Source organism: Lampetra fluviatilis, chromosome 65 (genome assembly GCF_964198595.1).
Source record: "Lampetra fluviatilis chromosome 65, kcLamFluv1.1, whole genome shotgun sequence".
Taxonomy (NCBI): domain Eukaryota; kingdom Metazoa; phylum Chordata; class Hyperoartia; order Petromyzontiformes; family Petromyzontidae; genus Lampetra; species Lampetra fluviatilis.
Window position 1 is genome coordinate 4,822,578 of NC_136339.1, and position 70,895 is coordinate 4,893,472.

Consider the following 70,895-nt stretch of genomic DNA (forward strand, 5'->3'; position numbering starts at 1 on the left):
ACCCACTCATTCACTCACCCACCCACTCATTCACTCACCCACCCACCCACTCATTCACTCACCCACCCACTCATTCACTCACCCACTCATTCACTCACCCACCCACTCATTTCACTCACCCACCCACCCACTCATTCACTCACCCACTTACTCATTCACTCACCCAGCCATTCACTCACCCACCCACCCATTCACTCACCCACCCACTCATTCACTCACCCACCCACCCACTCATTCACTCACCCACTCACCCACCCACCCATTCACTCACCCACTCATTCATTCACCCACCCACTCATTCACTCACCCACCCACTCATTCACTCACCCACACACTCATTCACGCACCCACACACACAAAACAAGCTTTATTCACCCAGCACACACTCACTACTCACCTACCTACCAAGCAACTCACCCGCCCACTCACCCACTCAGTCACTCACTCACTCACCCACTCACCCGCTCACTCACCCGCTCACTCATTCACTCACCCACCCATTCACTCACCCACACACACACAACAACAACAAGCCTGATTCACCCAGCACACACTCACTACTCACCTACTGACCAAGCAACTCATCCACCCACCACCTACCTCACCCAACAATACACCCGCTCAGTCACTCACCCGCTCACCCGCTCACTCACCCGCTCAGTCACTCACCCACTCACTCACCCGCCCACTCACCCACTTACTCATTCACTCACCCGCTCAGTTACTTACTCACTCACCGCCCACTCACCCGCTCACTCACCCACTTACTCATTCACTCACCCACTCAGTCACTCACTCACCCGCTCACTCACCCGCTCAGTCACTCACTCACTCACCCGCTCACCCACTCACCCGCTCACTCACCCGCTCAGTCACTCACTCACTCACTCACCCGCTCACCCACTCACCCGCTCACTCACCCGATCACTCACCCACTCACTCACCCACTCACTCACCCGCTCACCCAGATTGCAGAGCCCCAGTCTGTCACGACTCCTGCCTCTGGTTCCTCCCCTTCCCGCTCATGGCTCCAGGCGTCGTGTTTCTAGAGAAACAGAAGACCGGGAGGAGACATCGTCATCATCGTTGTCATCATCATCGTCGTCATCATCATCATCGTCATCATCATCGTCGTCATCATCATCATCGTCCAGCATCATCGTTGTCATCATCATCATCGTCGTCGTCATCATCATCATTTTCGTCATCATCATCATTATCATCATCATCATCGTCGTGGTCGTCATGATCATCATCATCGTCGTCATCATCATCGTTGTCATCATCATCATCATCGTCGTCATCATCATCATCGTCATCATCATCGTGGGCTGCCTTTGCGTGTCAAGTTTGTGTGTTTCTCTCCCCCTGCTCTGCAGAGTGTGTGAGTGGGTGAGTGAGTGTGTGAGTGGGTGAGTGAGTGGGTGAGTGAGTGTGTGTGTGAGAGTGTGTGAATGTGTGAGTGTGTGAGTGTGTGAGTATGTGTGAGTGATGGGTGAGTGAGTGTGTGTGTGAGAGTGTGTGAATGTGTGAGTGTGTGAGTGGGTGAGTGTGTGTGAGTGAGTGATGGGTGAGTGAGTGTGTGAGTGGGTGAGTGGGTGAGTGTGTGTGAGTGTGTGAGTGATGGGTGAGTGAGTGTGTGAGTGGGTGAGTGGGTGAGTGTGTGTGAGTGTGTGAGTGATGGGTGAGTGAGTGTGTGAGTGAGTGTGTGAGTGATGGGTGAGTGAGTGAGTGAAGTTAGGGGGGTGAATGAGGGGTGAGTGAGGGGGGGAGGGGAGGGGTGAGGGGGGAGGTGAGCGCGCGCTGAGGGGAGGGGTGAGGAGGAGGGGGGGGGCTGACCACGTGACGGCCCGCGGCCCCCCAGGACTTCTTTCCGCTTCTCCGAAGGCGGAAACGAGCGAGCGAGCCCATTGGTCAGCGGGGAACACGTGACCGCGAGTCGGTGCGTGTGTGTGTGTGTGTCGGTGTGTGTGTGTCTGTGTGTGTGTGTGTGTCTGTGTGTGTGTCTGTGTGTGTGTGTCGGTGTGTGTGTGTCTGTGTGTGTGTCTGTGTGTCCGTGTGTGTGTCTGTGTGTGTGTGTCGGTGTGTGTGTGTCGGTGTGTGTCCGTGTGTGTGTGTGTCTGTGTGTCCGTGTGTGTGTGTCTGTGTGTGTGTCTGTGTGTGTGTGTGTGTGTCTGTGTGTGTGTCTGTGTGTGTGTGTGTGTCTGTGTGTGAGTCAGGGTGAGTCTGTGTGTGTGTCTCTGTGTGTCCGTGTGTGTGTGTCTGTGTGTGTGTGTCTGTGTGTCTGTGTGTGTGTGTCTGTGTGTGAGTCAGGGTGAGTCTGTGTGTGTGTCTCTGTGTGTCGGTGTGTGTGTGTCAGGGTGTGTGTGTCCGTGTGTGTGTCTGTGTGTGTGTCTGTGTGTGAGGAGTTAGGGTGAGTCTGTGTGTGTGTCCGTGTGTGTGTCTATGTGTGCGTGTGTGTCTGTGTGTGAGTCAGGGTGAGTCTGTGTGTGTGTCTCTGTGTGTCGGTGTGTGTGTGTCAGGGTGTGTGTGTCCGTGTCTGTGTGTGTGTCTGTGTGTGAGGAGTTAGGGTGAGTCTGTGTGTGTGTCCGTGTGTGTGTCTATGTGTGCGTGTGTGTCTGTGTGTGAGTCAGGGTGAGTCTGTGTGTGTGTCTCTGTGTGTCGGTGTGTGTGTGTCAGGGTGTGTGTGTCCGTGTATGTGTGTGTGTCTGTGTGTGAGGAGTTAGGGTGAGTCTGTGTGTGTGTCCGTGTGTGTGTCTATGTGTGCGTGTGTGTCTGTGTGTGAGTCAGGGTGAGTCTGTGTGTGTGTCTCTGTGTGTCGGTGTGTGTGTGTGTCAGGGTGTGTGTGTCCGTGTGAGTCTGTGTGTGTGTGTCAGGGTGAGCCTGTGTGTGTGTCCGTGTGAGTCGGTGTGTGTTTGTCTCTGTGTGTTGGTGTGTGTGTGTCAGGGTGAGTCTGTGTGTGTGTCTGTGTCAGGGTGAGTCTGTGTGTATGTCTGTGTGTGTTAGGGTGAGTCTGTGTGTATGTCTGTGTGTGTTAGGGTGAGTCTGTGTGTGTGTATGTATCAGGGTTAGTCTGTGTGTGAGTCTGTGTGTGTGTGTCCGTGTGTGTCCGTGTGTGTGTCCGTGTGTGTGTGTCTGTGTGTGTGTGTTAGGGTGAGTCGGTGTGTGTGTCTGTGTGTGTCGGTGTGTGTGTCTGTGTGTCGGTGTGTGTGTCCGTGTGAGTCTGTGTGTGTGTCTCTCTGTGAGTCGGTGTGTGTGTGTCGGTGTGTGTGTCCGTGTGTGTGTCAGTGTGAGTCTGTGTGTGTGTGTCTCTGTGAGTTGGTGTGTGTGTGTCTCTGTGAGTCGGTGTGTGTGTGTCTGTGTGTGTGTCAAGGTTAGTCTGTGTGTGTGTGTCTGTGTGTGTCCGTGTGTGTGTGTCCGTGTGTGTCAGGGTGTGTCGGTGTATGTGTGTCTGTGTATGTGTGTCAGTGTCTGTCTGTGTGTGTGTGTCTGTGTGTGTGTCAGGGTGAGTCGGTGTGTGTCTGTGTGTGTGTGTGTGTCAGTGTGAGTCAGTGTGTGTGTGTCTCTGTGAGTCGGTGTGTGTGTGTCTGTGTGTGTCAGGGTTAGTCTGTGTGTGTGTGTCTGTGTGTGTGTCCGTGTGTGTGTGTCCGTGTGTGTCAGGGTGTGTCGGTGTATGTGTGTCTGTGTGTCAGTGTCTGTCTGTGTGTGTGTGTCGACGCAGCCTCACTACCTGGTGTTGCGGTGTGCGGTAAACATCGCCACTGGGGGAGACAAAGGCGGTCAGGGCGTGGTGCTGGCCACCCACCCACCCACCCCTCGTGTGCCGTGCCGGCCTTCATAGCTGCTGCTGCTCGCAAACAGCACTTGCCCCTACAGCCCGCTGAGGCTACACGGGTGACCTTTGCCTGTGCGTACCAGGCGTGGTTGCTGTCCAACCAACACCCCCCTCGCTACTTTAACGGCACTTGCCCCGGCCGAGTGTTTAAGGCTACACGGGGGACCTTTGCCTACAACAACAAACAGAGCAGCCCGCCACTGACTGAGCGTCACGTGACGTCGTCACGGCATGTGCCAGGCTAGGTGCACGAGGCCACGTGACGTGTTCACAGACACGCTCGTAAACACACGTAGGTCACACTCCCCGCCACGTGTACCTGGTTGGGGTCACTCATTTGAGGCTGAGTCGACCTAGGGGAGGTCCAGGGCCGCTGCTCCCCACTACTCAATACAAAGACACACACACACAAAGATAAAGATGCCCCGTGTAGCCTGCAACAGGATGTAGGGGCAAGTGCTGTTTGCGAGCACCTATGAAGGCCGGCACGGCACACGAGGGGGTGGGTGGCCAGCACCACGCCCGGCCGCCTTTGTCTCCCCAGTGGCGATGTTTACCGCACACCGCACCAGGTACTCATTTCAGGCTGAGTCGACCTAGGGGAGGCCCAGCACCGGTTCGGATAATCGTCACCGGTGTTGGCCGTGAGCGGGAATCGAACTCGGGTCGCCGGGTCCATAGCGCAGCGTAGCGCTAACCACAACCCCCACCGCTCCCCTCCTACACACACACACACTTACAGGCTGAGTCGACCTAGGGGAGGTCCAGGACCGGTTCAGAGAATCGCTATCACCGGCGGTGTTGGCCGTGAACGGGAGTCGAACTCGGGTCGCCGGGTTCGTAGCGCTGCGTAGCGCTAACCACTATCCCACCGCTCCCCTCCTACACACACACACCTACACACATTCCGACTACCCGCCTCTGTAATTGCTGTTGCTAATCAAATGCACAAATCTGTGCAGCGAACGAGTGTACAAGCACACGTGTGCACGCACATGATACAGATAAAACAAAAGCATACAAAGATCCCCCGTGTAGCCTGCACGGACTGTAGGGGCAAGTGCTGTTAGCGAGTATTAGGGTTCGGAGCGCAGCGTGGCGCTAACCACTGCACCACCGCTCCCCACAATCACACACACATGCACACACAAACACACACACATGCACACACAACCACACACACATGCACACACAACCACATACACACACTCACAATCACACACACACACTCACACAACCACACACACATGCACACACAACCACATACACACACTCACAATCACACACACTCACACAACCACACACACATGCACACACAATCACACACACATGCACACACAACCATACACACATGCACACACAACCACATACACACACTCACAATCACACACACACACAACCACACACACATGCACACATAATCACATACTCACACAATCACACACACATGCACACACAATCACACACACACACATGCACACACAATCACACACACACATGCACACACACATGCACACACAATCACACACACATACAATCACACACACACATACTCACACAATCGCACACACACAAACACACACACATGCACACACAACCACACACACACACATGCACACATAATCACATACTCACACAACCACACACACATGCACACACAACCACACACACACGCACACACAACCACACACACATACAAAGACAAAGATCCCCCGTATAGCCTTAACAGAGTGTAGGGGCAAGTGCTGTTAGCGAGCACCTATGAAGGCCGGCACGGCACACGAGGGGGTGGGTGGCCAGCACCACCACGCCCGGCCGCCTTTGTCTCCCCAGTGGCTAAGTTTACCGCACACCGTGCCAGGTACACTAATTTGAGGCCGAGTCCACCTAGGGGAGGCGCACGTGGGGTTCGTAGCACAGTGCGCTCACCACTGCACCACCGCTCCTCACATAAACACGTACATCTACAGCCTGACTTCTGCTGATGAGGCACTGAACGTGGAAACCCGGGCCAGAGTTTCCCTGCTACTGCACTGAATCATAACGCACGGGCAAAATATGACTTTGAAAACCCTCCGCCCACCTCCTACGCATTTCACAAGTAGTACTAATCACACACCTGCATTTGCCATAAATATGCTAAATTCCTATTGATATGCAAATTCGTTTGTCAAGGCGCCCTTTCCCCCCCCCCCTTCCAACCCAGATTAAATATACGCTGCCAAGCGTGGTGGTGTTTCATTCAGACGCTGTCTCCCCGACAGACCTGGTCTTCACCTGAGGACGGCTGCTTGCGTTGTGGCCGAAACGTCGTGAGAATTATTTTAATGTTTTATTTTTATTATTTTATTATTTCACCTCTCTCAATGTTGAGGCATTAGCACAGTGCTGTTAACAATCTGCAGAATGTAGCGACAGTGAATCTGCAGTTTATAATCTCAAGTCGTAAGACTATATTTTTGGATCTTTCGGTAAAGTCACGTAGAAGGGAAATAACAAAATAATAAAAATAAAACATTATACAATTCTCACGACGTTTCGGCCACAACACAAGCAGCCGTCCTCAGGTGAAGAACAGAGCTGGAAGTAATAAAATAATAATTTTTATTATTTTATTACTTCCCTTCTACGTGACTTTACCGAAAGAACCAAGAAGATGAATCAACGCTGCTCAACGAATGCGCTCTTCTGCAAAAGGGCCGCGACTGCTGATGGGATGTGTAAAGAAAACACAATGGACACATTGAATCATGAGTGAGGTCCCGGTTTGTGAACGATGTGCTTCGTGCTGACACGTGTGAATTATGCTGTGGATGTGAGTGGGTTAGAAGGTGGGTGGGTGGGTGAGTGGGTGAGTTTGTGGGTGTGTGAGTTAGTGAGTGTGTCAGTGGTTGAGTGAGTGGGTGAGTTAGTGAGTGGGTGGGTGGGTGAGTGGGTGATTGGGTGAGTGGATGGGTGAGTTTGTGGGTGGGTGAGTTTGTGGATGAGTGAGTGGGTGAGTTTGTGGGTGAGTGAGTGGGTGAGTGCTGAGTGGGGAGTGAGTGGGTGAGCGAGTGGGTGAGTGAGTGAGTGAGTGTGTGAGCGAGTGGGTGAGTGGATGGGTGAGTTTGTGGGTGTGCGAGTTAGTGAGTGTGTCAGTGGTTGAGTGAGTGGGTGAGTTAGTGAGTGGGTGAGTGAGTGAGTGGGTGAGTGGGTGAGCGAGTGGGTGAGTGGATGGGTGAGTTTGTGGGTGGGTGAGTTTGTGAGTGAGTGAGTGGTTGAGTGAGTGGGTGAGTTAGTGGGTGGGTGCTGAGTGAGTGGGTGAGCGAGTGGGTGAGTTGATGGGTGAGTTTGTGGATGAGTGAGTGGGTGAGTGAGTGGTTGGGTGGGTGCTGAGTGGGTGAGTGAGTGGGTGAGTGGATGGGTGAGTTTGTGGGTGAGTTATTGAATGAGTGCATCAGTGGGTGAGTGAGTGGGTGAGTGGATGGGCGAGTTTGTGGGTGGGTGAGTGGATGGGTGAGTGTGTGGGTGAGTTTGTGAATGAGTGCGTCAGTGGGTGAGTGAGTGGGTGAGCGAGTGGGTGAGTGGATGCGTGAGTTTGCGGGTGAGTGAGTGAGGAGTGAGTGGGTGAGTGGATGCGTGAGTTTGCGGGTGAGTGAGTTAGTGAATGGGTGACTTAGTGGGTGAGCCAGTGAGGAGTGAGTGGGTGAGCGAGTGGGTGAGTGGATGCGTGAGTTTGCGGGTGAGTGAGTGAGGAGTGAGTGGGTGAGTGGATGCGTGAGTTTGTGGGTGAGTGAGTGAGGAGTGAGTGGGTGAGTGGATGCGTGAGTTTGCGGGTGAGTGAGTTAGTGAATGGGTGACTTAGTGGGTGAGCCAGTGAGGAGTGAGTGGGTGAGCGAGTGGGTGAGTGGATGGGTGAGTTTGTGGGCGAGTGAGTTAGTGGGTGAGTTAGTGAATGGGTGAGTTAGTGGCTTATCGTCATCATCATCATCATCGCGTGGTAATGGATAGCAGCCAGCAAAATACTCTGAACGCGTGGTGATGTTGTTGATTCTACACGTGGAGGGGAAAACCGGAGGACCCGGAGAAAAATGCACGCGACCACGGGGAGAGAGAGACACGCAAACTCCAAATATACAGCAGCAGCAGGCGTCAGGGTCGGGATCGTACCCACGATCTCCTGCATACCGGGCGAGGTAGTTAACATCTCACCACCGTGATGATGATGATGAGAGAGAGACGCAAACTCCAAATATGCAGCAGGCGTCAGGGTCGGGATCGTACCCACGACCTCCTGCATACCGGGCGAGGTAGTTAACATCTCCTAGCCACCGTGATGATGATGAGAGAGAGACACGCAAACTCCAAATATACAGCAGCAGGCGTCAGGGTCGGGATCTAACCCACGACCTCCTGTACACCAGGCGAGGTAGTTAACATCTCCTAGCCACCGTGATGATGATGATGAGAGAGAGACACGCAAACTCCAAATATACAGCAGCAGGCGTCAGGGTCGGGATCGGGATCGAACCCACGACCTCCTGCACACCAGGCGAGGTAGTTAACATCTCCTAGCTACCACGTGCAGGCCTTACACCCCAACAAACTTCAGCCAAACTGAAGTTCACGATACGGAAGCAAAAGAGTTTCCTAGGAAACGAGAAATGGGAGAGTGGGGAGAGAGCAGACAGAGGTGGGAAGATGAGAGGTGGGGGGAGATTAGAGAGAGATGGGGAGAGAGGGGGAGAGAGGGGGCAGGAAAGGGGAGAGGAAAGAGAGATGGTGAGAGAGGAGAGGGGGAGGGAGGGAGGTGGGGAGAGGAAACGCTGAATCTTGACCAAATTGTGTTGGGGAGTCTGATCTGGATGTGATTAGGGTTAAAGCAGGGGTGAGTGTATGGGTGGGTGAGTGTGTGGGTGGGTGAGTGTGTGGGTGAGTGGGTGGGTGAGTGTATGGGTGGGTGAGTGTATGGGTGGGTGAGTGTGTGGGTGGGTGAGTGGGTGGGTGAGTGTATGGGTGGGTGAGTGTGTGAGTGAGTGAGTGTGTGGGTGGGTGGGTGTGTGGGTGGGTGGGTGAGTGTGTGGGTGGGTGAGTGTGTGGGTGGTTGAGTGTGTGGGTGGGTGAGTGTGTGGGTGGGTGGGTGAGTGGGTGGGTGAGTGTATGGGTGGGTGAGTGAGTGAGTGTGTGGGTGGGTGGGTGTGTGGGTGGGTGGGTGGGTGAGTGTGTGGGTGGGTGAGTGTGTGAGTGGGTGAGTGTATGGGTGGGTGAGTGTGTGGGTGGGTGGGTGGGTGAGTGGGTGGGTGAGTGTATGGGTGGGTGAGTGTGTGAGTGAGTGAGTGTGTGGGTGGGTGGGTGTGTGGGTGGGTGGGTGAGTGTGTGGGTGGGTGATTGTGTGGGTGGGTGAGTGTGTGGGTGGGTGGGTGGGTGAGTGTTTGAGTGAGTGATTGTGTGGGTGTGTGGGTGGGTGGGTGTGTGGGTGGGTGAGTGTGTGGGTGTGTGAGTGTGTGGGTGTGTGGGTGGATGAGTGTGTAGCTGGGTGATTGTGTGGGTGGGTGATTGTGTGGGTGGGTGAGTGTGGATGGGAGAGTGGGTGGGTGGGTGAGTGGGTGGGTGAGTGGGTGGGTGAGTGTGATTCTGAGCGAGTGAGAGTGGTGTGTGTATCTTTGTTTTTCGTGTTGTAGTGGGGAGCGGTGGTGCAGCGGTTAGCGCAGCGCTGCGATCCCGTCCACCCGGGTTCGATTCCCGGCTCGCGGCCACCAACACCATTAGCGACGAGTACTTGAACCGATCCTGGCCCTCCCCTAGGTCGACTCAGCCTCAAACGTAGTACCTTACTTCGGTGCGTGGTGTATAAACATTAACAAAAAAAACATCAGCACTGGGGAGACAAAGGCGGCCGGGGGCGTGGTGTGCAAAACGGCACTTGGCCCAACCGCCCCGTGCAAGGGGCTACACGGGGGACCTTTGCCTGTGCCTGTATTGCCATATTTTCACCGTAACACAATCCGTGCCCCGCACTCTGCAGACCTGATCATAATCACGTGTCACTCCTCCACCTTCCCCCCCACCTCCTCCACCCCCACCCCCCTCCTCCTCCCTCCTCCCTCCTCCCTCCTCCTCCACCTCCTCCACCTCCTCCTCCACCTCCACCTCCCCTCCTCCTCCCTCCTCCCTCCTCCTACCTCCTGCACCTCCTCCTCCTCCACCTCCTCCTCCTCCCTCCTCCTCCCTCCTCCTCCCTCCTCCTCCCTCCTCCTCCCTCCTCCACCTCCTCCTCCTCCACCTCCTCCACCTCCTCCTCCACCTCCTCCCCCCTCCACCTCCTCCCCCCTCCTCCCTCCTCCTACCTCCTGCACACACAAAGACAAAGTGTTTGGTTGCGGTTGCACCCGAGTCAAGAGCCGCATGGCCCACAGGGTTATACCTAATCATCTCCATGAACATAAAAAAATTAACCCGTAAAAACAAAGTTTTTCACTCTAAATCCTTTATATGCGTGGCGGCTAGAGTCCTCTCGTCCTCTGGCTTGAGATGGCTGCCACCTATGGGTCACATGATTGTCTGCCACCATTAAGCAATGGGTAATTAAATATTTGAAAAATTCCCTAAACAGTGTAAAATTTAGGAATTTGTTTTTCACGAAAATTAATTGTCACGCACAACGAGTCTGTGTGGAAAATGTCAGCTCGATTGGATCACGGGACGTGGGTTAAAAAACGACCGAAAGATTTGCACGGTCGTAAGCGAGCAAGCAAGCACGCAAGCAAGCAAGTTAACTTAATATAAAGGATTTAAAAAAGGCAAAGTTGTGAGTATGTGTGTCTGTTCAAAATGTTTAGCGTACTTCCCGACATGCAACAAACTGGAAATTTGCCATGTGGGTACTCTCCAGACGGTACACCATGCACAAATTATGAAAATATATTTTAGGGGTTTTTTTGGTGGGGGGGGGAGCTCAATAATGCAGAGATTTTTTGCATGGCAAGTGAGCTGCGACGTCACATCTGTCACGTGACAGATGTGACGTCACGCATTGTAGTGTAGCGGGTTAGTGCGCCGCCACGCTACGAACCCGCTCTCGGCCACCGCCGGTGACGATTATTTGAACCGCTCCTGGGCCTCCCCTAGGTCGACTCAGCCTCAAACGAGTAACTGGTGTGGTGTGTGTGTGAACATCGCCACTGGGGAGACAAAGGCGGCCGGGCGTGTTGAATCAAAGTCCCGGGCGAAGCCGGGGGTAGTACAGCTAGCGCCTAATAAATGAAACTGAGAAACTGAAACTTCATGTCTGTCGAAGGCGATCGATACGGCGATCGATACGGCGATCGATACGGCGATCGATTCCTCACTGCGAGCCCTGCACGAAGCGCGTAGGGGCCCGTCCATTGAGTAGGTCCGCAAAAATCTGTCAAAACTTGAACGTGTAGAAAAAGGTGTCAGTTTTGTTGGCAGATAAAAGGGTAAAAAACTATTTTCATATTTTGCTACTGGCAAAGGAGGTTCCAATGGTGTAAATGCATTACCCCGAGCTCTCATACTCTGATGGTGCATTGTCTTTGAGCTGCGCGCCTTTTGGCGTCATCTGCTCCAACACCATGTGAGACTAGGCTCTAAGGAAAGCTGTCTCGGGTGTGGACCAATCATCTTCAAGGACAGTGCATACATTATCAGAGTTATGTTTTTTGTTTGCATTCCGACTGCAGGTATTGTGGTCAATGCAAACACAACTCCTTGTGTAAAAAAAGGTGTCAATTTTGTTGCCAGATAAAAGGGTAAAAAACAATTATAATTATTATATGAACGTGCTTTAAGCAAACAGACAGTCCACCCCCGGAAAATCTGACTCATTTGAAGGCCGATTTAGACAAATTAATAAATTAATACCGTTAGGAACCTCCTGGTTACACCAGCCCACAGGGGATTATTGTGTCCGTCCGTCCGTCGTGCAGGGAGGGGCTGGGTGGGGAGGGTGGGGCTGGGTGGGGAGGGTGGGGCTGGGAGGGGTAGGGCTGGGTGTGGAGGGGCTGGTCACCCCGTGGTGCCCTTATAAAACTCAACGTTTCACCTACTCACGCCGGCTTGTGCCCCCCCTCACAGTCGGGCATATTTGCGGAATACACCACGCCGCCGTTGACCCTGCAGGCCATTGACCGAGCAACCCGACGTGTTCCTACCAGCTCCCTCCGCAGGACAATGTCTTTTAGAGGCTTCACCAACCACCCCCCGTCTCCTATGCGTACATTAAGAGTAGACCCCCCATACGCATTTGGGTTAACCCCCCCCCCTTCCATGCGTACGCACTCAATGAATGGCCCCCTAATCGGCTGGCAGGCACTTGCCCCGGATGTAGAGGTCCGTTGAGGCTTTACCGGGTGGGTGGGGGGCTTTGTCTGTGTGGGTGAGCGAGTTAAGAGAGAGAGCTGAGAGAGAGAGAGGGGATAGATAAAACATGGCTCTGTGATGATCCCAGGGAGACTGGGACGACTTAATGACTTGCACAGGGAGAGAGAGGGGGGGGGGAGAGGTTAAGGGGGGGGGGGGGTACAGAGAGAGGGGGGGCAGAGAGGGGGGTAGAGAGAGAGGAGAGCAGAGCGAGAAATATTTGTTAAATGTTTCATTTAAAAAGGGGGGCGGGGGTGGGTTACGTAAAGCAAAGCATTAAAACAAAACTAAAAAAAAACTACATGATGAACGAAGCAAAGTGCCGAATACACCGAGCATCTTCGTGTTTCCTCTGATGGTAAAAACAATAAATAAAATAAAAAGAGAGAGGGTTGGGAGAGATGTGATGGGGAGAGTGGGAAGAGAGAGGGACGGTTAGAGAGAGGCTTGAGGAGGGGAGAAAGAGCTTGATGGCTCTTCGGATTCCTCCAGAATATAAATAAATATTCCGATTCGAGAGTGGGAGGTTGAGAGGGGGATGAGAGATGGTTGGAGGGGGGGAGCGAGATGGAGGTAGGCGACAGAGGCGAAGGCGGCTAGGGGTGAGAGGCTGAGGGATAGGGGCGAGAGAGAGAGAGGGTGGGGAGAGGGTGAGGGAGGAGGATGGAGAGAGGGTGAGGGAGAGGGTGGAGAGAGGGGTGAGAGGGTGAGGGTGGGGAGAGGGTGAGGGTGGGGAGAGGGTGAGGGGTGAGAGGGTGAGGGAGAGGGTGGAGAGAGGGTGAGGGAGAGGGTGGAGAGAGGGTGAGGGAGAGGGTGGGGAGAGGGTGAGGGAGAGGATGGAGAGAGGGTGAGGGAGAGGGTGGAGAGAGGGGTGAGAGGGTGAGGGTGGGAGAGGGGTGAGGGTGGGGAGAGGGTGAGGGAGGGAGGTGAGAGGGTAGAGAGAGGGGTGAGAGGGTGAGGGAGAGGGTGGAGAGAGGTGAGAGGGATGGAGGTGTTTTTTAAACTAAAACGGGGAAATATTTTGGTGCGAAACTCGGCATGGCAACCACTGGGGCGGCGATGATGGTGGTGGTGGTAGAGGTGGTGGTAGAGGTGGTGGTGGTAGAGGTGGTGGTGATATAGGTAGTGGTAGAGGTGGTGGTGGTAGAGGTGGTGGTAGAGGTGGTGGTAGAGGTGGTGGTGGTGGTGGTGGTAGAGGTGATAGTAGCACCGATTGTGGTAGTAGCGGTGATGGTGGTGGTAGTAAAGGTGATGGTGGTGGTGATGGTGGTGGCTCGTGAAGGACTCTACTGGGCAGCAACGGTGGGGGATGGAGGAAAACCGGAGGACCCGGAGAAAAATCCACGCGACACCGCAAACTCCAAATACGCAACAGGCGTCAGGGTCAGGATCAAACCCACGACCTCCTGTATACCAGGCGAGGTAGTTAACATCTCCTAGCCACCGTGATGACGATGAGAGAGACACGCAGACTCCAAATACGCAACAGGCGTCAGGGTCGGGATCAAACCCACGACCTCCTGTATACCAGGCGAGGTAGTTAACATCTCCTAGCCACCGTGATGACGATGAGAGAGACACGCAGACTCCAAATATACAGCAGCAGGCGTCAGGGTCAGGACCGAACCCACGACCCTCCTGCATACCAGGCGAGGTTGTTAACATCTCCTAGCCACTGCGGCGCTCTAAGAGAAAGAGGGATGGAGTGGAGGGAGTAGAAGAGAGATGGTGGTGGTGGTGGAGAGGTAGGAGGAGAGAGATGGTGGTGGTGGTGGTGGTGGAGAGGTAGGAGGAGAGAGATGGTGGTGGTGGTGGAGGAGAGAGATGGTGGTGGTGGTGGTGGAGAGAGATGGTGGTGGTGGTGGAGAGAGATGGTGGTGGTGGGGAGGGAAGGAGCGGAGGGATGAAAGGGAGGATGGAGGAGGAGGAGGGAGGTGTAAGAGGGGGAGAGAGAGGGGGGGGGGAGATGAAATGATTAGAGGGGTGGAAAGAAGGAGGGGGGGATGACGCGAGGAGGAGGAGGAGTGGTGGTGGGGTGGTGGTGGTGGTGGTGGTGGTGGTGGTGGTGGGTGGTGGTGGTGGGTGGTGGTGGTGGGTGGTGGTGGGTGGTGGTGGTGGTGGTGGGTGGTGGTGGTGGTGGGTTGTGGGGATGGGTGGTAGTGGGTGGTGGTGGTTGTGCTGGTGGATGGTGGTGGTGGTGGTTGGTGGTGGGTGGTGCTGGGTGGTGGTGGTGGGTGGTGGTGGTGGTTGGTGGTGGGGTAGTGGGTGGTGCTGGGTGGTGGGTGGTGGGTGGGTGGTGGTGTGCTGGGTGGTGGTGGGTGGTGGTGGTGGGTGGTGGTGGTGGATGGTGGTGGTGGTGGTGGTGCTGGGTGGTGGTGGTGGGTGGTGGTGGTGGTTGGTGGTGGGTAGTGGGTGGTGCTGGGTGGTGGTGGTGGTGGTGGGTGGTGGTGTGCTGGGTGGTAGTGGGGTGGTGGTGGTTGTGCTGGTGGATGGTGGGTGGTGGTGGGTGGTGGTGGTGGGTGGTGGTGGTGGGTGGTGGTGGTTGTGCTGGTGGATGGTGGATGGTAGTGGGTGGTGGTGGTGGGTGGTGGTGGTGGGTGGTGGTGGTTGTGCTGGTGGGATGGTGGGTGGTGGTGGGTGGTGGTGGGTGGTGGTGGTGGGTGGTGGTGGGTGGTGGTGGGGGTGGGTGGTGGTGTTGGGTGGTGGTCGCAGCGGGCGGATTTAGGCGTCTGGGTTTGGTGATGAATGTGGCCGGTGAGGGAGGTTATGGAGGAGAGGGAGAGGGGGGGGTTCTGTGTTTTTTTTTGGTTAGGAATGGCCACACACATTCATGGAGACACACGCATCGACACACACACACTGACACACACACACTAACACACACACACTAGCACACTCAGACACTAACACACACACTAACACACACACACTAACACACTCACACACTAACACACACACTAACACACACACACTAACACACACACCGACACACACACACGTACACACACATGCACACACATGTACTCACACGTACACACACGCACACACAGGCACACACACACAGCCACACACACACCGACACACACACACAACTACACGTGCACACACACAGACACAGACACGTGGCGACACACACAGCCACAACTACACACACACGCACACACACAGACACACACACACTTCCACACACACAGACACACACACACAGACACACACACCGACACACACACACAAGACACACACACCGACACACACAGACACGTGGCGACACACACACACACAACTACACGTGCACACACACACACGCACACACATACAGGTTCAAAGACAAAGATGCCCCGGATAGCCTTCGACGTAGTCTTGGGGCAAGTGCTGCTAGCGAGCTGTGGTAGCGCCTACGAAGGCCGCCCGACCGCCTTTGTCTCTCCCCCCCCCCCCCCCCGCCCGCCCGCCTCAGTGGCGATGTCCTCAATGCACACCGCTCTCCAGGTGCGAACATTTAACACCGAGTCTACCTAGGGGCGGTGGTGACAAGGCGGGAAGCGCACCGGGCAGGGGCTAGAGGGGCTTCCCCCCCCCCGCCCCCCCCCCCCCGCCCCCCCCCCCGGGGACCCCCCCCCGCCCCCCCCCCGGGCCCCCCCCCCGCCCCCCCCCGCCCCCCCCCCCCCCCGCCCCCCCCCGGGCCCCCCCCGGGGACCCCCCCCCCCCGTGACCCCCCCCGGGCCCCCCCCCCCGCCCCCCCGGGACTTACGAACAGAGTTCCCGCTCGCCATCGTAAGTGGCGATTTGCTTCCGAACCCCGGAAACTCGACTCGTTTTTGAAATCGTAACGTTCCTGCACGTGACCGCTACGAACACTCACTCAGCAACTCACCCACCCACTCAACAACTCACCCACTCACTCACCAACTCACTCACCAACTCACTCACCAACTCACCCACTTACTCACCAACTCACCCACTCACTCACTCACCAACTCACCCACCCACTCACTCACCAACTCACCCACTCACTCACTCACCCACCCACTCACCCACCAACTCACCCACCCACTCACCAACTCACCCACTCACTCACCAACTCACCCACCCACTCACCCACCCACTCACTCACCAACTCACCCACTCACTCACCCACCCACCCACTCACCAACTCACCCACCCACTCACTCATCAACTCACCCACCCACCCGCTCACCAACTCACTCACCCACTCACTCACCAACTCACCCACCCACCCACTCACCAACTCACCCATTCACTCACCAACTCACCCACTCACTCACCAACTCACCCACCCACTCAGCCACCCACTCACTCACCCAGTTACTCACTCATTCACCCACCCACTCACTCACCAACTCACCCACCCACTCACCAACTCACCCACCCACTCACCAAGTCATTCATTCACCCATCCACACGCTCACCCACCCGCTCACCCACCGACTCACTCAAACAATGCAGAGGGAGGCAGCCGTCATGATGAGTGGTAACGACCCAGGACTCACTCATTCACGTCACTCTCCTACCGCTACTACCACGACTGTTCGTGCTGGGTGTGTCTCTCTGTCCAAGTCTCTGTGTCTCTCCCCGAGTCTCTGTGTCTCTCTCTCCCAGTCTCTGTGTCTCTCCCCGAGTCTCTGTGTCTCTCCCCGAGTCTCTGTGTCTCTCTGTCCAAGTCTCTGTGTCTCTCCCCGAGTCTCTGTGTCTCTCCCCGAGTCTCTGTGTCTCTCTGTCCGAGTCTCCGTGTCTCTCTGTCCAAGTCTCTGTGTCTCTCCCCGAGTCTCTGTGTCTCTCTGTCCGAGTCTCTGTGTCTCTCCCCGAGTCTCTGTGTCTCTCCCCGAGTCTCTGTGTCTCTCCCCGAGTCTCTGTGTCTCTCCCCGAGTCTCTGTCCAAGTCTCTGTGTCTCTCCCCGAGTCTCTGTGTCTCTCCCCGAGTCTCTGTGTCTCTCTGTGCGAGTCTCCGTGTCTCTCTGTCCAAGTCTCTGTGTCTCTCCCCGAGTCTCTGTGTCTCTCCCCGAGTCTCTGTGTCTCTCTGTCCGAGTCTCCGTGTCTCTCTGTGTCTCAGTCGTGTCTCTGTGTCTCCGAGTCTCTGTGTCTCTCCCCGAGTCTCTGTGTCTCTCCCGAGTCTCTGTGTCTCTCCCAGTCTCTGTGTCTCTCCCCGAGTCTCTGTGTCTCTCCCCGAGTCTCTGTGTCTCTCCCCGAGTCTCTGTGTCTCTCCCCGAGTCTCTGTGTCTCTCCCCGAGTCTCTGTGTCTCTCCCCGAGTCTCTGTGTCTCTCCCCGAGTCTCTGTGTCTCTCCCCGAGTCTCTGTGTCTCCTCCCGAGTCTCTGTGTCTCTATCCAAGTCTCTGTGTCTCTATCCGAGTCTCTGTGTCTCTCCCCGAGTCTCTGTGTCTCTCCCCGAGTCTCTGTGTCTCTCCCCGAGTCTCTGTGTCTCTATCCGAGTCTCTGTGTCTCTATCCGAGTCTCTGTGTCTCTCCCCGAGTCTCTGTGTCTCTCTGTCCGAGTCTCCGTGTCTCTATCCGAGTCTCCGTGTCTCTCTGTCCAAGTCTCTGTGTCTCTCCCCGAGTCTCTGTGTCTCTCCCCGAGTCTCTGTGTCTCTATCCGAGTCTCTGTGTCTCTCCCCGAGTCTCTGTGTCTCTATCCGAGTCTCTGTGTCTCTCCCCGAGTCTCTGTGTCTCTCCCGAGTCTCTGTGTCTCTATCCGAGTCTCTGTGTCTCTCCCGAGTCTCTGTGTCTCTATCCGAGTCTCTGTGTCTCTATCCGAGTCTCTGTGTCTCTCCCCGAGTCTCTGTGTCTCTATCCGAGTCTCTGTGTCTCTCCCCGAGTCTCTGTGTCTCTCCCCCGAGTCGTCTCTGTGTCTCTATCCGAGTCTCTGTGTCTCTCCCCGAGTCTCTGTGTCTCTATCCGAGTCTCTGTGTCTCTATCCGAGTCTCTGTGTCTCTCTGTCCAAGTCTCTGTGTCTCTCCCGAGTCTCTGTGTCCTCTCCCCGAGTCTCTGTGTCTCTCCCCGAGTCTCTGTGTCTCTCCCCGAGTCTCTGTGTCTCTCCCCGAGTCTCTGTGTCTCTCCCCGAGTCTCTGTGTCTCTCCCGCCGAGTCTCTGTGTCTCTCCCGAGTCTCTGTGTCTCTCCCCGAGTCTCTGTGTCTCTATCCAAGTCTCTGTGTCTCTATCCGAGTCTCTGTGTCTCTCCCCGAGTCTCTGTGTCTCTCCCCGAGTCTCTGTGTCTCTCCCCGAGTCTCTGTGTCTCTATCCGAGTCTCTGTGTCTCTATCCGAGTCTCTGTGTCTCTCCCCGAGCTCTCTGTGTCTCTCTGTCCGAGTCTCCGTGTCTCTATCCGAGTCTCCGTGTCTCTCTGTCCAAGTCTCTGTGTCTCTCCCCGAGTCTCTGTGTCTCTCCCCGAGTCTCTGTGTCTCTATCCGAGTCTCTGTGTCTCTCCCCGAGTCTCTGTGTCTCTATCCGAGTCTCTGTGTCTCTCCCCGAGTCTCTGTGTCTCTCCCCGAGTCTCTGTGTCTCTATCCGAGTCTCTGTGTCTCTCCCCGAGTCTCTGTGTCTCTATCCGAGTCTCTGTGTCTCTATCCGAGTCTCTGTGTCTCTCCCCGAGTCTCTGTGTCTCTATCCGAGTCTCTGTGTCTCTCCCCGAGTCTCTGTGTCTCTCCCCGAGTCTCTGTGTCTCTATCCGAGTCTCTGTGTCTCTCCCCGAGTCTCTGTGTCTCTATCCGAGTCTCTGTGTCTCTATCCGAGTCTCTGTGTCTCTCTGTCCAAGTCTCTGTGTCTCTCCCCGAGTCTCTGTGTCTCTCCCCGAGTCTCTGTGTCTCTCCCCGAGTCTCTGTGTCTCTCCCCGAGTCTCTGTGTCTCTCCCCGAGTCTCTGTGTCTCTCCCCGAGTCTCTGTGTCTCTCCCCGAGTCTCTGTGTCTCTCCCCGAGTCTCTGTGTCTCTCCCCGAGTCTCTGTGTCTCTATCCAAGTCTCTGTGTCTCTATCCGAGTCTCTGTGTCTCTCCCCGAGTCTCTGTGTCTCTCCCCGAGTCTCTGTGTCTCTCCCCGAGTCTCTGTGTCTCTATCCGAGTCTCTGTGTCTCTATCCGAGTCTCTGTGTCTCTCCCCCGAGTCTCTGTGTCTCTCTGTCCGAGTCTCCGTGTCTCTATCCGAGTCTCCGTGTCTCTCTGTCCAAGTCTCTGTGTCTCTCCCCGAGTCTCTGTGTCTCTCCCCGAGTCTCTGTGTCTCTATCCGAGTCTCTGTGTCTCTCCCCGAGTCTCTGTGTCTCTATCCGAGTCTCTGTGTCTCTCCCCGAGTCTCTGTGTCTCTCCCCGAGTCTCTGTGTCTCTATCCGAGTCTCTGTGTCTCTCCCCGAGTCTCTGTGTCTCTATCCGAGTCTCTGTGTCTCTATCCGAGTCTCTGTGTCTCTCCCCGAGTCTCTGTGTCTCTATCCGAGTCTCTGTGTCTCTCCCCGAGTCTCTGTGTCTCTCCCCGAGTCTCTGTGTCTCTATCCGAGTCTCTGTGTCTCTCCCCGAGTCTCTGTGTCTCTATCCGAGTCTCTGTGTCTCTATCCGAGTCTCTGTGTCTCTCTGTCCAAGTCTCTGTGTCTCTCCCCGAGTCTCTGTGTCTCTCCCCGAGTCTCTGTGTCTCTCCCCGAGTCTCTGTGTCTCTCCCCGAGTCTCTGTGTCTCTCCCCGAGTCTCTGTGTCTCTCCCCGAGTCTCTGTGTCTCTCCCCGAGTCTCTGTGTCTCTCCCCGAGTCTCTGTGTCTCTCCCCGAGTCTCTGTGTCTCTATCCAAGTCTCTGTGTCTCTATCCGAGTCTCTGTGTCTCTCCCCGAGTCTCTGTGTCTCTCCCCCGAGTCTCTGTGTCTCTCCCCGAGTCTCTGTGTCTCTATCCGAGTCTCTGTGTCTCTATCCGAGTCTCTGTGTCTCTCCCCGAGTCTCTGTGTCTCTCTGTCCGAGTCTCCGTGTCTCTATCCGAGTCTCCGTGTCTCTCTGTCCAAGTCTCTGTGTCTCTCCCCGAGTCTCTGTGTCTCTCCCCGAGTCTCTGTGTCTCTATCCGAGTCTCTGTGTCTCTCCCCGAGTCTCTGTGTCTCTATCCGAGTCTCTGTGTCTCTATCCGAGTCTCTGTGTCTCTCCCCGAGTCTCTGTGTCTCTCCCCGAGTCTCTGTGTCTCTATCCGAGTCTCTGTGTCTCTCCCCGAGTCTCTGTGTCTCTATCCGAGTCTCTGTGTCTCTATCCGAGTCTCTGTGTCTCTCCCCGAGTCTCTGTGTCTCTATCCGAGTCTCTGTGTCTCTCCCCGAGTCTCTGTGTCTCTCCCCGAGTCTCTGTGTCTCTATCCGAGTCTCTGTGTCTCTCCCCGAGTCTCTGTGTCTCTATCCGAGTCTCTGTGTCTCTATCCGAGTCTCTGTGTCTCTCTGTCCAAGTCTCTGTGTCTCTCCCCGAGTCTCTGTGTCTCTCCCCGAGTCTCTGTGTCTCTCCCCGAGTCTCTGTGTCTCTCCCCGAGTCTCTGTGTCTCTCCCCGAGTCTCTGTGTCTCTCCCCGAGTCTCTGTGTCTCTCCCCGAGTCTCTGTGTCTCTCCCCGAGTCTCTGTGTCTCTCCCCGAGTCTCTGTGTCTCTATCCAAGTCTCTGTGTCTCTATCCGAGTCTCTGTGTCTCTCCCCGAGTCTCTGTGTCTCTCCCCGAGTCTCTGTGTCTCTCCCCGAGTCTCTGTGTCTCTATCCGAGTCTCTGTGTCTCTATCCGAGTCTCTGTGTCTCTCCCCGAGTCTCTGTGTCTCTCTGTCCGAGTCTCCGTGTCTCTATCCGAGTCTCCGTGTCTCTCTGTCCAAGTCTCTGTGTCTCTCCCCGAGTCTCTGTGTCTCTCCCCGAGTCTCTGTGTCTCTCTGTCCAAGTCTCTGTGTCTCTCCCCGAGTCTCTGTGTCTCTCCCCGAGTCTCTGTGTCTCTCCCCGAGTCTCTGTGTCTCTCCCCGAGTCTCTGTGTCTCTCCCCGAGTCTCTGTGTCTCTCCCCGAGTCTCTGTGTCTCTCCCCGAGTCTCTGTGTCTCTCCCCGAGTCTCTGTGTCTCTCCCCGAGTCTCTGTGTCTCTATCCAAGTCTCTGTGTCTCTATCCGAGTCTCTGTGTCTCTCCCCGAGTCTCTGTGTCTCTCCCCGAGTCTCTGTGTCTCTCCCCGAGTCTCTGTGTCTCTATCCGAGTCTCTGTGTCTCTATCCGAGTCTCTGTGTCTCTCCCCGAGTCTCTGTGTCTCTCTGTCCGAGTCTCCGTGTCTCTATCCGAGTCTCCGTGTCTCTCTGTCCAAGTCTCTGTGTCTCTCCCCGAGTCTCTGTGTCTCTCCCCGAGTCTCTGTGTCTCTATCCGAGTCTCTGTGTCTCTCCCCGAGTCTCTGTGTCTCTATCCGAGTCTCTGTGTCTCTCCCCGAGTCTCTGTGTCTCTCCCCGAGTCTCTGTGTCTCTATCCGAGTCTCTGTGTCTCTCCCCGAGTCTCTGTGTCTCTATCCGAGTCTCTGTGTCTCTATCCGAGTCTCTGTGTCTCTCCCCGAGTCTCTGTGTCTCTATCCGAGTCTCTGTGTCTCTCCCCGAGTCTCTGTGTCTCTCCCCGAGTCTCTGTGTCTCTATCCGAGTCTCTGTGTCTCTCCCCGAGTCTCTGTGTCTCTATCCGAGTCTCTGTGTCTCTATCCGAGTCTCTGTGTCTCTCTGTCCAAGTCTCTGTGTCTCTCCCCGAGTCTCTGTGTCTCTCCCCGAGTCTCTGTGTCTCTCCCCGAGTCTCTGTGTCTCTCCCCGAGTCTCTGTGTCTCTCCCCGAGTCTCTGTGTCTCTCCCCGAGTCTCTGTGTCTCTCCCCGAGTCTCTGTGTCTCTCCCCGAGTCTCTGTGTCTCTCCCCGAGTCTCTGTGTCTCTATCCAAGTCTCTGTGTCTCTATCCGAGTCTCTGTGTCTCTCCCCGAGTCTCTGTGTCTCTCCCCGAGTCTCTGTGTCTCTCCCCGAGTCTCTGTGTCTCTATCCGAGTCTCTGTGTCTCTATCCGAGTCTCTGTGTCTCTCCCCGAGTCTCTGTGTCTCTCTGTCCGAGTCTCCGTGTCTCTATCCGAGTCTCCGTGTCTCTCTGTCCAAGTCTCTGTGTCTCTCCCCGAGTCTCTGTGTCTCTCCCCGAGTCTCTGTGTCTCTCTGTCCGAGTCTCCGTGTCTCTATCCGAGTCTCCGTGTCTCTCTGTCCAAGTCTCTGTGTCTCTCCCCGAGTCTCTGTGTCTCTATCCGAGTCTCTGTGTCTCTCCCCGAGTCTCTGTGTCTCTCCCCGAGTTTCTGTGTCTCTATCCGAGTCTCTGTGTCTCTCTGTGAAACTCACTCCGTTGACGCCTCCTGCTGCTGCTGCTGTACCCGCGTTGAGGAGTTCGTTTGTACCACACACTGGCTTTGTTGTGTCCACCACTACCACCACCACCACACTGATCAACCACCACCACCACCACCACACTGATCAACCACCACCACCACCACCACACTGATCAACCACCACCACACTGTGTTCAACAACCACCACCACCACCACCACACTCTGATCAACCACCACCACGACCACACTCTGAAACCACCACCACCACCACCACCACACTGTGTTCAACTACCACCACCACCACACTCTGAAACCACCACCACCACCACCACACTGATCAACCACCACCACACTGTGTTCAACTACCACCACCACCACACTCTGAAACCACCACCACCACCACCACCACACTGATCAACCACCACACTGTGTTCAACCACCACCACCACCACCACCACCACACTCTGAGAAACCACTACCACCACCACCACACTGATCAACCACCACCACACTGTGTTCAACAACCACCACCACCACCACACTCTGAGAAACCACCACCACCACCACCACACTGATCAACCACCACCACACTGTGTTCAACAACCACCACCACCACACTCTGAAACCACCACCATCACCACACTCTGATCAACCACCACCACACTGTGTTCAACAACCACCACCACCACACTCTGAAACCACCACCATCACCACACTCTGATCAACCACCACCACACTCTGAACCACCACCACCACTACACTGTGTTCAACCACAACCACCACACTCTCATCAACCACCACCACCACGCTGTGTGCAACCACCACCACACTCTGAAACCACTACCACCACCACACTCTGAACCACCACCACCACCACACTCTGAACCACCACCACCACCACTACACTGTGTTCAACCACAACCACCACACTCTCATCAACCACCACCACCACGCTGTGTGCAACCACCACCACCACACTCTGAACTACCACCACCACAACCACACTGTTTTCAACAACCACCACCACCACACTCTGATCAACCACCACCACCACCACACTGTACATCACAACAACACTCCCACACATTCACCCTCTCACTCACCTAGTCACTCACCCATTCATTCATCCACTCACCCTCTCACTCGCCCACTCTCATACTCGCCCAATCACTGAAACTCACCTGCTCCCTCACTCACTCACTCACCCACTCACTCACCCACCAACTCTCACTCACCCACCCACCCACTCACTCGCCCACTTCACCCACTCACTCACCCACACTCACTCACCCACCCACTCTCACTCACCCACCCTCACTCACCCACCAACTCTCACTCACCCACCCACCCACTCACTCGCCCACTTCACCCACTCACTCACCCACCAACTCTCACTCACCCACCCACCCACTCACTCGCCCACTTCACCCACTCACTCACCCACACTCACTCACCCACCCACTCTCACTCACCCACCCTCACTCACCCACCAACTCTCACTCACCCACCCACCCACTCACTCGCCCACTTCACCCACTCACTCACCCACACTCACTCACCCACCCACTCTCACTCACCCACCCTCACTCACCCACCAACTCTCACTCACCCACCCACCCACTCACTCGCCTACTTCACCCACTCACTCACCCACACTCACTCACCCACCCACTCTCACTCACCCACCCTCACTCACCCACCAACTCTCACTCACCCACCCACCCACTCACTCGCCCACTTCACCCACTCACTCACCCACACTCACTCACCCACCCACTCTCACTCACCCACCCTCACTCACCCACCAACTCTCACTCACCCACCCACCCACTCGCCCACTTCACCCACTCACTCACCCACACTCACTCACCCACCCACTCTCACTCACCCACCCTCACTCACCCACCAACTCTCACTCACCCACCCACCCACTCGCCCACTTCACCCACTCACTCACCCACACTCACTCACCCACCCACTCTCACTCACCCACCCTCACTCACCCACCAACTCTCACTCACCCACTCATTCGCCCACTGACACAATGTCGCTAACGCATTCATTCACCCACTCACCCGCACACTCATTCATTCACTAAATTACTCGCCCACTCACTCACTCACTCACCCACTCACTCACCCGCTCACCCATTCACGCACCCACTCACTCACCCACTCACACACTCACTCACCCACTCACACACTCACTCACCCACTCACTCACCCACTTACACACTCACTCACTCACCCACTCACTCACCCACTCACACACTCACTCACCCACTCACATACTCACTCACCCACTTACACACTCACTCACCCACTCACTCACCCACTCACACACTCACCCACTCACTCACCCACTCCCACACTCACTCACCCACTCACTCACCCACTAACACACTCACCCACTCACTCACCCACTCCCACACTCACTCACCCACTCACTCACCCACTAACACACTCACCCACTCACACACTCACTCACCCACTCACTCAGTCGCTCACCCACTCACTCCCCCACTCACACACTCACCCACCCACTCACGCACTCACCCACTCACTCACCCACTCACCCGCTCACGCACCCACTCACTCACCCACTCAATCACCGCCAAAACTCACCAACTAACATACTCAGCTACTCACTCGCTCACCCCCTCACTGGCCAACTCACCCTCTTACGAACTCATCCACTCACTCACCGACTCAATCACCGATCATTCAGTCACCCCACTCACTCACCCACTCATTCAGTTAACCCACTCACTCTCGCTCTCCCAAGCAATCACCCATTGACTCACCCACGAACACTCACCAATCATACGCTAACCCACTCACCCGCATGCAAGCTCACCCAATCAATAACCACTCACTCACCCACACACTCACCCGCTCGCTCACTCGCCCACCAGCTCTCTCACTTGCCCACTCACTCACCAACTCACCCACTCACCAGCTCACTCACCAACTCACTCACTCACTCACCAGCTCACTCACCAGCTCACTCACCAGCTCACTCACTCACCCACCAGCCCTTTCACTCACTCACTCACTCAACAGCTCACTCACTCACCCACGCACTCACCCACGCACTCACCCGCTCGCTCACTTGCCCACTCACCAGCTCACTCACTCACCAGCTCACTCACCAGCTCACTCACTTACTCACCAGCTCACTCACCAGCTCACTCACTCACCAGCTCACTCACCCGCTCAATCACCACGCACTCACTCACCCGCTCGCTCACTCACTTGCCAACTCACCAGCTCACTCACCCGCTTACTCACCAGCTCACCCACTCACTCAACTCACCCGCCCACTCACTCACCCACCAGCTCACCCACCAGCTCACTCACCAACTCACCCACTCACCAGCTCACTCACTCACCAACTCACTCACCAGCTCACCCACCCACTCACTCACCAACTCACCAACTCACCAGCTCACTCACTCACCAGCTCACTCACCCACCCACTCACCAACTCACCCGCTCCGCTCACTCACTCACCAGCTCGCTCACTCACTTGCCCACTCACCAGCTCACTCACCAGCTCACTCACCCGCCCGCTCACTCACCAGCTCACTCACCAACTCACCCGCTCCGCTCACTCACCAGCTCACTCACCAGCTCGCTCACTCACTTGCCCACTCACCAGCTCACTCACTAGCTCACCCGCTCCGCTCACTCACCAGCTCACTCACCAGCTCGCTCACTCACCAGCTCACTCACCAGCTCACCCACCAGCTTACTCGCTCACTCACCAGCTCACTCACCAACTCACTCACCCACCAGCTCACTCACTCACTCACCAGATCGCTCACCAGCTCACTCGCTCGCTCACCAGCTCACTCACCAGCTTACCCACCAACTCACAAACTCACCCACCAGCTCACTCACTCACCAGCTCGCTCACCAGCTCACTCGCTCGCTCACCAGCTCACTCACCAGCTCACCCACCAACTCACAAACTCACTCACCCGCGCACTCACCCGCCCACTCACCCGCCCACTCACCAACTCACTCACCCGCTCACTCCCGCTGTAGCCCTCCTCGTCTGTTCTTGGGCAGCAGCGAAAATCCGCGGACTCCTTCACATTGACTCCTGCGTGTCCCTCCAACACCCCCCCCCCCCCCGTGTCTCTGTCCCAGTCTCCGTGTCTCTGTCCAAGTCCCCGCGTCTCTCTCCGAGTCTCTGTGTCTCTATCCGAGTCTCTGTGTCTCTCTCCGAGTCTCCGTGTCTCTCTCCCAGTCCCCGTGTCTCTCTGTCCGAGTCTCTGTGTCTCTATCCGAGTCTCTGTGTCTCTCTCCGAGTCTCTGTGTCTCTGTCCAAGTCTCCGTGTCCCTCTCCGAGTTCCCGTGTCTCTCTCCGAGTCTCTGTGTCTCTCTCCTAGTCTCCGTGTCTCTCTGTCTGAGTCCCCGTGTCTCTCTCCGAGTCTCTGTGTCTCTCTCCCAGTCCCCGTGTCTCTCTCTCCGAGTCTCTGTGTCTCTGTCCAAGTCTCCGTGTCTCTCTCCCAGTCCCCGTGTCTCTCTGTCCAAGTCTCCGTGTCTCTCTGTCCAAGTCTCCGTGTCTCTCTCCAAGTCTCCGTGTCTCTCTGTCCGAGTCTCTGTGTCCCTCTCCGAGTTCCCGTGTCTCTCTCTCCAAGTCTCTGTGTCTCTCTCCCAGTCTCCGTGTCTCTCTATCCGAGTGTCTGTGTCTCTCTCCCAGTCTCCGTGTCTCTGTCCGAGTCTCCGTGTCTCTCTCCCAGTCTCAGTGTCTCTGTCCCAGTCTCCGTGTCTCTCTCCCAGTCTCCGTGTCTCTCTATCCGAGTCTCTGTGTCTCTCTCCCAGTCCCCGTGTCTCTCTCCCAGTCCCCGTCTCTCTCTGTCCGAGTCTCTGTGTCTCTCTCCGAGTCTCTGTGTCTCTGTCTCCAAGTCTCTGTGTCTCTGTCCGAGTTCCCCGTGTCTCTCTCCCAGTCTCCGTGTCTCTCTCCGAGTCTCTGTGTCTCTGTCCGAGTCTCCGTGTCTCTCTGTCCAAGTCTCTGTGTCTCTCCCCGAGTCTCTGTGTCTCTCTCCCAGTCTCCGTGTCTCTCTCCGAGTCTCTGTGTCTCTCTCCCAGTCCCCGTGTCTCTCTCCGAGTCTCTGTGTCCCTCTCCGAGTTCCCGTGTCTCTCTCCCAGTCTCCGTGTCTCTCTCTGAGTCTCTGTCTCTCTGTCCGAGTTCCCCGTGTCTCTCTCCCAGTCTCCGTGTCTCTCTCTGAGTCTCTGTGTCTCTCTCCCAGTCTCCGTGTCTCTCTCTGAGTCTCTGTCTCTCTGTCCGAGTTCCCCGTGTCTCTCTCCCAGTCTCCGTGTCTCTCTCCGAGTCTCCGTGTCTCTGTCCGAGCCGTCTTTGTCCCCGCGTCTCAGCGCGGCCGCGTTGTCTCCTCCGTCTCCGCGCTCACACTCAGGAATTTACTCTGAAACTACCCCTCCCCCACCAGCGAGACGACATCACCACCCCCATCACCACCACCACTAGCCCCCATCACTACCCCCATCACCACCACCACTAGCCCCCATCACCAGCCCCATCACCAGCCCCATCACCACCCCCCCATCACCACCCCCATCACCACCACCACTAGCTCCCATCACTAGCCCCCATCACCACCACCACTAGCCCCCATCACTACCCCCCATCACCAGCCCCATCACCACCACCACTAGCCCCCATCACTACCCCCCATCACCACCACCACTAGCCCCCATCACTACCCCCCATCACCAGCCCCATCACCACCACCACTAGCCCCCATCACTACCCCCCATCACCAGCCCCATCACCAGCCCCATCACCACCCCCATCACCACCATCATCACCAGCCCCATCACCAGCCCCATCACCACCCCCATCACCACCCCCATCACCACCCCCATCACTACCCCCATCACCACCCCCATCACCATCATCACCACCCCCATCACCACCCCCATCACCACCCCCATCACCACCCCCATCACTACCCCCATCACCACCCCCATCACTACCCCCATCACCAGCCCCATCACCAGTCCCATCACCACCCCCATCACCCCCACTAGCCCCCATCACTACCCCCCATCACCACCACCACTAGCCCCCATCACCAGCCCCATCACCAGCCCCATCACCCCCCCATCACTACCCCCATCACTACCCCCATCACTACCCCCATCACTACCCCCATCACCACCCCCATCACTACCCCATCACCACCCCCATCACCCCCCCATCACCACCCCCCCATCACCACCCCCATCACTACCCTCATCACCACCCCCCATCACCACCATCATCACCAGCCCCATCACCAGCCCCATCACCACCCCCATCACTACCCCCATCACCAGCCCCCCCATCACCTCCATCACCACCCCCATCACCACCCACATCACTAGCCCCATCACCACCCCCATCACCAGCCCCATCACCCCCCCCCCCCCATCACCACCCCCATCACCACCCCCATCACCAGCCCCCCCATCACCTCCATCACCAACCCCATCACCACCCACATCACCAGCCCCCCATCACCACCCCCATCACCACCCCCATCACCAGTCCCATCACCAGCCCCATCACCAGCCCCATCACCACCCCATCACCAGCCCCATCACCATCAAGACAACACCACCCCCATCACTACCCCCATCACCAGCCCCACCACTACCCACATCACACACAGACTCACCATCACCGCTACTCACTACCCCCATCACCACTACCATCATCATCATCACCACCACTACCCTCATCCACACACCATCCACAACACCCCCATCACCACCACCATCATCATCATCACCACCACTACCCACATCACACACAGACTCACCATCACCACCCCCATCACCACCCACATCACACACAGACTCACCATCACCGCTACCATCATCACCACTACCCCCATCACCACTACCAACATCACACACAGACTCCCATTCCCCATTACCCCTATGCACGTGTGCGCGTGTGTGTGTGTTTTGATATGGGTCCACGTGTGTGTGGGTGTGTGTCTCGGGGTGTGTGCACGTGTGTGTGTGTCTGTGTGTGTGTGTGCACGTGTGTGTGTGTGTCGGGGTGTGTGCACGTGTGTGTGTGTGTCTCGGGGTGTGTGCACGTGTGTGTGTCTGTGTGTGTGTGCACATGTGTGTGTGTGTCGGGGTGTATACACGTGTGTGTGTGTGTCTCGGGGTGTGTGCACGTGTGTGTGTGTGTGTGTCGGTGTGTGTGTGTCGGTGTGTGTGTGTGTCGGTGTGTGTGTGTCGGTGTGTGTGTGTGTGTCTGGGTGTGTGTGCACGTGTGTGTGTGTGTGTGTCGGGGTATGTGCACGTGTGTGTGTGTGTCGGTGTGTGTGTGTCGGTGTGTGTGTGTCTGGGTGTGTGTGCACGTGTGTGTGTGTGTGTCTGTGTGTGTGTGCACATGTGTGTGTGTGTGTCGGGGTGTATACACGTGTGTGTGTGTGTCTGGGTGTGTGTGCACGTGTGTGTGTGTGTGTCTGTGTGTGTGTGCACATGTGTGTGTGTGTGTCGGGGTGTGTGCACGTGTGTGTGTGTGTCGGTGTGTGTGTGTCGGTGTGTGTGTGTGTCGGTGTGTGTGTGTCGGTGTGTGTGTGTGTGTCTGGGTGTGTGTGCACGTGTGTGTGTGTGTCGGGGTATGTGCACGTGTGTGTGTGTGTCGGTGTGTGTGTGTCGGTGTGTGTGTGTCTGGGTGTGTGTGCACGTGTGTGTGTGTGTCTATGTGTGTGCACATGTGTGTGTGTGTGTCGGGGTGTGTGCACGTGTGTGTGTGTGTCGGTGTGTATACACGTGTGTGTGTGTGTGTCTGTGTGTGTGTGCACATGTGTGTGTGTGTGTCGGGGTGTATACACGTGTGTGTGTGTGTGTCTGTGTGTGTGTGCACGTGTGTGTGTGTGTGTGCACATGTGTGTGTGTGTGTCGGGGTGTGTGCACGTGTGTGTGTGTCTATGTGTACGTAGCAGTGTGGGGAGCGGTGGCACAGTGGTTAGCGCTACGCTGCGCTAACCACTGTGCCACCGCTCACGGCCAACAACTCCGGTGACGATTATCTTATCCGGTCCTGGGCCTCCCCTAGGTCGACTCAGCCTCAAATGAGTACCTGGTGCAGTGTGTAAACATCGCCACTGGGGAGACAAAGGCGGCCGGGCATGGTTCCGGCCTCGTGTGCCACAGTACCGGCCTTCATAGGCTGCTGCTACTCGCTAACAGCACTTGCCCCAACAGCCTGCTGAGGCTAGCCGGGGGACCTTTGTTTGCATGCGTACACATTCAATATGATTCTGTCTGAGCAGAGCGAGATACTCAAGAGAGAGTCATTTGGCCGCTACTATGAATGTCCACGTGATGATGATGATGAGCACACTTCGTTGAAGCTGTGATTTGTAATAGCCAGTGGGGCCTTACTTGGTCAAGTAAAACATGGTTTAGTTTGAGCTGAGAATGAGTGAGACGGTGGGTGGGTGAGTGGGTCGTTGATTGATTGCTATGGTGAGTGAATGGGTGAGTGAATGGGTGAGTGAATGGATGAATGGATGAGTGAATGAGTGAGGTGGTGGGTGGGTGGGTGAGTGGGTCATTGATTGATTGCTATGGTGAGTGAATGGGTGAGTGAATGGGTGGGTGAGTGAATGGGTGAGTGAATGAGTGAGATAATGGGTGGGTGAGTGGGTCATTGTTGATTGATATGGTGAGTGAATGGGTGAGTGAATGGGTGAGTGAATGGGTGAGTGAATGGGTGGGTGAGTGAATGGATAGTTGAGTGACATGGTGAGTGAATGGGTGAGTGAATGGGTGAGTGAATGGGTGAGTGAATGAGTGAGATTGTGGGTGGGTGAGCGGGTAGTTGATTGATTGATATGGTAAGTGGATGGGTGAGTGAATGGATGAGTGAGATGGTGGGTGAGTGAATGGATAGTTGATTGACATGGTAAAGTGAATGGATGAGTGAATGAGTGAGATGGTGGGTGGGTGAGTGGGTAGTTGATTGATATGGTGAGTGAATGGGTGAGTGAGATGGTGGGTGAGTGAATGGATAGTTGAGTGACATGGTGAGTGAATGGGTGAGTGAATGGGTGAGTGAATGGATGAGTGAGATGGTGGGTGGGTGGGTGAGTGGGTAGTTGATTGATTGATATGGTGAGTGAATGGGTGAGTGAGATGGTGGGTGAGTGAATGGATAGTTGAGTGACATGGTGAGTGAATGGGTGAGTGAATGGGTGAGTGAATGGATGAGTGAGATGTTGGGTGGGTGGGTGAGTGGGTAGTTGATTGATTGATATGGTGAGTGAATGGGTGAGTGAATGGGTGAGCGATATGGTGGGTGAGTGAATGGGCGAGTGAATGAGTGAGATGGGTGGTGGGTGATAGGGCAGCTGAGTGAGTGATATGGTGAGTGAGTGAATAGGTGAGATGGTTGGTAGATGAGTGGGTTATTGATTGACATGGTGAGTGATTGGATGAGTGAATGGGTGAGCGAGATGGGTTGGTGGGTGAGTGGCCAATTGATTGATTGAGCTGGTGAGTGAGTGGTTTCAAGTTGAAGTCACCAGTCTGCTGCCAGTAGCAGGGGGCTGTGATTGCTGCTGCTGCTGCTACTGTGTGCGTGGTCTCGCCTAGGGGCATCCCCAGTGGCAGCTGTCTCTGTGCTGAGGGTTGTTGGGCTTGAGGGGAGGGGTGGGGGAGGATGAGTGTAATCTTCGCTCGCTGTCAAAGTCGCTCCGATTGACGAGTTGGCGGAGTCGTGTCGACAGGCTGCTGGGACACGCCGTTATAACGCGTTAGTGTGTGTTAGTGTGTGTGTGTTAGTGTGTGTGTGTGTGTGTTAGTGTGTGTTAGTGTGTGTGTGTTAGTGTGTGTTAGTGTGTGTGTGTTAGTGTGTGTTAGTGTGTGTGTGTGTTAGTGTGTGTGTGTGTTAGTGTGTGTGTGTGTTAGTGTGTGTGTGTGTGTTAGTGTGTGTGTGTGTTAGTGTGTGTGTTAGTGTGTGTTAGTGTGTGTGTGTGTTAGTGTGTGTGTGTGTTAGTGTGTGTGTGTTAGTGTGTGTGTGTGTTAGTGTGTGTGTGTTAGTGTGTGTGTGTTAGTGTGTGTGTTAGTGTGTGTTAGTGTGTGTGTGTTAGTGTGTGTGTTAGTGTGTTAGTGTGTGTGTGTGTTAGTGTGTGTGTGTTAGTGTGTGTGTGTGTGTTAGTGTGTGTGTGTGTGTTAGTGTGTGTGTGTGTGCTAGTGTGTGTGTGCTAGTGTGTGTGTGTTAGTGTGTGTGCTAGTGTGTGTGTGTGTGCTAGTGTGTGTGTGCTAGTGTGTGTGTGTTAGTGTGTGTGTGCTAGTGTGTGTGTGTTAGTGTGTGTGTGCTAGTGTGTGTGTGTGTGCTAGTGTGTGTGTGCTAGTGTGTGTGTGTTAGTGTGTGTGCTAGTGTGTGTGTGTGTGCTAGTGTGTGTGTGCTAGTGTGTGTGTGTTAGTGTGTGTGTGCTAGTGTGTGTGTGTTAGTGTGTGTGTGCTAGTGTGTGTGTGTTAGTGTGTGTGTGCTAGTGTGTGTGTGTTAGTGTGTGTGTGCTAGTGTGTGTGTGTTAGTGTGTGTGTGCTAGTGTGTGTGTGCTAGTGTGTGTGTGCTAGTGTGTGTGTGCTAGTGTGTGTGTGTTAGTGTGTGTGCTAGTGTGTGTGTGTGTGTTAGTGTGTGTGTGCTAGTGTGTGTGTGTTAGCGTGTGTGTGCTAGTGTGTGTGTGTGTGCTAGTGTGTGTGTGCTAGTGTGTGTGTGTTAGTGTGTGTGTGCTAGTGTGTGTGTGTTAGCGTGTGTGTGCTAGTGTGTGTGTGTGTTAGTGTGTGTGTGCTAGTGTGTGTGTGTTAGTGTGTGTGTGCTAGTGTGTGTGTGTGTGTGCTAGTGTGTGTGTGTTAGTGTGTGTGTGCTAGTGTGTGTGTGTTAGTGTGTGTGTGCTAGTGTGTGTGTGTGTGTGCTAGTGTGTGTGTGCTAGTGTGTGTGTGCTAGTGTGTGTGTGTGTGCTAGTGTGTGTGTGCTAGTGTGTGTGTGCTAGTGTGTGTGTGTGTGTTAGTGTGTGTGTGCTAGTGTGTGTGTGCTAGTGTGTGTGTGCTAGTGTGTGTGTGTTAGTGTGTGTGTGCTAGTGTGTGTGTGCTAGTGTGTGTGTGCTAGTGTGTGTGTGTTAGTGTGTGTGTGCTAGTGTGTGTGTGCTAGTGTGTGTGTGCTAGTGTGTGTGTGCTAGTGTGTGTGTGTGTGCTAGTGTGTGTGTGCTAGTGTGTGTGTGCTAGTGTGTGTGTGCTAGTGTGTGTGTGTGTGTTAGTGTGTGTGTGCTAGTGTGTGTGTGCTAGTGTGTGTGTGCTAGTGTGTGTGTGCTAGTGTGTGTGTGCTAGTGTGTGTGTGTGTGCTAGTGTGTGTGTGCTAGTGTGTGTGTGCTAGTGTGTGTGTGTTAGTGTGTGTGTGCTAGTGTGTGTGTGTTAGTGTGTGTGTGTTAGTGTGTGTGTGCTAGTGTGTGTGTGCTAGTGTGTGTGTGTGTGCTAGTGTGTGTGTGCTAGTGTGTGTGTGTTAGTGTGTGTGTGCTAGTGTGTGTGTGTGTGCTAGTGTGTGTGTGCTAGTGTGTTAGTGTGTGTGTGCTAGTGTGTGTGTGTTAGTGTGTGTGCTAGTGTGTGTGTGTGTGCTAGTGTGTGTGTGTTAGTGTGTGTGTGTTAGTGTGTGTGTGCTAGTGTGTGTGTGTTAGTGTGTGTGTGCTAGTGTGTGTGTGTTAGTGTGTGTGTGTGCTAGTGTGTGTGTGTTAGTGTGTGTGTGTTAGTGTGTGTGTGCTAGTGTGTGTGTGCTAGTGTGTGTGTGTTAGTGTGTGTGTGCTAGTGTGTGTGTGCTAGTGTGTGTGTGCTAGTGTGTGTGTGCTAGTGTGTGTGTGCTAGTGTGTGTGTGTGTGCTAGTGTGTGTGTGCTAGTGTGTGTGTGTTAGTGTGTGTGTGCTAGTGTGTGTGTGTGTGCTAGTGTGTGTGTGCTAGTGTGTGTGTTAGTGTGTGTGTGCTAGTGTGTGTGTGTGTGTTAGTGTGTGTGTGCTAGTGTGTGTGTGCTAGTGTGTGTGTGTGTGCTAGTGTGTGTGTGCTAGTGTGTGTGTGTTAGTGTGTGTGTGTTAGTGTGTGTGTGCTAGTGTGTGTGTGTGTGTTAGTGTGTGTGTGCTAGTGTGTGTGTGTTAGTGTGTGTGTGCTAGTGTGTGTGTGTTAGTGTGTGTGTGCTAGTGTGTGTGTGTTAGTGTGTGTGTGCTAGTGTGTGTGTGTTAGTGTGTGTGTGTTAGTGTGTGTGTGTTAGTGTGTGTGTGTTAGTGTGTGTGTGCTAGTGTGTGTGTGTGTTAGTGTGTGTGTGCTAGTGTGTGTGTGCTAGTGTGTGTGTGTTAGCGTGTGTGTGCTAGTGTGTGTGTGTTAGTGTGTGTGTGCTAGTGTGTGTGTGTTAGTGTGTGTGTGCTAGTGTGTGTGTGTTAGTGTGTGTGTGCTAGTGTGTGTGTGTTAGCGTGTGTGTGTTAGTGTGTGTGTGCTAGTGTGTGTGTGCTAGTGTGTGTGTGCTAGTGTGTGTGTGCTAGTGTGTGTGTGCTAGTGTGTGTGTGCTAGTGTGTGTGTGTTAGTGTGTGTGTGCTAGTGTGTGTGTGCTAGTGTGTGTGTGTTAGTGTGTGTGTGCTAGTGTGTGTGTGTGTGTGTGCTAGTGTGTGTGTGTTAGTGTGTGTGTGTTAGTGTGTGTGTGCTAGTGTGTGTGTGCTAGTGTGTGTGCTAGTGTGTGTGTGCTAGTGTGTGTGTGTTAGTGTGTGTGTTAGTGTGTGTGTGCTAGTGTGTGTGTGTTAGCGTGTGTGTGCTAGTGTGTGTGTGTTAGTGTGTGTGTGCTAGTATGTGTGTGCTAGTGTGTGTGTGCTAGTGTGTGTGTGCTAGTGTGTGTGTGTTAGCGTGTATATGTGTGGGGAGCGGTGGTGCAGTGGTTAGCGCTACGCTGCGCTATGAACCTGGCGACCCGGGTTCGATTCTCGCTCACGGCCAACACCTGTGACGATTATCTGAACCGGTCCTGGGCCTCCCTTAGGTCGACTCAGCCTTAAATGAGTATCTGGTGCGGTGTATAGTAAACATCGCTACTGGGGAGACAAAGGCGGTCGGGCGTGGTGCTGGCCACCCACCCCCTCGTGTGCCGTTCCGGCCTTCATAGGTGCTCGCTAACAGCACTTGCCCCTACACTCTGTTAAGGCTACACGGGGGATCTTTGTCTTTATCTTTGTTAGTGTGCTAGTGTGCTAGTGTGTGCTAGTGTGTGCTAGTGTGTGTCTTAGTGGGTGTGTGTGTGCAACACCGGCGACGGATATCTGCACCGGTCCTGGCCCTCCCCTAAGTCGACTCAGCCTCAAATGAGTAAACGGTGCAGTATCGTAAACATCGAACGCTGGGGAGACAAAGGCGGTCGGGCGTGGTGCTGGCCACCCACCCACCCCCTCGTGTGCCACCGTGCCGGCCTTCGTAGGTGCTGCTACTCGCTAACAGCACTTGCCCCCAAGAGTCCGTTGAGGCTACACGGGGGACCTTTGTCTTTGTGTGGAGAAAAGAGTGAAAAGGGAGGAATGAGCGAGGGAGGTTCTGCGTCCATTGTGATGTAGATCCCATAGAGAGTGCGCACACACACACACTCACACACTAACTAGCACACACACTAGCACACACTCACTCACTCACACTAGCACACACACACTCACTCACCCACTCACTCACTCAGTCACACACTCAGTCACTCAGTCACACACTCACTCACCCACCCACTCACTCACCCACTCACTCACACACACACACTAGCAGACACACACACTCAAACACACTCACACACACTCACACACTAACTACCACACACAAACTCACACACACACAAGCAGACACACACACTCACACACACTCACACACACTCACACACTAACTAGCACACACACTCACACACTCACACACCCACTCACTCACCCACTCACTCACTCACACACTCACACACTCACACACACTCACACACACTAACTAGCACACACACACACTAGCACACACTAGCACACACACACACACTCACACACACACTAGCACACACACACACTCACTAACTAGCACACTCACTAGCACACACACTCACACACACTAACTAGCACACACACACTCACACACACACTTACACACTAACTAGCACACACACACTCACACACACTAACTAGCACACACACACACTCAGTCACACACTCACTCACACACTCACTCACTCACACACACTAACTAACACACACACACACTAACTAGCACACACACACACTCACACACTAACTAACTAGCACACACACACTCACACACACACTCACTCAGTAACACACTCACTTACTCAGTCACACACTCACTCAGTCACACACTCACTCAGTCACTCACTCACTCACTCAGTCACACACTCACTCAGTCACTCACTCACTCACACACACACTCATACACACACACTAGCACACACACACTCACACACTCAGTCACACACTAACACACCCACACACACACCCACACACTCACTCACTCAGTCACACACTCACTCACTCAGTCACACACTAGCACACACACACTAACACACACACACTCACACACACACTAGCACACACACTAACACACACACACTCACATACACACTAGCACACACACTAGCACACACACACACACCCACCCACACACACACTCACTCACACACACACTAACACACACACACACAATAACACACACACACTCACTCAGTCACACACTCACTCACCCACTCACTCACACACACTCACACACTCACTCACACACTCACACACTCACTCACACTTACACACTCACTCACCCACTCACTCACACACTCACACCCACACACTCACACCCACACACTCACACCCACACACTCACACCCACACTCACTCACACACTCACCCACTCACTCACCCACTCACTCACACACTCAGTCACACACTCAAACACTCACTCAGTCGCTCACCCACTCACTCACTCAGTCGCTCACCCACTCACTCACACACTCACTCACCCACTCACTCACTCACACACTACTCACACACTCACTCACTCACCCACTAACACACTCACACACACTCACACACCCACTCACTCACCCACTCACACACCCACTCACACACTCACTAACACACTCAGTCACACACTCAAACACTCACTCACACACTCACTCACACACACACTCACACACACTCACTCACCCACACACTCACACCCACACACTCACCCACCCACACACTCACTCACACACTCACTCACCCACTCACTCACTCACGCACTACGCACACACTCACACACACACCCACTCACTCACCCACTCACACACTCACTCACACACTCAGTCACACACTCAAACACTCACTCACTCACACACTCACACACTCACTCACATACTCACACACTCACTCACCCACTCTCACTCATCCACCCTCACTCACTCACCCACTCTCACACACCCCCTGTAGCACCCTCACTCACCACCAGGGATCCACACACCCCCTGTAGCACCCTCACTCACCACCAGGGGTCCACACACACCCCCTGTAGCACCCTCACTCACCACCAGGGGTCCACACACACCCCCTGTAGCACCCTCACTCACCACCAGGGGTCCACACACACCCCCTGTAGCACCCTCACTCACCATCAGGGGTCACACACACCCCCTGTAGCACCCTCACTCACCACCAGGGGTCGACACACACCCCCTGTAGCACCCTCACTCACCACCAGGGGTCCACACACACCCCCTGTAGCACCCTCACTCACCACCAGGGGTCCACACACACCCCCTGTAGCACCCTCACTCACCACCAGGGGTCCACACACACCCCCTGTAGCACCCTCACTCACCACCAGGGGTCCACACACACCCCCTGTAGCACCCTCACTCACCACCAGGGGTCCACACACACCCCCTGTAGCACCCTCACTCACCACCAGGGGTCCACACACACCCCCTGTAGCACCCTCACTCACCACCAGGGGTCCACACACACCCCCTGTAGCACCCTCACTCACCACCAGGGATCCACACACCCCCTGTAGTACCCTCACTCACCACAAGGGGTCACACACACCCCCTGTAGCACCCTCACTCACCACCAGGGGTCACACACACCCCCTGTAGTACCCTCACTCACCACCAGGGGTCGACACACACCCCCTGTAGTACCCTCACTCACCACCAGGTGTCCACACACACCCCCTGTAGCACCCTCACTCACCACCAGGGGTCGACACACACCCCCTGTAGCACCCTCACTCACCACCAGGGGTCACACACACCCCCTGTAGAACACAATCATCATCGTTTCGCCAACGCCATCGGATGGAGCTGCCTTTGTGTGCCAAAAATATCGGAAGGTTTTATTCCAAACGGGTTTCATTTGACAGCCTTCCCTCAATTCGCCAGGCGAGAGAGCGACACGCTCAAAACATTGAAGACTCAAGATTAAAAAAGAAAGTGACTACATTCATCAACCAAATAACTTCGTGGTTGTTATTGTTATTATCGTTTTATATATATATCTATGCATTCGTGTACGTTCATAAATTAAGTAACGTTGACGCAATTCCGGCAATTATACGCAGGATTAAACGATGGCAATTTTTAAAAAGAAGTCTCAATGGAGACTCCAACATCATGTGACCCTCCCTGGTCTCTCCCTGTATCAATCAGGATCCGATCCTGAGACCCAGTCTCACAGCGCCTCAATCAGGATCCGATCCTGAGACCCAGTCTCACCGCGCCTCAATCAGGATCCGATCCTGAGACCCAGTCTCCGATCCTGAGACCCAGTCTCACCGCGTCTCAATCAGGATCCGATCCTGAGACCCAGTCTCCGATCCTGAGACCCAGTCTCACAGCGTCTCAATCAGGATCCGATCCTGAGACCCAGTCTCACGGAGCCTCAATCAGGATCTGATCCCGAGACCCAGTCTCACCGCGCCTCAATCAGGATCCGATCCTGATACCCAGTCTCACCGCGCCTCAATCAGGATCCGATCCCGAGACCCAGTATCACAGCGTCTCAATCAGGATCCGATCCTGAGACCCAGTCTCCGATCCTGAGACCCAGTCTCACCGCGCCTCAATCAGGATCCGATCCTGAGACCCAGTCTCCGATCCTGAGACCCAGTCTCACCGCGCCTCAATCAGGATCCGATCCTGAGACCCAGTCTCACGGAGCCTCAATCAGGATCCGATCCTGAGACCCAGTCTCACCGCGCCTCAATCAGGATCCGATCCTGAGACCCAGTCTCACAGCGTCTCAATCAGGATCCGATCCAGCGACCCAGTCTCACCGCGCCTCAATCAGGATCCGATCCTGAGACCCAGTCTCACCGCGCCTCAATCAGGATCCGATCCTGAGACCCAGTCTCACCGCGTCTCAATCAGGATCCGATCCAGCGACCCAGTCTCACCGCGCCTCAATCAGGATCCGATCCTGAGACCCAGTCTCACAGCGTCTCAATCAGGATCCGATCCTGAGACCCAGTCTCACCGCGCCTCAATCAGGATCCCATCCTGAGACCCAGTCTCACCGCGCCTCAATCAGGATCCCATCCTGAGACCCAGTCTCACCGAGCCTCAATCAGGATCCGATCCTGAGACCCAGTCTCACAGCGTCTCAATCAGGATCCGATCCTGAGACCCAGTCTCACCGCGCCTCAATCAGGATCCGATCCCTAGACCCAGTCTCACCGCGCCTCAATCAGGATCCCATCCCTAGACCCAGTCTCACCGCGCCTCAATCAGGATCCGATCCCTAGACCCAGTCTCACCGCGCCTCAATCAGGATCCCATCCCTAGACCCAGTCTCACCGCGCCTCAATCAGGATCCGATCCTGAGACCCAGTCTCACCGCGCCTCAATCAGGATCCCATCCTGAGACCCAGTCTCACCGAGCCTCAATCAGGATCCGATCCTGAGACCCAGTCTCACAGCGTCTCAATCAGGATCCGATCCTGAGACCCAGTCTCACCGCGCCTCAATCAGGATCCCATCCCTAGACCCAGTCTCACCGAGCCTCAATCAGGATCCGATCCTGAGACCCAGTCTCACCGCGCCTCAATCAGGATCCCATCCTGAGACCCAGTCTCACCGCGCCTCAATCAGGATCCGATCCTGAGACCCAGTCTCACCGCGCCTCAATCAGGATCCCATCCTGAGACCCAGTCTCACCGCGCCTCAATCAGGACCCGATCTTGAGACCCAGTCTCACCGCGCCTCAATCAGGACCCGATCTTGAGACCCAGTCTCTCCGCCCGTCACGTCTCCCGGTGCCACACGACTCAAAGTGAGTTGCCGCTGTGCCCCAGTATCCGGCTGATGTTGTGTGCCGGTCGGCTGCTCTGCTGCTGCTGCTGCTGCTGCTGGTGCTGCTGCTGCTGCTGCTTGACCGCCTCCGCCGCCGACACGGCCACGCCCAGCGACGCGCCGCTGCCGACGCCGCCAACGCCATCCGCGCCCAGCGCCGGCGAGGCCACCGGCACCACCACGGGGGCTGTGATCTCGGGGAAGAGCGCCGTCAGGTTGAAGTTGGAGAGGTGCGCTGCGTGCGCCAGCCCCCCCCCCGGCGGCCCCACCGTCGCGCTGCCGCCGCCGCCACCGACTCGGCCTGGCACGTCGGGCAGCAGCGAAAATCCCGGCTGAGCGAAGCCGACGGCGCGGGAAGGGGAGAGGAGAGCGCCGAACGACGGCGCCGCCGGCTGCGGCGTTTGCGTCGTTGCCGATTGCGAGCCGAGGCCGCAGCCGACGACCTTGTCGGCCCCGCCGGCGTTACCGCCGCCGGTGGCGCCGGTGGCGCCGGTAGCGCCGGTAGCGCCGAACAGCTGGTTGGGGAAGTAGGCGATGGGGATCTCCGCGGAGAGGCCGGGACGCGACGCCGGGGAGTACGCGGGGAAGTACGGCGCCGCCACGTTCGCCGGGGCTGTCTCCACCGGGAGCAGCGAGGCCGCCGCGTGGTGGTGGTGCGGGTGGTGAGGGTGGTGGTGCGGGTGGTGGTGCGGGTGGTGGTGGTGAGGGTGGTGAGGGTGGTGGTGAGGGTGGTGGTGAGGGTGGTGGTGGTGCACGCCGGCAGAGTCGGCGCGACCCATGAACGGGTTCCCCACTCCCGGCGTCCCCGCGCCGCCCACGTCCGGGACGAACGGGAAACTGGCAAAGTTCTGCGCGGCGAACGCTCCGTGCTGGTGGTGGTGGTGATGGTGGTGATGGTGGCCCGGCGACAGCACCCCCTCCGCGCCCAAGAACGCGCCGATCGGCGGCGCCGACGATCCGGACAGCGACGACAACGACGACGACGACGACGGGACGTGGGTCGCCGGGACGTGGGTCGCCGGGCCGTGCCGGGCGTGCGGTGCCACCGCTGCCACCGCCGCTGCGCCGCCGTGAGGCCGGCAGAAAGCCTTGGCCTGCCGGCCACCGCCACCGCCACTCGGTCTGCTGCCCGCTTTACCGACCGCAACTTGAGCATCTTGTGACTTCCCGCGCTGCTGCTGCTGCTGCTGCTCGGTGCTCTGCCGCAACGACTCCACGGTAGCAGCGGCGGCGGCAGCGGCGTCCCTTCTGCCGGAGCCGTCTCTCTGCGCCACCTCGAACAGGCCGTCCGTCTTGCAGGCGTACGCCTCCGACGACAACGGCGTTGACTGCGCCGCCGACGCCGCCGCCGTCACCAAAGCCTCGGCACCGTCCGCGTGTCTCAGCGACGCGGGCCGAGCCGTCGCGGTCGCGCTGCCGCTGCCGTGCAGCTGGTACCCCCCCCGCTGCTGCTGCTGGTGCGGCTGCTGGTGCGGCTGCTGGTGCGGATGCTGCGGGACCGCCCGCTGCGCCGGGAGACACCCGTCGGGCGCCAGCGTCGGGGCGTACAGGCGCTGGGCGTCGTGCACCGGCGGCGGCAAGAAGCACGGCGGGTTGAGCTTGGCTCGCTGAGCCGCCGATGCCGATGCCGGCGGCGGCTGGTGCTGCTGGTGCTGGTGGTGCGCGTCTCCGGCGATGAGCGCTTCGGCGGAGTAGCTGGAAGCGCGGCTGCGATCGGGACGTGCGTTGGCAACACCGCCCTGCTGCTGCTGCTGCTGCTGGTGCTGCTGCCTCTGCTGCTGCTGCTGCTGTTGCTGCTGCTGCTGCTGGAAGTGGCTTTCCTGTGTCTTCGTGCGCAAGCCGAACAATCCGCCGGCTGCCGTGGGATGCTGGTAAGGTGTCATGTTTGAGAAAGGGAGCTGCTGCTGCTGTTGCTGCTGCTGCAGCTGCAGCTGCTGCTGTTGCTGTTGCAACAGACCCCCGCCGGCCTGCTGCGTGCAGTCATCCGCTAGGGCTGAAGTGGCAGTCGAAGACGAGACCGTTCCAAACTGCTGCTGCTGCAGCCGGTGTTGTTGGTGATGGGGGTGATTATGATGGCTGCTGTGGTGCTGGTGATGCTGCTGCTGTAGCTGCAGGCTGTGGTGGTGCTGAACGAGCTGCTGCTGCTGCTGCTGCTCGAACGTGAAGGCCGGCTGGTTGTCCCTCACGGCCGATAAGGACGATTCGGAAGACGAAGAAGACTTCTGCGACCCCTGGGGAAACATCCGGAAGGCGCGGCGACGCCGTCAACGCAAATCGGCGGCGGAGACGTACCGCAACATGTGGCCGAAACGTCGTGAGAATTATTTTATTATGTTTTATTATTATTATTTTATTGTTTCCATTCTACGTGACTTTACCGAAAGAACCAAGAAGACACAACATTCCTATTCACGTCGCCCACGACGACCGTGGCGACGGGAGCCGGCTGGGTGCGCGACGGCGGCCGCGACCGCTGCCCCAGATCAGGGCGGAGCCGGCGCCGCGTTGAAGTTGTGCACCAACGGCTACTTTAAACGTGTGTGTGAGTGTACGTGCGTGCGTACATTCGTGCGCGAGGGGCAGAGGTCGCAAACGGGTTTTGATTCCTTACCCGTACCCGTACCTGGCCGCACCAGGGTCGCAAACGGGTACCCGTACCCGATACCCGGCTACCCGTACCCGGCCGGGTATCGAGTAGGGTACGGGTATCGGGTACCCGATTGCGACCTCTGGGATGAAGCCATGTTGCAGGCGTGAGTGGGTTGATTCTAGGAACTTGAATTGTGAGAAGAGACAAGACGTTGGGAAATGAGTGACAAACGGTGACTCACCAGTGACTCACGGCCTACCCGTATCCAGCCGCACCAGGGTCGCAAACGGGTACCCGTACCCGTACCCGGCCTGTGTACGCTCGCTTGCGAGGAATTTGGCGCTCGGGCCGTGGGGTTTAGGATGAAAAAAAATTGCCGGGAGGCACGTCCCGTGCCCCGCGGTGGGAATAGGCATTTCCGTTTTTTCGTCCGTCGCCTTTAAAGTGGTTTAATTATTGATTTAGTGCGATAGCTCTTTATTTATTTATATATTTATTTATGATTGCCGACCTGCACGTGACAAAGCACGCCGTTGCGCATGCGTGAGGGCGGTTGCCACTGGCAACAGGCGGTTTCCCCTGGCAACGGGCAGCAACGCCGTCGCTGCGGGGTGGACGCCATTTTTAATTCCCGTTAAAAATATGCGCACGCATTAACACGCGACGCTGAGGTAAATTCATCAAAGTTTCACGTCCTCTTCACTCCCCCCCACCCCAATGTGTGCAATTACTATTATAGGGTCGGTAGATAATAAAATTATAGCGATTAGACAGTATTATTGTATCGTGGGGGGGGGGGGGGGTAGTGGCCCCAGCACCCAGCCTCGGCCGGGTGGGCAATCTAGGCGAGGCCGGAGGCTCTGCACGGTACTAGGCCTCGACACCCCACACTTGTCAGGCGAAGACTTTGTGCTATAAACTCGATATAGCCAGCGTTGCGCGGGGGAAAAATACATTAAAAATATTGTGAAAACTTTAAAACATAACATACCAATTAAAATACAACTGTGAAATTAATTTTAAACCCGACCGCGCCAAGAATCGATTCTCTGAATCGTGCAAAGGAATAGAAGGTTGTAGATTCATTTAGAATCGCCCTATTCCCGTTTAATATAAGTTGGTTAATATAAACTGCTACTAACGGCGTTGCCCGGGGGAAAATTTTATTAAAAAAACTTCTGAAAACTTGAAAGCATAACATATACAAATTAAAAGAAAACTCATTAATTAAAATGAAACCCAAGCGCGCCAAGATTCGATTCTTTAAATGTAGACTGCACAAATAGTTATTACGTTGGGTGAGTGTACTGGCAAAGTCACGTAGGTAAAAAACTGAAATTACAATTAATAAAAATAAAATAAAATAAATCACGACGTTTCGGAGGCAACACAAGTCTCCGTCTAGAAGTGTACTGGCAGTCTATAATGTAGACTGTAGCCAGGTTATTAAGTTGGGTGAGTGTACTGGCAGTCTATAATGTAGACTGTAGCCAGGTTATTAAGCTGGGTGAGCGTACTGGCAGTCTATAATGTAGACTGTAGCCAGGTTATTAAGCTGGGTGAGCGTACTGGCAGTCTATATAATGTAGACTGTAGCCAGGTTATTAAGCTGGGTGAGCGTACTGGCAGTCTATAATGTAGACTGTAGCCAGGTTATTAAGCTGGGTGAGCGTACTGGCAGTCTATATAATGTAGACTGTAGCCTGGTTATTAAGCTGGGTGAGCGTACTGGCAGTCTATATAATGTAGACTGTAGCCAGGTTATTAAGCTGGGTGAGCGTACTGGCAGTCTATAATGTAGACTGTAGCCAGGTTATTAAGCTGGGTGAGCGTACTGGCAGTCTATAATGTAGACTGTAGCCTGGTTATTAAGCTGGGTGAGCGTACTGGCAGTCTATAATGTAGACTGTAGCCTGGTTATTAAGCTGGGTGAGTGTACTGGCAGTCTATAATGTAGACTGTAGCCTGGTTATTAAGCTGGGTGAGCGTACTGGCAGTCTATAATGTAGACTGTAGCCTGGTTAAGCTGGGTGAGCGTACTGGCAGTCTATAATGTAGACTGTAGCTTGGTTATTAAGCTGGGTGAGCGTACTGGCAGTCTATAATGTAGACTGTAGCTTGGTTATTAAGCTGGGTGAGCGTACTGGCAGTCTATAATGTAGACTGTAGCTTGGTTATTAAGCTGGGTGAGTCATTTTTTGTCTGTCCGTCTGTGTACGCTCGCTTGCGAGGGATTTGGCGCTCGGACCGTGGGGTTTAGGCCGAATTTTTTTTGCCGGGAGTCACGTCCCTTGCCCAGCGGTGGGCATAGGCATGTCCGTTTTTTCATCCGTCACCTTTAAACTGGTTCAATTATCGATTTATTGATATACAACATTATTTATTTATTTTCCCGTGCCGCTCCGCGCGCGACATTCGCGCATGCGCGAAACGCTGACCGGGGGGTTGCCCCTGGCAACGCACACGCGCTGTGGAGAGAGAGGGGGATTTTCATTCCGTGGGCAAACTTACAAGGTGGGTCGTGCTTATTAACAGCTCCGTTAAAACATAGATAGATATTACTGTTTACTACTAATTATTAAGTAAGAAGATGATAGAGGTTGAGCAATGTTTGATGATCGTACACTATGTAACACGATTTTTTCCCCTGGGTAATAAATGTTACCTTTTTACGTGCTTATGCATCAAAAGTTCAAAAAAGGCTATAATTCCCCACAAACTTTGCTTTTGTGACCAGGACTTTACGTGAAGGCATGACACAAATGCACATCGCGTTTTATCATTAACAAGTAAACCCGTAAAAACAAAGTTTTTCACTATAAGTCCTCTGGCTTGAGATGGCTGCCACCTATGGGTCAGATGATTGTCTGCCAGTATTAAGCAATTGGTAATTAAATATTTAATTTGTTTTCCCTAAACAGTGTAAAATTTTGGAAATTATTTTTCACGAAAATTAATTGTCACGCACAACGAGTCTGTGTGGAAAATGTCAGCTCGATTGGATCACGGGAAGTGGGTTAAAAAACGACCGAAAGATTTGCACGGTCGTAAGCAAGCAAGCAAGCGAACTTAATATAAAAGGATTTAAAAATAGCTATATTTCTAAATATCACTGTCCTTGTCACAAAAGCTAAGTTTGAGGGGAATTACAGCCTTTTTGGTACTTTTGAGGCATAAGCGTGTAAAAAGTAACACTGACTATCCAGGGACTAAAACAATCATCACTTTTCTGTTGCACAGTGTTTATAATCGATACAAAATTCGATCTTTTAAGAGTTTTTTTTAATAAATTATAAATAAATCTCTTTCTCTTTCGCTCCAGCTTATTCACACTTCCATCCTCCTTGCGGGGGTTGGTTAGTGAGATTTGTTTATTCGGGTTAATTTGTGTGCATTTGGACATAGTTACAGGTAACATAAGTTTATTAATATGAGTACATTTTTATTTCACACTTTCGCTCGCGGTAAATTTAAAATCAAAATGGCGGAAAATGTATTATCGTGCTTAATTTATTATTTAAAACGGTTGCCTTTCATTTTTTATTTGCCTCTTTCGTTAATGCCACGTAAATAGAAACACAAGGACAATACATTCAGTTTGTTTTAAGATTTTTTTTTAGGTGTGTAAGTCCAAGTGTGTGTGTAACACTGACTACCAGGGACTAAAGAAATCATCACTTTTCCTTTGCACAGTGTTTATTAACGAATCAAAATTTTATCTTTTTCGACTTTTTTCATTTTTTTTATAAAGACTAAATAAATCTCTTTTTTGCTCCAGCTTATTCACACTTCCCTCCTCCTTGCGAGGGTTGGTCAGTGAGATTTGTTGATTCGGGTTAATTTGTGTGCATTTGGACATAGTTACAGGTAACATAAGTTTATTAATATGAGTACATTTTTATTTCACACTTTCGCTCGCGGCAAATTTAAAAATCAAAATGGCGGAAAATGTATTATCGTGCTTAATTTATTATTTAAAACGGTTGCCTTTCATTTTGTATTTGCCTCTTTCGTTAATGCCACGTAAATAGAAACACAAGGACAAAACATTCAGTTTGTTTTAAGATTTTTTTTTTAGGTGTGTAAGTCCAAGTGTGTGTGTAACACTGACTACCCTGGGATTAAAAAAATCATCACTTTTCCTTTGCACAGTGTTTATTAACGAATCAAAATTTGATCTTCGTCGACTTTTTTAATTTTTAAAATAAAGATAAAATCAATCTTTTTCGCTCCGGCTTTGATTGCTGCGCATCTGCTCATATTTTCAGGTGTGATACTTTTTTCCTTTTCATTATTTATTTCGTTTTGAAATTATTTCTTGGCAAAGTTGAAAAACAACCTGCCGGAAAAACCCTCATGATTCTACTTCATTTATTATCAACTTATAGTTTGATAAGTTCATAATATTTTTTTAGATATAGTACTGAGGTTATTGTATTGTTATGTTGGTAAAATGATAAGAGTCACATTTGTTTTATAAAATTTCGTTGGTGTGCATCTCATAATTACAGATGCATGAATGCTCCTCTGAAGAAAACTTGGAAATAAAGATCACAGGAGGAGAGAGATAGGCCAGGCCGATTACGCTAACAAGCTTGCTGATTGGTGACGGGAGTGAGGTTTTTCTTTGCGGCAAAAATGCCAAAAAGAAAAAAATCAAGCCTCTCTCTCCAAGAAAAAAAAACACCCGAAGAGAGTGGCGCTGTACCACGCAAAACAACCTACGCAGGAGCAGCAACTTTCTGAAACAAACAACGAAGGTGTCTCAGTAGCACAGGCTGAGGAAACTGAATAACAGCGTGCACTAAAACAAACGACTGACTGCACAGCCACTGCAGCAACCCAAGCTGAAGTCAATCCTGAACAGGGTACATCTCGACAAGTCAGGGAGCGCACAGTCACTGCAGGGGCACGGACTAAAGAAAATCCTGAACATCGTGCATCTAGACAAGTCAGGGAGCGCACAGTCACTGCAGCGGCGCGGGTTGAAGAAAACCCTGAACATCGTGCATCTCGACAAGCCAGGGACATCGTGCATCTCGACAAGTCAGGGATCGCACAGTCACTGCAGCGGCGCGGGTTGAAGAAAACCCTGAACATCGTGCATCTCGACAAGCCAGGGACATCGTGCATCTCGACAAGTCAGGGATCGCACAGTCACTGCAGCGGAGCGGGTTGAAGAAAACCCTGAACATCGTGCATCTCGACAAGCCAGGGACATCGTGCATCTCGACAAGCCGGCACAGTCACTGCAGCGGCACGGGTTGAGGAACCACAACATCATAAAACGGTGCGCCAGAGGCAAGTCTGTGATGCGGCTGCATTGAGAACAAGAAAAAATAACCCGGACTGGAACAGAGCAGCTTTTATTTACCAACCAGAGATCGATTATCAATCCACGGTGATAATAGGCTGTGTGTCAATTACTTGCGCAGAATGTGGTGCTAAAAAGTGGAAAGGAGAATCCAAGGGAATGTGCTGCAGTGATGGAAAAGTCAAACTTTGCCTTGTGCAGACGTCCCCCGAGCCACTCAAATCCTTGGTATCTGTATTCTTAGGTTTTTTCGGTAAAGTCACGTAGGTAAAACATTAAAATTAATAAAAATAAAATAAAAATCACGACGTTTCGGAGGCAACACACAAGCTTCCGTCTTCAGGTGGAACCGTCACAGCCACGACAGCTGTATCAAGTAGCTCATTTACTTGATACAGCTGTCGTGGCTGTGACGGTTCCACCTGAAGACGGAAGCTTGTGTTGCCTCCGAAACGTCGTGATTTTTATTTTATTTTACTTTTATTAATTTTAATGTTTTACCTACGTGACTTTACCGAAAAAACCTAAGAATATGAATCCTTGCAGTCACGAAAGCTTCAAATCTAGAATCCTTGGTATCTGGTCATACCCCGGTGTCTAAACACTTTCTGACCAACATCAGGAAGTACAATTCCTGCTTTCAAATGACTTATTTTGGTGCGACTAAGGAGATAGCGGAGCCAGGATTTATGCCCACATTCAAAGTTCAAGGCCAAGTCTATCATCGAATTGGATCCATTCAGCCACTGACTGGTGGCGAAGAGCCAAAGTTTCTTCAGATATACTTCATGGGAGATGAAGGTCAGCAAGGCAACCAGCGATGCAGCAGTGTTCCTGGTGCCAGACTAGAAATTGTCCTCTCCCTCCAAGGGATGCTCAACCAACACAATTTATTGGTTACAAGTTTCATAGTCTGTGTTTTTTGTAGTGCCTTACTATAGTACAAATAAATACGTGTTTTTCTACCATTGACCATGTACTTATGACTCACTGGATTCGATAAAAGACAAAGGCATGTACATGTTATGTAGTAGTACAGAGTTAATCTTAATTTTGGAGCTTTCGTGACTGCAGGAATTCTAACTTAGCAATCTTTGAAATACGTAATCAACCAGGGTATGCGTTAATTGTGTGTTGACCGACTCTCTGTGTTGCATTACATTACATTTCGATATTTTGCTAGGTTATTTAATTTTAGTGTGTCTTTCTCCTAATTTTCAAGCTTGCGTACCGTATCCCGTCGTCGTCCACTCATTGACATGCTAATTTTTTCTCTGCCCCCTCCCTCTCTCCGCCCCCGCCCCCTCTCTATATTTAAGGCCCCGTCACAGAGACGACCTCTCTCTTTGTGCCGATACGTGTTTTCTCTCTGTGTGTCTTTGTGATATCTGTCTGCTTATATGTCTGTCTATAGTCTTCTGGTTAGATTTGTGTTGCTATTTCCTTTATACCTGATGATGATTGCTTGTGTTGCAATCGAAACGTCGTAGTATGCTATTATTTTATTTATTATTTTATCTTTATACGTGACTTTACCGAAAGAACCAAAGAATAGTACAGAGTTAGCCTGATAACTTTAATCTAAATTGTTTTATGGTTGTTATTGTTAGACTTGCATCCCACTGGGATTTTTGCGCGCAGCGTTGATATACGGTGTTTTTTCAGGAAGATTTTGCTGTTTTTTCCTGGATGTTTCTATCGCGCGTCGTCACTTTAAGATGTTCTTTGTTCATGTTTTTGTTTGTTGCAGTTGCACCTGAGTCAAGAGCCGTATAAAAAGGCACTAAATAAATGTTAACTACAATTGAATACATGTTTCTGTTTGTCTTCTTGCGTATGGCACTTTTGGAGAGCTAAATGTCAATGTTCAGGTCCGCTGGCAACGAAAGGGCTTCAGGAGAGAGCTTATGCAAGTCGTGTTATTCCTACATTGAAGAGACGGAGACCACACTGGCTTATTATGTGGTCCATCATTTGGGTTCACAGGTCCATTGCTTATTTAGTATTACAGTTTTTATTCTCCTAAACACGTTAAATTCATACACAAATACTTTTTACGTACATTAAACTTTTTGTATTTGTGTATGTAATATATGTACTACCACACTCGGTATGTACTGCTGTCATCACAGCAGGTACCACCACACTCGGTATGTACTTCTGTCATCATAGGTACCAACACAGTATGCATTGCTGTAGTGATAGCAGATACCACCTCAGTTGGTATACACTGCTGTAGTGATAGTAGATACCGCTATCGAGTTGGTAGATACCGCTATAGTAAATACTAAAACAGTCAGTATATACCACTACAGTCAGTCAATACTGCTACAGTCATTATATACTACTATACAGTCAGTACATACTCCCACGGTGAGTAGCTACTAGTCAGTAGATACTATTATAGAGTGAGTAGATACTGCTATAGATTTTGTAGTTACTACTATAGTCAGTGGATACAACTATAGAGTCAGCAGATACTATACAGTTAGTCGTTACGAGTATAAAGTCGGTAGATACTACTGCAGGCCCAGTAAATACTATGGTCAGTAGTTACTACAGTCACTAAATACTACTACACAGTCAGTAGCTACCAGAGGTGTGGACTCGAGTCATGTGACTTGGACTCGAGTCAGACTCGAGTCATGAATTTGATGACTTGCGACTCGACTTGGACTTGCATAACAATGACTTTGTCCCACCTATGAGATGTGGACTCGAGTCATGTGACTTGGACTCGAGTCAGACTCGAGTCATGAATTTGATGACTTGCGACTCGACTTGGACTTGCATAACAATGACTTTGTCCCACCTCTGGTAGCTACTACTGGCTCAGTAGAAACTACGGTACAGTCAGTAGATACTACTACGGAGTCAATAGATACTTCCTCTGTTGTATGTAAGGTGTGTAGGTATATATACCTACGAGGGGTAAAGATATTTTTGAGGGGGGGTCCACAATTTTCGGAAACCTTTTACATCAACTATTTGCCCCACACTTTCTACAACTTTTTGGACTTGTGCAAGCCTCATGTATTTGTTGGTGGAGAAATGTACGAATGGCCCAACGGGCTTTGACAATACCTTCGTATCTGTGTATATATATGTAAGGTTTTTAAGAAATATATTTTTCACCCGGGCAACGCCGGGTACTTCCGCTAGTAGACTATACATTGTAATATTACACTATGTATTATTCTACCCACCCTACTGTATACCACACTGCTGTATATTCACTATACAATTACGGTACTATATATTTCCTTATACAGTGATACCTCGGTTCACGAACTTAATTCGTGAACTGACTCTGGTCGCGAACCGAATTGGTCGTGAACCGAGGCACATTTTCCCACAGGGTTCAATGTAAATCCGGTTAATCCGTTCTGACCTTTTTTTTTGGTTTTTGAAGCACAAAAATATGAAACAAATTACAATACACATTAGTACTGTACAGTATAGTAATGTATAAAGAGAGAACACTAACCTTGCTTGAGATGACTTCAGTAAGCACTCAAACGGGTGAACTGTACAATACAGTAAGTACAGTATTGTACAGTACAGTAGTACAGTACTGTATGTGCTAAAAAGCACACCAAAAAGCAAAAAGTCACTGAAAGTGTCTTCACAGTACTCACAGTACTTCTTTCTGTCTCTTCTTCTCTCCACGATCTTCCTACAGGAAGTCACGACCACGTGACGGCCTGGAAATAGCATTGAAATGGCCGCGGCTCCTGCTCGTGAACCGAAGCGGAGTTCGTGAACCGGAGCAGATTTTTATGAACTTTTCTGTTCGTGAACCGAGTTGTTCGTGAACCGGAGCGGAGTTCGTGAACCGGAGCATTTTTTTATGAACTTTTCTGTTCGTGAACCGAGTTGTTCGTGAACCGAAGCGGAGTTCGTGAACCGGAGCAGATTGTCATGAACTTTTCTGTTCGTGAACCGAGTTGTTCGTGAACCGAAGCGGAGTTCGTGAACCGGAGCATATTGTTACGAACTTTTCTGTTCGTGAACCGAGTTGTTCGTGAATCGGAGCGGAGTTCGTGAACCGGAGCAGATTGTCATGAACTTTTCTGTTCGTGAACCGAGTTGTACGTGAACCGAAGCGGAGTTCGTGAACCGGAGCAGATTTTTATGAACTTTTCTGTTCGTGAACCGAGTTGTTCGTGAACAGAAGCGGAGTTCGTGAACCGAGGTATCACTGTATTTGCCCCACACTTTCTACAACTTTTTGGACTTGTGCAAGCCTCTCATATATTTGTTGGTGGAGAAATGTACAAATGGCCCACCGGGCTTTGACAATACCTTCGTATCTGTGTATATATATGTAAGGTTTTTAAGAAATATATTTTTCACCCGGGCAACGCCGGGTACTTCCGCTAGTAGACTATACATTGTAATATTACACTATGTATGATTCTACCCACCCCACTGTATACCACACTGCTGTATATTCACTATACAATTACGATACTATATATTTCCTTATACATTATATTAAACATTACACTTTTATACCTACTCTCATATTGTGACGGGGTCACCTCACCTGGAAGCCGTCCTTGCCCATTGGCTGCTGGAGACTTCGAAAGTGCGCCAGATGCCCCGTGACGGCAGCTGCGGCCGCCTGCTGCTGCTGCTGCTGTTCCTGCTGCTGATGCTGCTGCTGCTGATGCTGCTGCTGATGCAGCCCAAAGCGGCCGGCCGATGCAACGGCATCCGCGGCGCCCGCTGAAGAGAAGGGATCGGCAAACGCCAGCGGCGCCCCGGCAGAAGCCGCGTCGGCGCTAGCCAGCGGGTACGAATGTCGGTGAGCCACCGCACCTCGGCTTTGCTGCTGCTGCTGTTGCTGCTGCTGTTGCTGCTGCTGCTGTTGTTGTTGCTGCTGTTGTTGCTGATGATGGTGTGCATTATGCTGAGCCAGCAGATGCTGCTGTTGCTGTTGTTGCTGCTGCTGCTGTTGATGGAGATGGAGGTGGTGGTGGTGAAGCTGGTGCTGGCCGGGGACAACAAAACCAGCGTAGGTCCTCGCGTCAAACGCAGCTCGGCTCCTGTCCGAGCGCGGCTCTGCCGAACGGCCGGCCTGCTTCCTCCTCTTCGACGAGGACGACGACGATGACGACGTGGTGGACGTGGTGGTGGACGAGGTGGACGAGGTGGACGACAGCTGCCGCTTTCCGCTCTCAGCCGCGCCGGCTCCGCCAGCCCTGGACCTCCCGGTGCCGAGATCTTGGCTCATGGGCGAGGCCGCGGGAACGGCTGAGAACGAGATGCAGCTCAAGTCACAGTGCTGCTGCTGCTGTTGCGGCTGCTGCTGTTGCTGCTGTTGCTGCTGCGGCTGCTGTTGCTGCTGCGGCTGCTGCTGTTGCTGCTGCTGCTGCATCTGTTGCTTCCGTGGCACAGCGAGCGCCTGCTGCTGCTGCAGTTGCAGCTGATGATGCGAGATGCCCTGCCGCAATCCCTGCCGCGTTGACAGCTGCTGCAACTGCTGCAGCGCTTGCTGCGTCTGCTGCTGCTGCTGCTGTTCCGCCTGCTGCTGCTGGGGCAAGCCCGGCAGGCGCCCCATGACGGCGCCTGCCGGGCTGCCGCCGGCGCCAAGCGGGTTCTCCCCCGCCGGCTTCGGGCCCGGCTCGGGCGCCGCGTGACGGATCGGCAGGGCGCAGGCGGCCGCAGGCTGTTGCAGCAGCAGCAGGGACGACCTCACGCCGCCACCGCCGCCGGTCTGCACGCTGGCGGGCAGCTCGGGCGCCATCCGGTCGCCGAAAACCGCGCCGGCGCTCCCCAGCAGACTCCCCAGGCTCTCCGATGCGCTTCTGCCGGTGCCGCCCCCCACGAGGTTGTTGACGCCGCTCAGGTTGCTCCCATGGGCGCTACCAACGCCGAAGCCGCTGGCGCCGCTGCTGCCAACCAAGTGAGACATCCTGCTGCCGAGGCCGCCGCAGTCGCCCGGCCCGCCGGAGCCGCCGGAGACGCCGAAACCGCCGCCGCTCCCGTTGCCGAAGCCGCTCCCGGTCGCATTTCCGACGCCGAAGTTAGCGCCGACCAAGTGGCCGCCGGCGCCGGCGCTCGTGCCCCCGGCCAGACGGCCGCCGCTTCCGCCGCCGAGGTTGCTCCCGCCGCCAATGCCGAGGCCGCTTGCGCCTCCGCTGCCGCCGCTCCCCACCAAGTGGCTCGCGCCGCTCAGCACGCTCCCGCTAACGCCGCCGCTCCCCACCAAGTGCTTTACGCTGCCGAGGCTGTTTGAAGCGGCGCCGCCGCTGCCAAACACGCTCCCGCCGGCGCCTCGACTGCCGAGGCCGCCTGCGACGGCGCTCCCGGGACCGCCGAGACCGGCGCTTCCCACCGAGCGGCCGACGCCGCTCGGCACGCCTCCGCCGGCGCCGCCGAGGGTGAAGATGCTGTCGCCGGCGCTCCGGCAGCTGCCGAGGGTGAAGATGCTATCGCTGCGGCAGCTGCCGAGGCCGGTGCTTCCCATCGGGTGGCCGACGCCGCTTGGCACGCCTCCGCCGCCGGCGCTGCCGAGGCCGCTTACGCCGGTGCTACCGACAAAGTGGCCGATGCTGACGAGGCCGCTGGCATTTCCGCTTTCGACAAAGCGGCCGCCCCCGACGACGCCGCCTCTGACGACGCCGGAGTTGCTGCCCCTGGCGCTGCCGGCAAGGCTGACGCCTCCCACGAAATGACCGCCGCCCGCGTCTCCCGACGTCGCCCCCCAGCAGCGAACGGCGCCCACCGTCGTCGACGGGCTCCCGGCGCAACCCTCCACCGCGGACGGCGCCGCGCCGTCCTCGCAGCCAGCGCCACCGGCACCGCCGACGACGCAACCGCCACCGGCACCGCCGTGCCCGGCACCGCCGACGGACACCGGCGGTGGCGCCGCCGTGGCCCGGCTGTGCCGCCCACGCCGAGCGTCGCCGATGTCCTCGCTCTCCCGGCTCTCCTCCCCACTCTGCCGGTGCCCTGGCGTCACCGCCGCCTGCAGCTGCTGCTGCTGCTGGTGATGGCGTAGCTGCTGCTGCTGTTGCTCCTGTTGCTGCTGTTGTTGTTGTGAGTGACGGTGGTAGTGTAGGTGGTGGTGGTGGTGGCCGTTGCCGAGCGACGACGCAGGGGGCCAGCGAGCGTCCGGCGTCGGGGCCCGGTCGGCGCCGTCGCCGGGCGCCGGAGACGACGACGACGACGAGGAGGAGGAGGAAGATGAAGATGATGACAGCGACGATGAGGACGACGCGACCGTGAGCAGCGACGCCACCGAGAATCCGTGCGTGCCGGAACTGGGAGCCGCCGCGCCGGAACAGGCGGCCGCGACCGCTGGCGCCGTGCCGGTGCCGGTGCCGGCGGCGTCGTCGGGACGAGGGGCGGCGGCGCCGTCGGGGTGCCCGGCAGCGGCGGGCGGCTGGACGGTGGCCAACGGCAGCGCCGCGCGGCGGGCGACAGAGGGAGGCGGAGGAGCGGGGGCCGGGCGAGGGGGAGCAGCAGCAGGAGGAGGTGGTGCAGCAGCAGGAGTAGCAGCAGCAGGAGGAGGTGGTGCAGCAGTAGCAGCAGCAGCAGGGGGAGCAGGAGGAGGAGCAGGGGGAGTAGCAGCAACAGCAGAAGCAGCAGGAGCAGCAGCAGGGGGAGCAGCAGGAGGAGGTGGAGCAGCAGCAACAGCAGCAGGAAGAGGGGAAGCAGCAGCAGCAACAGCAGTAGCAGCAGCAGGGGGAGCAACAACAGCAGCAGCAGGAGCAGGGGGAGCTGCAGCAACAGCAGCAGGGAGCGCAACAACAGCAGCAGGAGGAGGGGAAGCAGCAGCAGCAGCAGCAGGAGCAGCAGTAGCAGCAGGCGGAGAGCAGGGGGCGTAGGGAACGAAGGGTGCGGAAAGAGCGGCGGAAGTTGACGAGGAGGAGGAGGTGAGAGGCGGAGGGGAGGGAACGCCCGCGGGGGAGGGGGCGGGCGACGAGGTGAGGGGGGGGATGAGAGGCGCCGGGGGGGTCGCAGGTGAAGATTGGGGGGCGAGGAGGAGCGAAGCAGAGGGAGGCGGGAGAGGTGACGACGAAGAGGAGGCGGAGGAGGTAACAGGAGTGGAAGAGGAGAGGAGAGATGAAGGGACGGCTGGAGAAGAGGGGTGGTGGCTTGGCAGAGGAGGGGGGGCAGGGGGTGACAGATCGGCCCCAGGGGTCACGGCAGCGGACAGAGTCGCGGTGGGGGTCGAGGCGAGAACGGGGGAGAGCGTGGCAGAAGTGGGGGGAGATGTGGGGGGAGACGTGGGGAGAGACGTGGGGGGAGACGTGGGGAGAGACGTGGGGAGAGATGTGGGGGTAGATGTAGGGGGAGACATGGGGGGAGACGTGGGGGCGGGAGGTGGAGGAGACAGAGACGGAGGGGCCGGAGACGGAGGAGCCAGAGACGGAGGAGCCAGAGACGGAGGAGCCAGAGACGGAGGAGTCAGAGACGGAGGGGCCGGAGACGGAGGAGCCAGAGGCGGAGGAGCCAGAGATGGAGGGGCCAGAGACGGAGGAGCCAGAGACGGAGGAGCCAGAGATGGAGGAGTCAGAGGTGTGGGAGCCAGAGACGGAGGAGCCAGAGACAGAGGAGTCGATGAAGGAGGAGCCAGAGGTGGAGGAGCCAGAGACGGAGGAGTCGGTGATGGAGGAGCCTGAGGTGGAGGAGCCAAAGACGGAGGTGCCAGAGACGGAGGGGCCAGAGACGGAGGAGCCAGACGCGGAGGAGCCAGAGACGGAGGGGCCAGAGACGGAGGGGCCAGAGGCGGAGGAGCCAGAGGCGGAGGGGCCAGAGGCGGAGGAGCCAGAGGCGGAGGAGCCAGAGGCGGAGGAGCCAGAGACGGAGGGGCCAGAGACGGAGGGGCCAGAGACGGAGGAGCCAGAGGCGGAGGAGCCAGAGACGGAGGGACCAGAGACGGAGGGGCCGGAGACGGAGGGGCCGGAGACGGAGGAGCCAGAGACGGAGGAACCAGAGGCGGAGGAGCCAGAGACGGAGGGGCCAGAGACGGAGGGGCCAGAGGCGGAGGAGCCAGAGACGGAGGAGCCAGAGACGGAGGGGCCAGAGGTGGAGGAGCCGGAAACGGAGGAGCCAGAGACGGAGGAAGACCGAGGGAAGATGGATGAGTCACCACGCCACTCGAGGACATCGCCGAGGCAGAGTGAGGCGACGCTTCTGCCGTTATCGCCGCTGGCGCCGGTGGTGCCGTCACCGGTTCCGGTACCGCCGCCACAGCCGGCGCCACCGCCGGCACCGTCAAATCGCCACCTCCGCCAGACGGAGGAGCGCCCGCCACCGGCGCCCTTCCCAGCCCGGCAGCAGCCACGGACGAGGCCTCCACGGCTCTCTCCGGCACGCCGCCCCTCTCTCCGCTCTCCCCGCCGGCGTCGGCGTTGGCGGCGGTGCCGTCGGTAGCGGCGGGGGGGCCCCTTCTGCGCCCGCGCTTCTGCCTGGGCGCCGGCTCCCTCCTCCCGCGCATCTTCCGCTTCCTGCCCAGCAGCGCCCGCACCGTCTTGAGGGCAGTGCCGATGCCGGCACAGGCGTCACGGACGGGCGCCAGCGCCGCCGCCGGGCGGATCGGCGCCCCCTCCGAAATGCTGCGGTTGAGGCAGGCGATGGCGCTGAGCGCTGCGCTGGCGCCCGTGCCGCCGGCGGAGTCGGCCCCCGGTTCCGGCCGAAGGATCTGCAAGCGGGCGGCGTGCCCCTCGGCGAAGGGGAGCGACGAGGAGGAGGAGGGGCAGGATAGAAACGACGACGACGACGAACAAGGAGGGGAGGAGGAGGAGGCTGCCGGCGAGGGGCTGAGCGGCCGGATGTTGAACAGCTGCCCGTTCACCAGCACCGTCTGGGACGCCGCACCCGGCACGGGGGCCGCCCGCTGTCTCGGCGCGGCGGCGACGGCGTTGGCGGTGGGTGGCGGTCGTGGCAGGATGTTAACGAGCGGCCGCCCGCCTCCCTTGCAGCAGCCCGAGCTGGCGGCGGCGGCGGCGGGCGTCCTGCCGAGTCTCGGCCCGCCGACGTGTGCGGTGCGGGACGTTCCCCTCCTCTGCGGCTGCTGGACGACGAGCAGCGGCGTTTGCTGCGCTCCGGTGACGCCCGTCGCCCCGCCCCGCCGCTGCTGCTGCCGCCGCCGCTGCTGCCGCTGCTGCGCGGCGGTGACGCTCCGGGCCGACGTCCCCGCGACCGGAGCGGCCACAGGCGGCGGCGTCGGCGGCGGGGGCTGCGCGCCGACCGCCACGGCGACCCGAGGGGCCGTCGGCGGCAACGGCGGCGAACTTTCGGGCGGCGGGACCGGCGCCGGAGCCTCCGACGGAGCTCGCGGCGAAACCGAACCGGCGGCCGGCAACTCGCCGGGCGCCCGCGAGGGAGGGGGACTCTCTGGCGGGTTACCGGCGTCGCCGGCGCCGCGGGCGGCCGGCGGCGAGGGAACCGGCGGCGGGGCCGGGGACGGTGAGAGCGACGACGCCGGCGGGTCAGGCTGCACGGCAACGTCCGGCCCCCGCGCGTCCGCGGCACCGGGGCTCCCCGTCGCCGCGGCGGCTCCGTCGTGGCGGCCGCCGTCCGTCCCGTTCGACGCGACGGGCTCGCGAACGTCGAGCTGACCGGGGGGCGCCACGGGACTTTGCGTCTGGACCACGGGACTCTGTATCTGGGTTCCAGGACTCTGCGTCTGGACCACGGCACTCCGCGTCTGCACCGCGCCCATCACCTCCAGCGTTCCGCAAGCCGTCACCGCCGCCACCGCCGTCACCGCCGCCGAGCCGTCCGTGCCGCCGTGGGGGCCGTGGCCGCGAGCCCCGGGGTAAACGATCAGCGCCTGCGGCGGCTGCGGCACCAACACCGGCACCGCCGCTCCCCGCGCCGTTGCCAGGAGCGCGGCGACTCCCGGCGTCCCGGGGGGCGCCCGCCGGGCCCGGGCCTTGCCCTTCCAGTGCACGGTGGGGTCGTCGAAGAGGCAGATGTCGTTGGCCCTGAGGAGCTGCGCGAAACGGTCGTTCTCCTGGCGCAGCACCTCCAGCTGCGAGCGCAGGCGGCGGATTTCCTCCACTGCGGGGCGGGGGAGAGGGAGGGGGGGGGTGGGGGAGAGGGAGGGGGGGGGGTGGGGGAGAGGGAGGGGGGGGAGAGGGAGGGGGGGCGGGGGAGAGAAGGAGGGGGGAGGGTCAGAGACCTGCGTGTGGTATTGAGAGAGGCAGTGGTGAGTGGTGGTGGGCGGAGTGAGTAGTGTTGGTCGAGTGAGTGGTGGTGGTGTTGAGTAGGTGGGTGAGTGGGTGGGTGGGGTGAGTAGTGTTTGGTTGAGTGGGAGTGGAGTTGAGTAGGTGGGTGAGTGGATGCGGTGAGCGAGTAGTGTTGGGTTGAGTGAGTGGGAGTGGTGTTGAGTAGGTGGTTGAGTGGTTGGGTGGGGTGAGTGAGTAGTGTTGAGTAGGTGGGTGAGTGGGTGGGGTGAGTGAGTAGTGTTGGTCGAGTGAATGGCACTGGCATTGAGTAGGTGGGGTGAGTAGTTAGGGGTTGAGTGAGTGGCAGTGGCGTTGACCGAATGGTGGAGTGAGTGAGCGGGAACGGTGAGTGGTGTTGGGAGATACGAAGAGCGAGTGACAGTGGCGAGCGTAGGGTAGCGATGGTGAGGAACATGCGCGGGCCGGCGTTAGCGGTGAGGTGCGGCGTTCGATATCGCTGGTGAGCGTGGGCTGGTGAGCGTGGGCTGGTGAGCGTGGGCTGGTGAGCGTGGGCTGGTGAGCGTGGGCTGGTGAGCGTGGGCTGGTGAGCGTGGGCTGGTGAGCGTGGACTGGTGAGCGAGTGACAGTGGTGAGCGTGGGCTGGTGAGCGTGGGCTGGTGAGCGTGTGCCGGTGAGCGTGGACTGGTGAGCGTGGGCTGGTGAGCGTGGACTGGGGAGCGAGTGACAGTGGTGAGCGTGGGCTGGTGAGCGTGGGCTGGTGAGCGTGGGCTGGTGAGCGTGGACTGGTGAGTGTGGGCTGGTGAGCGAGTGACAGTGGTGAGCGTGGGCTGGTGAGCGTGGGCTGGTGAGCGTGGGCTGGTGAGCGTGGGCTGGTGAGCGTGTGCCGGTGAGCGTGGGCTGATGAGCGTGGGCTGGTGAGCGTGGGCTGGTGAGCGTGTGCTGGTGAGCGTGGGCTGATGAGCGTGGGCTGGTGAGCTGGTGAGCGTGGGCCGGTGAGCCAGCAACATTTTGCTCACCCTGCTCTGGAGTGCCGCTGTTCAGCAGCAGCTGCTCATTCCTCTTCCTCAGCTCCGTGATGTAAATCGACGCTTGCTCCAGAATCATGTTCTTGCTCTGGGGCCATTGGGGGGGGTGGGGTGGAGGGGAAGCACCGGAGAAGCGCAGAGAAGCGAGGATAAGCGTGGAGAAGCGAGAATCGGGACGCTCGCCATCTGCAACGCTGGACTGGGGCTACGCACTTTTAAACCGACATTGCTGTACAAGTGCTTATTGCGTTTAGCTTGCTTTCCTTCACCCCGCGCCTTCCAATTAGCGCGGTTGGCTACGTAAAGAAGTTCATAGAGACCCACGGACATCCAGACCCACACAGACCACAGAGACCCACAGAGACCCATAGAGCCCCACAGAGATCCATAGAGACCCACAGATATCCATAGAGACCCACACAGACCCATAGAGCCCCACAGAGACCCACAGATACCCATAGAAACCCATAGAAACCCACAGAGACCCATAGAGCCCCACAGACCCACAGAGACCCATACACCCACAGAGACCCATAGAGACCACAGAGACCCATAGAGACCCATAGACCCACAGAGACCCATACACCCACAGAGACCCATAGAGCCCTACAGAGACACCCATAGAGACCCACACAGACCCATAGACCCACAGAGAAATCCATAGAGACCCATAGACCCACAGAGACACCCATAGAGACCCATAGTACGACTGGCTACGTACGATGCGAAACGACGCCTTTTGGCGTCATCTGGTCCAACACCAATGGAGACCGGGCTCTAAGAAAAGCTGTCTCGGGTGTGGACCAATTAACTTCAAGGACAGTGCATATCATTATCAGAGTTTCTTTTTGTTTGCATTTTGACTGCTTGTGTTGTGGTTATTGCAAACATGATCCCTAGTATAAAGGTGTCAGTTTTTGTACCAGTTGAAAGGGTAAAAACCTATCACTATATTTTGCCACTGGTAAAGGAGATGTCTCAAAGTGATGCAAAGCAAGTTGAACGTACACGCACGTGCGTACGTGCGTGTACGTACGCGCGTGACTCTACCTGCTTGAGTGCGGCCGAGCATGGCAGCAGGTCGCCGATCTTGTTGATGCCGTAGTTGATCTTTTTCTTCCGATGTCGCTCCACTGGTGCGGGCGCAGGGGAAAGGGAGGCACAGCACAGGGCGGGCGGGCAGGCGCTCCCTCGATAGGCCGCTGGGCTCACGTTGTGATGACGCTGGTGGTGATGGTGCTGATGGTAATTGTGTTGGTGGTGGTGACGATGATAACGATGATGGTGGTGATGACGGTGGTGGTGATGGTGCTGATGGTAATGATCTAGGTGGTGGTGGTGGTGATGGTGCTGATGGAAATGATGTTGGTGGCGGTGGTGATGGTGCTGATGGTAATGACGGTGGCGGCAGTCGTGATGGTGCTGATGGTAATGATGTTGGTGGCGGTGGTGATGATGCTGATGGTAATGATGTTCGTGGTGATGGTGCTGATGGTAATGATCTTGGTGGTGGTGGTGGTGATGGTGCTGATGGTAATGATGTTGGTGGCGGTGGTGATGGTGCTGATGGTAATGATGTTGGTGGCGGTGGTGATGATGCTGATGGTAATGATGTTGGTGGCGGTGGTGATGGTGCTGATGGTAATGATGTTGGTGGTGGTGGTGATGATAACGATGATGTTGATGGTGATGACGGTTATGATGTCGGTGACCATGATAGTGGTGGTGATGACGGTGGTGGTGGTGGTGACAATGGTGGTGGTGGTGGTGGTAATGATGATGATGATGGCGGTGATGATGATGGTGGTGGTAGTCGTGGGTCGTCGTAATCATCGTCAGCCTTGACGATCGTCGCCCACCCATCAACGTCATTGTCGACTCAAGTAACACAAAACGTGCGCTTGTGTCTTACCTGCATTGTGTGACTCCCTGTTCTTCATCCTGTGGGCAGAGACACGGGAGGGAACGCCACAAGATCGCAACGTTTACTTAGCGAGTTACAAGAGCAAACGACACAAAAAAAACACGGAGTGCATGAGCAAGCAATTGCGGAGATGCACCTTTTCCTTCGCCACTAAAGTCCATCAGCCTGCGAGCCTTGTGCACGGAGGTACGTGGAACTTCTCGACTCGCGCCCTACTACTGTAGCAGACCGTGCTAATCGGAGGTGCCGGGGAATGACAACAAACTGAACGCAAAAAGCAATTCCAAAGAAATGGGTTTTCAAACGAGACAACTGAAAAGCTCACAGCACCCAGTGGCTTCATCATCTCGGAAGCAGAGGTCGCAACCGGGTACCCGATACCCGTACCCTACCCGATACCCGGCTACCCGTACCCGGCTGGGTACGGGTACCCGTTTGCGACCCTGGTGCGGCCGGGTACGGGTAGACCGAGAGTCACTGGTGAGTCACCGTTTGTCACTCATTTCCCAACGTCTTGTCTCTTCTCACAATTCAAGTTCGTAGAATCAACCCACCCGCGCCTGCAACGTGGCTTCATCCCAGAGGTCGCAATCGGGTACCCGATACCCGTACCTTACCCGATACCCGGCCGGGTAGGGTATGGGTACGGGTACCCGTTTGCGACCCTGGTGCGGCCAGGTACGGGTAGACCGTGAGTCACTGGTGAGTCACCGTTTGTCACTCATTTCCCAACGTCTTGTCTCTGTTCGCGTGGCGACGGCGGTTGTGGTTGTTCGTGCCCCTTGACTAAATCGTCGAGGTGTCGTCTGCCTCACCCGTGGCGATCGCTTTGCTCGGTCTAACGGACCTTACCTCGGCGATCCCGGCACCGGTTCCGGCATCATTATCTCCGAGATTCCGTGCCGCGCGTCTTTCAGCCCGGAGCTCCACGCCTCGCCCGTCACCTGGCGGAGCTGTGGGGGACAGGAGCCGTGAACGCGGAGTCTGCGCCAGGCTAGGTGCACTTTGAGGGCGAGTGGTGACTGGCCTGGCTTTGCAGGGAAGGGATTCGTCGGTCAGGATTTGGTGAATACACTGGCACGGGATAAATATGCAGCTTTGTCAACGTGGCAATTGTATCGGTTGGTGGAGGATTTGGCGCTTTTGAGTCTACCCATTTGAAGGGGCGCTTTAAAAAATAACTGGGGGTTATTGTGATTGTTGATTACAAGATTCTGGCAGAAAAATGACGACGCTGCCTTACCTCAAAAACAAATAGGGGTCATTGTTGTGGCTACAAAAGCACACCGTGTCAACCCATGAGGTTGACCCGTATTCTTGTACAGGGAAATTGAGTGTTCAGATCCATACGGCGTACAGCCGTTTCAATGCGGGCAAAACATTGTTTGTATTCTAAGGTTTTCGGTAAAGTCACGTAGGTAAAATATTTAAATTAATAAAAGTAAAATAAAAAAATGTTTATTTTACTTTTATTAATTTAAAAAATTTATAAAAGTAAAATAAAACAAATACTTATTTTACTTTTATTAATTTTAATTTTTTACCTACCTAAAATTAATAAAAGTAAAATAAATATTTTTTTATTTAACTTTTATTAATTTTTTTCCTACGTGACTTTACCGAAAACCTAAGAATATGAATCCTTGCAGTCACGAAAGCTTCAAATCTAGAACATGTTTTTGTGTCTATTTGTTTGTGTTTCTCCCTTGGTCTGTAATAAGGTAGGGCACTATTCTCGTCATCAGGTGGGACAACCACAGCCTATACTCTTAGTTTTTTCGGTAAAGTCACGTAGGTAAAAAAATGTGACTTTTATTATTTTATTTTTATTAATTTTAATTTCATTTTTTTTACCTACGTGACTTTACCGAAAAAAATAAGAGTATGAATTCTAGATTTGAAGCCTTCGTGACTGCAAGGATTCATATTCTTAGGTTGTTTCGGTAAAGTCACGTAGGTAAAAAATTTATAAAAGTAAAATAAAAATCACAACGTTTCGGAGGCAACACAAGCTTCCGTCTTCAGGTGGAACTGAATCTAAACTGAAATGCAAAATGATATTTAAATGCACGGGACGGCCGTATCAGCGGTGGCGCAGTGATTAGCGCGATTGTGCCCCCCTCTCTTTCTCTGTGGACGACAGTCAGCCAAGACCCCCCCGAGTTTCATTCCAGACCCACACGGCTAACATTAGTAGCGGGCAAAGAAAACAAACCCACCCCCCCGAACCGGTTCTTGGGTCTCCTCCAACGTCGCCACGTAAAAAATTTCACAAACCCCCCGCAGTGACCAGCGGGGTGAAGTATGGTCGAAAATAACCCCCGCGGTACATGACGTTGAGCCTTTTAAAACCCAGCACTGATAAGAGTGGACAATGTGTCTGTGTGTGTACATGTGTGTGTGTACATGTGTGTGTGTACATGTGTGTGTGTACATGTGTGTGTGTACATGTGTGTGTGTACATGTGTGTGTGTACATGTGTGTGTGTACATGTGTGTGTGTACATGTGTGTGTGTGTGCCTGTGTGTGCGTGTGTGTACACGTGTGTGTGCATGTGTGTGTACGTGTGTGTGTGGCTGTGTGCGCGTGTGTGTGTGTGTTTGTGTGTACATGTGTGTGTGGCTGTGTGTACGTGTGTCTGTCTGTGTACGTGTGTGTGTGTACGTACGTGTGTGTCTCTGTTTTTGTACAAGTGGGTGTGTGTATGTGTGTGTGGGGAGCGGTGGCGTTGCGGTTAGCGCTACGCTGCGCTACGAAGCTGGCGACCCGAGTTTGACTCCCGCTCACGCCCAACAACACCCAGTGACGATTATCTGAACCAGTCCTGGGCCTCCCCTAGGTCGACTCAGCCTCAAATGAGTACCTGGTGTAGCGGTGTGTAGTAAACATCGCCACTGGGGAGACAAAGGCGGCCGGGCGTGGTGCTGGCCACCCACCCCCTCGTGTGCCGTGCCGGCCTTCAATAGGTGCTGCTACTCGCTATCAGCACTTGCCCCTACAGCCTGTTGAGGTTATACGGGCGGGCAGGGGGATCTTTGTCTGTGTGTCCCCTCGGCCAGAGCTGGCAATTCCACGATCCCATGACGGGCGCAAGTAGACTCCACACTATGCACATAGTTGTACCTCGACATGACGAGGCTGTTGCTGTACAATGTGCCGGTACAATGTTACAATACAATGCTACGATGTGACAGTATAATGTTACAATGTTACAACGATCAACGTTACGTTTTTAACGAGGTTTGGACCACGCGGCCTAGTGACAACCCGAAACCAGACGCCTCGGCACCCACCGCTCTCGCCTGACCTCCCCTACCCAGCTCCCTCGCCCCTCCCCGGCGGGAGGCCGCTCAGGCGAGCCCCTAGGCTTCGGCCTACTCGCTGCGGGATGGGAGCGCGCAACGAGACATCTTAAAACACTTTAAGACCGCGACAAAATTCGATCTTACTCCGTCAGCGTCTTCATGGTCGCAGCAGTCGCGCCGCGGTAGCAGATTTTGTTTTTGTTGCTAATTATATTTTATTCACTTTAACAAAAAAATATATAAAATAATCACCAATGTAAATACACTTTGCTGCGGCCCTATAGGCCAGGACGAGTCAGACCGGACCAATGGATCGTCGATCCGGTCGAATGGGGGGAGTCAATGCAATCGCTCACGATCGATTCACCCTTCCGCCTATCAATTGCTCTCGTCTGTTGGTAAGGGCGTTGCTAGGGGTCGTGGGAGTGGGGGGGGCGGTGTGGAACCACGTGGCTTCAGCAAGAAAAATCACCTGAGGACGGCTGCTTGCGTTGTGGCCGAAACGTGAGAATAATTTAAATGTTTTATTTTTATTATTTTATTATTTCCCTTCTACGTGACTTTACCGAAAGAACCAAGAAGATGAAAGTGAAACATCTTTGAATTGTATTATATTTTGAATCAGATAATTGTATTTCTTCATTAAAAGCTTACATCATTTTACATCTGCAAGACTTCATAGAAAACGGCATTTCGTGTGAATTTTCTCTCGTCGTTAGGTAGACGGCCTTGCCGGGGGCTTCGTTTCGACGCGGACTTTCACCTGGTTGGGATTGCGGGATCGAGATAAGGCGACACGGAGCTGCTGGCCGTGCGAGAAGACCGCCGCCATCCGCAGATCGATTGCAACGTAATCGAACGTCTGTCCCTACACCTCCGTCGTCCATGCAGGGGGCGCGTAGGTTTGCAGCGCCCCCTGCATGACAACGACGGGAAGTGCAGCGTTCATCACGGATAAAGTTGTGCGTTTATCTCCATGTATATAAAAGGCAAAGCTGTGAGTATGTGTCTGTTCAAAATGTTTAGCGTACTTCCCGACATGCAACAAACTAGAAATTTGCCATGCGGGTACTTTCCAGACTGTACACCATGCAAACATTATAAAAATACACGTTTGTTTTTTTTAGGGAGGGGGGGAGCTCAAAAATGCATTTATTTTTTTGCACAGCAAGTGAGCTGTGACGTCACATCTGTCACGTGACCCGCGCACGTGGTAGCGTAACGAATTGTAGTGAAGCGGTTAGCGCTACGCCGCGCTACGAACCCGGCGATTATTTATTTTAACCGCTCCTGGGCCTCCCCTAGGTCGACTCAGCCTCAAACGAGTAACTGGTGTGTTGTGTGTGAACACCGCCACTGGGGAGACAAAGGCGGCCGGGTGTGGTGAATCCAAGTCCCGGGCGAAGCCAAGTAGTACAGCTAGTATCTATATATATAAAAGGGAAATTCGTGATTATAAGAGTATATCTTCTAGTGTAATAAACCCACTCCGGACGATCTCATATTCTCTTGTCTTGTCTTGATTCGTTCTTCCTTTACACAGCTCTCTCACACCGCTGGGCTCCTTTTCCCCGTTACTCCTGTTACTCCCGTTACTCGAGCGTGGCGTTCGCTCGCTTTTCTCGCTCCCTCACACCGCTGGCTCACGGCGTTGGGAGACAGTCTCCGGCCTGCCACGTGACCGCTGGCTAACGGCGTCGGGAGACAGCCTCCGGCCTGCCACGTGGCCACTGACTCACGGCGTCGGGAGACAGTCTCCGGCCTGCCACGTGACCGCTGGCTCACGGCGTCGGGAGACAGCCTCCGGCCTGCCACGTGACCGCTGGCTAACGGCGTCGGGAGACAGCCTCCGGCCTGCCACGTGACCGCTGACTAACGGCGTCGGGAGACAGCCTCCGGCCTGCCACGTGACCACTGGCTAACGGCGTCGGGAGACAGCCTCCGGCCTGCCACGTGACCGCTGGCTAACGGCGTCGGGAGACAGCCTCTGGCCTGCCACGTGACCACTGGCTAACGGCGTCGGGCGACAGTCTCCGGCCTGCCACGTGACCGCTGGCTAACGGCGTCGGGAGACAGCCTCCGGCCTGCCACGTGACCGCTGACTAACGGCATCGGGAGACAGCCTCCGGCCTGCCACGTGACCACTGGCTAACAGCGTCGGGAGACAGCCTCCGGCCTGCCACGTGACCGCTGGCGTGCCGGAGGCACAGACGTGGTCTCTCCTCGAAGCTCTCCACACTGAACCACGAGCCGTCTCTCTCCACCCCTTATATCACCTGGCTCACGTGATGCCACGCAGCCAATCATAAGCCTCTCCCCTGGAACTTTCTAGATGTTGCTATGCAGCCCCAGGGCTATGCCCTTGGCTCGACGTCCCATTGGCTGGCAGAGCCAATCACCATCGCCCTGTTACCCCCGGGGTGCATCATCATATTACACTAGTACTATACCGCCATCAACTTTCATGAACGACCGGGTGTTTAAGTTTAGCGATTTGTCGTATTGTCTGGCTGTTTAACAAGTGAAAAAATACAATCACTTTACTGTGCAAGTAAAAAAACATGAGTGTTTTGATATTTGATAATTGTTTTTTTACCCTTCTATCTGGCAACAAAACTGACACCTTTTTTACAAGGAGTCATGTTTGCATAGACCACAATACCTGCGGTCATAATGCAAACAAAAACATAACTCTGATGATGTACGCACTGTCCTTGAAGTTGATTGGTCCACACCCGAGACAGCTTTCCTTAGAGCCTAGTCTCACATGGTCCTTGAAGTTGATTGGTCCACACCCGAGACAGCTTTCCTTAGAGCCTAGTCTCACATGGTCCTTGAAGTTGATTGGTCCACACCCGAGACAGCTTTCCTTAGAGCCTAGTCTCACATGGTCCTTGAAGTTGATTGGTCCACACCCGAGACAGCTTTCCTTAGAGCCTAGTCTCACATGGTCCTTGAAGTTGATTGGTCCACACCCGAGACAGCTTTCCTTAGAGCGTAGTCTCACATGGTCCTTGAAGTTGATTGGTCCACACCCGAGACAGCTTTCCTTAGAGCCTAGTCTCACATGGTGTTGGACCAGATGACGCCAAAACGCGCATGTGCGCCTGGCAAATGAGGTTCCAATGGTGTTTAGATGTTTATTTATTTATTTAGGGCCCCTTTATAACAACATATGCTACAAGCCTCCACACTAGCTTCATGCGGCACTGGTTATTATCATACAGCGTGGCTAAAAGTCACCACGACACACCACCGCTCCCCACGACCACGCAGAGACACACACACAGACACCGAAATATAGAAGCAGGGATCTAAAGCGCCACTCTTGAAATCATCAGCCGCAGGGAGGGGGGAGGGGGGTGGTCGTGACATGAAAAAAAACGCTCGTTTGTGTGGCCCTCCAGAGCGAGACGAAATAATTTAATCGCTCCGTTGTTAATTACAAGTCGTTTAGTTACATCAACCATAAATACGTCGGGTGCGGAGTGCGGAGCGCGCTGTGTGCAACGCGTGGCGTCACTCGAGACTCGGGCTCACCGCACATCACGACAGCACCGTCGTGTGAGCGCGACTCCCACGTGCGGCGTTGACGTGCGTTGACGCGTGTGCGCGCACGCGATTGCGACGTGTGTGATTGTGACGTGTCAGCCATATTGTGAAGTGTCCGATTGTGACGTGTGAGCCATATTGTGACGTTTGCGATTGCGACGCGGATGTGCAATTGTGACGTGCGACGAGTGTTCCATTGTGACGTGTGACGTGCCATTGTGACGTGCGTGTCGTGTCGCGTGTGTGTGCACGCGCGAGTCTGTGTCAGAGTGCGTGCGTGTGTCTATTGGTTGTGCGTGTCTGTGTCAGAGTGCGTGTGTCTATTGGTTGTGCGTGTCTGTGTCAGAGTGCGTGTGTCTATTGGTTGTGCGTGTCTGTGTCAGAGTGCGTGTGTCTATTGGTTGTGCGTGTCTGTGTCAGAGTGCGTGTGTCTATTGGTTGTGCGTGTCTGTGTCAGAGTGCGTGTGTCTATTGGTTCTGTGTGCGTGTCTGTGTCAGAGTGTGTGTGTCTATTGGTTCTGTGTGCGTGTCTGTGTCAGAGTGCGTGTGTATATTGGTTCTGTGTGCGTGTCTGTGTCAGAGTGTGTGTGTCTATTGGTTCTGTGTGCGTGTCTGTGTCAGAGTGCGCGTGTCTATTGGTTGTGCGTGTCTGTGTCAGAGTGCGTGTGTCTATTGGTTCTGTGTGCGTGTCTGTGTCAGAGTGCGCGTGTCTATTGGTTCTGTGTGCGTGTCTGTGTCAGAGTGTGTGTGTCTATTGGTTCTGTGTGCGTGTCTGTGTCAGAGTGCGTGTGTCTATTGGTTCTGTGTGCGTGTCTGTGTCAGAGTGCGTGTGTCTATTGGTTCTGTGTGCGTGTCTGTGTCAGAGTGCGCGTGTCTATTGGTTGTGCGTGTCTGTGTCAGAGTGCGTGTGTCTATTGGTTCTGTGTGCGTGTCTGTGTCAGAGTGTGTGTGTCTATTGGTTCTGTGTGCGTGTCTGTGTCAGAGTGCGCGTGTCTATTGGTTCTGTGTGCGTGTCTGTGTCAGAGTGCGTGCGTGTGTCTATTGGTTCTGTGTGTGTGTCAGAGTGCGCGTGTCTATTGGTTGTGCGTGTCTGTGTCAGAGTGCGTGCGTGTGTCTATTGGTTCTGTGTGTGTGTCAGAGTGGGCGTGTCTATTGGTTGTGCGTGTCTGTGTCAGAGTGCGTGCGTGTGTCTAT

General features: G+C 54.9%; 2 protein-coding genes across 2 annotated transcripts; both read right to left on the reverse strand.

Moving 5' to 3' along the window:
* Nucleotides 1-962: 962 nt before the first annotated feature.
* LOC144952036 (uncharacterized) lies at nucleotides 963-32,126 on the reverse strand. Its single transcript, XM_078882428.1, has 3 exons — nucleotides 32,100-32,126; nucleotides 26,519-27,908; nucleotides 963-1,045 (listed from the first exon to the last, which is right to left on the reverse strand). Exons 1-2 carry the CDS (start codon nucleotides 32,124-32,126, stop codon nucleotides 26,694-26,696), a joined length of 1,242 nt encoding a protein of 413 aa, XP_078738554.1. The 3' UTR covers nucleotides 963-1,045; nucleotides 26,519-26,693.
* Nucleotides 32,127-38,884: 6,758 nt separating this feature from the next.
* On the reverse strand, nucleotides 38,885-66,442 carry LOC144952037 (uncharacterized). Its single transcript, XM_078882429.1, has 8 exons — nucleotides 66,294-66,442; nucleotides 63,697-63,797; nucleotides 62,833-62,861; nucleotides 61,971-62,053; nucleotides 60,912-61,008; nucleotides 57,022-59,767; nucleotides 53,295-56,961; nucleotides 38,885-43,072 (listed from the first exon to the last, which is right to left on the reverse strand). Exons 2-8 carry the CDS (start codon nucleotides 63,726-63,728, stop codon nucleotides 40,817-40,819), a joined length of 8,910 nt encoding a protein of 2,969 aa, XP_078738555.1. The 5' UTR covers nucleotides 63,729-63,797; nucleotides 66,294-66,442; the 3' UTR covers nucleotides 38,885-40,816.
* Nucleotides 66,443-70,895: the final 4,453 nt, after the last annotated feature.

Bases quoted from the DNA above. Each gene is read 5' to 3' on its own strand.
- LOC144952036 (XM_078882428.1), bottom strand. From the start codon at position 32,126: ATGCCCCTAGGCGAGACCACGCACACA. The intron at 27,909-32,099 runs GTAGCAGCAGCA...TAAATTCCTGAG, and splicing joins TAGGCGAGACCACGCACACA to TGTGAGCGCGGAGACGGAGG.
- LOC144952037 (XM_078882429.1), bottom strand. From the start codon at position 63,728: ATGATGCCGGAACCGGTGCCGGGATCGCCGAG. The intron at 59,768-60,911 runs GTGAGCAAAATG...CCCGCCCCGCAG, and splicing joins CAGCGGCACTCCAGAGCAGG to TGGAGGAAATCCGCCGCCTG. The intron at 56,962-57,021 runs GTCTCTCCCCAC...ATCTCCCCCCAC, and splicing joins ACCCCCACATCTCTCCCCAC to TTCTGCCACGCTCTCCCCCG.